At 43.2% G+C, this 72,089-nt stretch overlaps 1 protein-coding gene across 4 annotated transcripts; it reads right to left on the minus strand.

Moving 5' to 3' along the window:
• Nucleotides 1–8,603: 8,603 nt before the first annotated feature.
• Nucleotides 8,604–39,874, minus strand: YWHAZ (tyrosine 3-monooxygenase/tryptophan 5-monooxygenase activation protein zeta). 4 transcript variants are annotated; one of them, XM_024203302.3, is made up of 6 exons: nt 39,748–39,874; nt 36,746–37,049; nt 15,194–15,317; nt 11,929–12,092; nt 11,734–11,829; nt 8,604–9,664 (listed from the first exon to the last, which is right to left on the minus strand). In XM_024203302.3, the coding sequence occupies exons 2-6, from the start codon at nt 37,037–37,039 to the stop codon at nt 9,605–9,607; spliced, it is 738 nt and encodes a 245-aa protein (XP_024059070.1). In that variant the 5' UTR covers nt 37,040–37,049; nt 39,748–39,874; the 3' UTR covers nt 8,604–9,604. The 4 variants fall into 4 exon arrangements, with proteins under 4 accessions (XP_024059070.1, XP_024059072.1, XP_024059071.1 ...); XM_024203304.2 differs by having other exon boundaries at nt 39,812–39,866; XM_024203303.2 differs by lacking the exon at nt 39,748–39,874 and adding an exon at nt 38,900–38,994.
• Between the last annotated feature and the right edge of the window lie 32,215 nt (nt 39,875–72,089).

Raw genomic sequence — 72,089 nt, forward strand, 5'->3', positions numbered from 1 at the left:
GGACGCATGGACAAAAATGGGAATGACTCCAGGTCATTCTTTTCTTTAAGTTTCATCTCATGGAGATTCAGTCCTGCCTAGAATATCATGCCAGCTGGAGGCTTCTGCCTCAGGCTGCTCTCCCAGTTGGTAGCACTGCGCGGTCGTGCCTACCCCTTGCTCCCATGACTCATGAAGCCTGGACAGTAGTAAGGAGCAGTTCAACTATAGGCTGAGCACGTGCAGAATGGTGGTTCACTCTACTTCCCTGTAAGCCAACCGGCCTCCCTTCCCCTCCCCTCCCCTCCCCTCCCCCGTTTGATCTCCTCTTGCAGAGGCAATAAAGTCAATTTCAAATTCATTCATTCTTTATTAATTCATCACACAAATGGGATAACTGCCGAGGTAGCCTGGGAGGGGTGGGGGAGGAGGGAAGCACAGGGGTGGGGTAGTTGTAGGGGCACCCCCTACAGTGGCATGCAGCTCATCATAGAAGCGGGATGCCTGGGGCTCTGACCCGGAGCAGCCGTTTGCCTCTCTGGTTCTTTGGTAGGCTTGCCTGATATTCCAGGCAGGACTGAATCTCCATTAGATGAAACCTAAAGAAGGGAATGACCTGGAGTCACTCCCATTTATGTCCAGGCGCCCCCAACGGACATCACAGAGGCCGGCCAGGAGCACCCATGTCTGCCCAGGAGCCCCCGAGCGACCTCACCGAGGCCAGCCAGGAGCACCCATGTCTGCCCAGGAGCCCCCGAGCGACCTCACCGCGGCCGGCCAGGAGGCACCAGGAGACAGCAGCAGACAGTACAATACGGCTGCTAACCGTCTTTGCTAACTTGCAAAGGCAAGGAGCTGCTGCTGTGTAGCACTGCAGTACTGCGTCTGCCAGCAGCACCCAGGAGACGTATGGTGACAGTGAGCTGAGCGGGCTCCATGCTTGCCATGGTATGTCGTCTGCATGGGTAACCCAGGAAAAAAGGTGAGAAACGATTTTTTGCCGTTGCTTTCACGGAGGGAGGGGGGGCTCACGACATGTACCCAGAACCACCCGTGACAATGTTTTTGCCCCTTCAGGCATTGGGAGCTCAACCCAGAATTCCAATGGGTGGCGGAGACTGCGGGAACTGTGGGATAGCTACCCGCAGTGCAACGCTCCGAAAGTCGACGCTAGCCTCGGTACTGTGGATGCACTCCGCTGACTTAATGGGGACACACACAATCAACTGTATCAAATCGATTTCTAAAAAATTTACATATTAAATCCACCTAATTTCATAGTGTAGACATACCCTGAGAAACAGAAAATGGCCAATAAAGGAAATGAGAAGAAGAGAGTACAAGGTGAGATGACATGGGTGGGGAGAAAGGGATAGTAGAATGGGAAGGAAAGAGGCAGAGAGAAGCAGCAGAAGGGCAATGGGAGGATATATTGTGCAGCATAACTACAATCTGGGCCAATGATATGTCAAAGCCTTTAAGTGGAAGAAGTCTCATTTACGAAAAAGGGTTGCTGGAACTTTATGGGCAATACTACCTATCTACTTAGACAAGATTCTCCAGTTCCTTTTGGCAGTGTGAACTGGAATTAAACATACTAGTGCTAAACCATTTAGCATCAGCAGCAAGGCAGCTTAACTACCCAGTCCCAAAGGGTTAAACTTCAATGAGTCTCTTTAAAAAATAGTGACAATTGAGTTTTGCTGTTAGATTAGGCGGGGGCGGGGGGGAAGAGAGTTCCTCCTTTTCTTTCAAGGGTCTCATTGTGGGTATCTGCAATACAGCCAGAAACTATGACTCCAGCTCAGAACATGTTTAAATAGTAAAACTGACATTCAGAGGAGAACTTAACCAAGTGGAATTTGACACTAAACTATGAATAGTATCATTTCAATGTGATAACTATTTATGTTTACATATTGCCTCCCTCTGTCCCCCTCCCCCGCCCCAAAGGATCCCAAAGCACTTGGCAAACTTGGGACCTGATTTTGCAACTTCTTGTATGCAAACAGCTGCAGTTGCACTGAAGTCATCCAGAGCTCACCAGTCTGCCTATGAGCAAGAAATTGCAGGACTGGGGCCCTGGTGTTGGAAGGGGTGGACTAACGACTCCCAGAGGTCTGTTCCAGTGTGGAGTTCTGTGATTTTACGTAGCTGGTGCCTGGATTCTACAGCATACTTCTCAACATTTAAAGTAGCTAACGCAGGATGGGTGGGTCCTGCCCCTGTGCAGGGGTTGGGGGGAAGTCGTGGAGGAAGTTGCAGAGTGAGCCTGTCCCGCACTTTCCTTGCGGAGGCAGCTCCTACGGCTCCTGTCCCATGGGACTGGCTGAGTGTGGCTGCCTGCTCTAGGTGTTGCAACCTGAGGTGTCAGCACTGCTCAGGATTGGCCCATCCACCTCTGGCCAGAGTGGAAAGCCAAGCCCAGCCAGCCCCACATGACAGAGTTTTTTGTGGATCAAAGCAGGACAGTCATGTGAAACTGTTGGGAGATCTGCTATACTGATAGACACTTTATAAACAAATGCTTTAAAATGTACAGAAATTACTTTGCCCATCACTGAAACATAGCTCCTTCTGGGGTGAAATGTTGCAAATTTTAGAGAGCTGTGTAGGGTTACAGGACATGAAACAGATTAGAAAGGGAAGAATGGAGCAGGGAAACAGTGGAAAAAAGAGGAAAACCAAGATGAAAAAAGAACGAGGCAGGAAGAATGAAAGAAAGTCCCTCCCACCAGAAACATCATTTCCTCCCAGGAAGCATTGTGTAGATTGTTAGGCTGTTTCAGGGGGATACAACTCCACTTACGCAGGAAAAATGCAAAAGGAAAAGGTGATCATAGACATAAAAGGGGCAGTAAAAGGGGAGAGGCCTTCTCTGGTATTAAAACGCTTCCAGTGTGACTAGTTTTCAAGCATTTTTTGGCAGGATTGTAAGGGACTCCTCTCATTGGACAGGGAATTCAGAATGTAGTATATTCGACTCTGCCCTTGGAATCTCTGTATCTCCCTCCCTTTCGCCTGTGAATCCCAGAGAGCAATAGGGTCTGTGCCAGACTACAGCTCTCCATCACTGTTCTAACAGAGGACTTCACTATAGGGCCTCAGTAGCTGCCAGCTCCCACTCTCTCCAGGAAAAGCTACTTTCACCCACTACGGGCCTGCAATAACTGAGGGTTTCCCTGACAAGCTTGACCACCCCAGTCTAAGCAGTTGCACAAGGAACTGAATTCCCAGTTACTTTCTCTCTTTCTCTCTCTCTATTTTTTAAAAGAACAGTTCTATAGAAAAGGCCTACGAGACATTTTCATAAAAGCAGACCCATTTGTCACAGTTCTAGGGAAAGGTTTTGTAAAATGGAATTCCTTGAGGGCTGACACCAAAGGCAGCTGCTTGTGTGTGTTGCATCTCAACCGGAACGTCACACAGCCTTCCTTTTCCAGCTGTTTAGACTCTTGCTGCTTCTCTCTTGGGAACGTAATCTGTGAAGTTGCCAGTTTCCCTCTAGTTTTAAATTAGCTATATAGGCACCTAATATAATTGAGTCAAACTTACTTCATGTCAAGTAAATTTGCCATTCAATTGTCAAAAGGACACTAGACCATGCAGCTGCTGTGACCATTCTGCTCAGTGCAGACCTTCATAGTCTACCACAGTTTTGTCACCTCCAGTCTAGACTACTATAGTGCTTTCTACTTTGGGCAAACTCTGAAGACCAACAGGCTTCAACTGATGAAAAACATAGTGGTCCGTCTAATGAGTAGGGTACACTGCTCTGTGCACATAACACTACTGGGCGCAATTCAAAGTATTGATGACAATGTAAAATGTTGGTGAGAGTCTTGCTTACCTGACACAAGACCTCTTACTTTAGATCCCAGCTGGGAAGGATGCTTTTGCTTTCAGCTGTGAGGACTGAAGTTTGCAGGACTGGAGACAAGGTTTCCAGCAGATTCTTCTGACTTTTGGGACTCTGACCCTTTGATAACCTGCTAGAAGCAGAGTTTGGAGGCCTTCACGTACAGTGCAAGGCATATCTGGTTTAGTTTAGATTTCTGAATGATTTTGTTTTCCAGTGATGTAGCATTATGTAATTTGTGCTCCTAAAATACTTCAATAGCACTTAGTTGCTATGGTCATTGACACTCAGCCCATTTACTGCATGGTTCATGACTGGTGGAGCACCTTACTTAAGTTTTACTCAAAGTCAGCACTTGCACCTGAGACTTCTTACTACTTTCCATCTGGGCAGATGAAAGGTATTTCCTCAATCTCACTTAGTAGAAGGCAGATTTGAAGGCTTTGAGCACTTGCTTGAACAGTACTGCTTTATACAGTTTCTACTACTGTTCAAAATATTTTACACTTCCAGCAACTTCCATACAAGAATCTCAAAGTATTTTGGAAAAATTAATCTCACATTGAGTATGGTAGGTGAACACACCTTTTTAGAGAAAACAGCTTAAATGACCAGGTTTTCAAAGGGTGTAGGGCACCCACATCTCTCACTGATATCAGTTAAAGCGGAGAATGCTGAGCACTTCTGAAAAATCAGGCCAACTAAGGTCACAGAAAAAAAAAAAAATCTACAAGAGAGCTGGGAAGAGAGCACAGGTCTCCTGATTTCCAACCCTTTGCCATACTAGAAGAACACCTTCCCTACTATTCAGAAGTTGGTCACATTAACCTGAAGGAAATTTGTCACAAGGGACTAAGAATTATTGCAAACAGGGAGATGCACCCAACCAAGAGGTGTCAGCTCTCCAGAAGTAATTTTCTCTCACAGTAGCCATATCTTCCCACTTGGGAGGATCTGAAATCCAAGGCAAGAGGGGCTATGGGGAGATGTCACTGGCTAGCTTAAAGATGAGCTTCTGATAAGCAGGTACTGAGAGCTGATGCAGAAAGGAACTTAACCAGATTCTTTTCTTAGAAGAGAGAGATCCTTTAATGTGCCTATTGCCATTGTAGGAATCTTTCTCCAGCCCCAGTCAGTCTCAAACTGTTGCTAATGAATGGCCAGTCCAGCCTGTACTATCTTCATTGCAATGATTCAACTTCATTTAAGCACCTTGTTCCATGATTAACTTTATAATTACTTTATTTAAATTGAGCTGTCCCATCTGTAATTTAAGCATCCTATTAGTTGTACAGCCTTCACCATAACATGTAGTTAACACACCTCTTTTTGTAGACAATTCTCCCCTTCCACTGTCTTCTCCATGCCCAAATGTTTAGGGACCTTTCTTCACCATGTCCCTCTGCTTACACAACAGAACATCCAGCTGATGGGATTCTGGATTCCTGGATGCTGTAGCTGCATAGGTTCTGCTTGTAACACAAGCACCCTTGCAAATTACTGTTCTAATTAGGCAATATGCAGTGCAAATAAAAAATTAAATAGCTAAATAAGAAAAGAGCCTTAGATTGGTGTTAGAATTTACTTGCACCAACAGGCAGGAGACTCATTCCATAAAAGCAATTAAATTTTTAATCGAGTGCTGTGGAGAACTCTAGCATCAAGAGTTGGGGTGGGGATCAAGACTCCAGGATGAGCAATCTGTGCTAAAGATATTTAGAAAATAATTTCACATCTAAAAACATTGGATACAATTTCCTAAGGATAATGAACTCTTTTATAAAGCTCTTTGAGATCTATGGATGAAAACCATTATATAAAACCAGGAATATTTATACTGTATTTCCTAAATGATAAAATGGTCTCATTCTAAGTTACTTGTAACTAGAACATTAAACAAGAAACTGCAGGACTTACTAGTTTAGCATTCTACTTACATTTAACAGGAAGTGGCAACTCTCCTTTGAAAGTTCGATGCAGGGTTAGATTAAAAAAAACATCAACAAACTATTTCAAAGTCTAAATTAATTCTATTTGTAGATTGGGGGGGAAAAAAAACAAAAACAAAAAACCCCATGCAACTCTGATGTTGAATTCTACGGCTTTCACACTGTCTTCATCAAAAGTGGATTCCTGCTTAGAAATAGAGCGACCACATACTGCAAATACCTATCCTTGGTTCATTGTTAAGAAAGTGGTTTTGAAAGTCCTCTTAATGTATTAGCCACCATCTGCCAGACAGCTCAATTTACACTTGGATTTCAGGATAGAATTGGGCCCTTTATTTAGTCACGGCAGGAAGCTTAACCAATTACTGCCTTTTCCTTTAGACAGGTATTTGTTTTTTATAGAGTTAGTCATAATGCTACAGAAAAGAATGGAATTGTAGTAAGTTCTCTTGGCAGTGATCTTGGGTGATTTGTCAGCTTTTCCTTTTAATAAAGGAACTTGTTCACACTTACTTTCCCCTGCTGTCTATTTGCTCTCATTTGCATTCTCCCACCTTTGAATTCATCATAGATTTGTATGATTTCGTTCTGAACCCTAATCAGAAAAAGTAGATTCTTAACCTGTGAGCCTAGATACTCATAACATTTATAAATTTAACATGGAGACTATCCTATCCCTCCCCACCCTCTTCCATTAGTTGTGTTTGTTATACTGTTGGGTGTGGGTCTCAGCTATTTCTAGAGATTTCTCAGGCCATTTTGAATTTGCTATTCAGTTGACTAGGATATAAGACAACAGAGTAATTTGTAAGAGGGAAAAACAGGGGAGGATACTTCTACATAGGCTCTGTCATTTGATAAAATCCAGTGTATTCTGGAAAGACAGCTGAGCTGGAAAGTATATGTCTAATCTAGCAACTCAGTTCACTTCATCCTTCAAGAGCTCACTGTGGTAGAAACAGTGAGGCATCCATTGTTTGGTGTAAAAAATGCTACAAAAAGTGGATATAAATAGCAAGTTAAGCTGTGCTTACAGATACGGTACTGATGAGTTTTCTGTGTAGTGTAGTTTTCATCCCCATTTGATTTTAGTTTTTACCCAGCTTCATTCTAAAATATTTTCATTTATTCTATAATTCCACAGAACATTAGAAATGAAATTAATATTGTTTCTGTCCTCAGTGGAACAGCAAATGAGGATCAAGAGGTGCTCCTCCTGTCTCAATTATGTCAAGTTCAGATGGACATCCCTGAAAGTAATGAAGATACTTGCCAGAGGTATGCTGTCAATGCAGCTCTTACAGGGGGCTTATGCTAGGGGAAGGAAGAGAAAGAATTAGACTCCAGATCCTTTCCCAGAATCAAATAGTAAAGTGCTCTGAGGGTTCAGAGTAATTGTCAAGACTCTCCAAGCTCCATTTAAGAGTGAGAACACAAAAGCAAATGGAGGGATTCAATGTGATGGTCAGATTCTGGATCTGCTCCAAAGATCAGTTCTGGTCATGCCCTGGTGCACATAGAATTTTTGGGTCTTGAAGACAGTGTCCCCACTCCCCCAGGTCTTTTCTGTATTGGTTGCGCTTTTGTAATATTCTCTTCCATGGCTTTAAATGCCTTTATGGGCGTAACATCTGGACACTCACAAGCCTTCTGCAGCCCCAACCCCTTCAAGTGTGTATTATATACTTTAGCATTTACACCTCTACCCCGATATAGTGTGGTCCTCAGGAGCCAAAAAATCTCACCGTGTTATAGGTGAGACCACCTTATATCGGGGTAGGAAGAGGAACAGCTCCCTGCCCCAGCTCACCTCTGCCTCCTCCCTGAGCACGCCACCGCCGCTCTGCTTCTCCCTCCCTTGCAGGCTTGCCGTGCCAATCAGCTGTTTGGCCCGGCAAGCGGGGGGGGGGGGGGGGGAAGCAGCGGAGCGGCGGTGCGCTCAGGGGAGGAGGCGGAGATAAGCTGGAGTAGGGAGCGGTTCCTCTGCACCCCCCTGTTACTTGCTGCAGCCCTCCTCGGGACCCCGGCCGCCCCAGCTCGCCTCCATTCTGCCTCCTCCCATGAGCATGCTGCAGCTCCGCTTCTCCCCTCTCTCTCCTAGGCTTGCTGCGCCAATCAGCTGCTTGACACGGCAAGCCTGGGAGGGAGAAGCGGAGCTGAGCGGCATGCTCGTGGGAGGAGGCAGCGGCGCGGAGGTGAGCTGGGGCGGGGAGCGGTTCCTCTGTGCCCCCCTGCCACTTGCTGCGGCACCCCTCTGCCCCAGCTCACCTCCGCTCCGCCTCCTCCCATAAGCATGCCACAGCTCCGCTTCTCCTCCCTCCCAGGCTTGCCGTGCCAAACAGCTGATTGGCACGGCAAGCCTGGAAGGGAGGAGAAGCAGAGCTGCAGCGGGCTCATGGGAGGAGGTGGAGCGGAGGTGAGGTGGGGTGGGGGGGCCCCGGGGAAGGCCGCAGAGGAACCGCTTGCGGTAACACGAATTCGGATATAACAAGGTAAAGCAGCCCCGGCGCGCTGCTTTACCGCGTTATATCCAAATTCACGTTATACCGGACCGCATTATATCGGGGTAGAGGTGTATATAGTTTCAGCTTTCAAGATAGTTAAGACAAGCTCTTAATCTTGCTACTTCATTTCCTGTGGAAAAGTGAACCAAAATCTGGATGCAGAGAATCATTTAATCAGGGGAAGACTGACATTTGAATAGTGAAGGTATTTCACCATGCCTCTTGTTTTAGTGAAGTTTCTCTAGAATCCCTATTGATACTCTAAAAAATTCAGAGCAGGAAGACAGATTTACATGAAAGCTACAGAGAAGGTAGTTGAAAAGTCCATTCATAAAACTTTTATTCCACTTACATCAACTTAATACACATGTTCTTAACAGTTATGCTTGGATTGTTCATGAAAATTTCATAAGACATTAAACAAAGCTAGCCATCATCTCAAGTTATTTCCCTGTTAACTATTTTTACAGCACATGCATGTTAGGCAAGTATCAAAAAAATCACAAAAGCAAAAAACCTAAAAAAGTTAAATACATGGGTTTTTGTTTTACTGCTGTGCTCAATATACAGTGTAGTTATGGATATCAAGCATTTCATTTTTACTGCATCTTTACTTGTACATTTGTTCTTAGGTTGCCTAAACCATTTAAATACAAATAAAATGTGTAGCAAAAATAATGAAAGCAACAGCAGGTAACTTTACAAATAATGGAATGTGAACCGTTTCTGCCCTTCTCTAGAGAAAGTTGACTGGGTGATCAAAACTGTCTTAAGGAACGCTTTTCAGCTGCAATCAAAGATGTACACTTGATTATATATTCCATAGGATTTCACATGCTTGACATGCAATATCCATGGGACATCTGTTCCCCCACAGCCATGGTATGCTTCAGCTTTGAAATACTCACACTAACTACACCTGTGGCTGCAACTGATTATCCCTTTTTTCCCATCATGACAGACCAATACTCAAGCAGTTTTCTTTGCTCAACATAGGAAGTTGTTTAACTCTGGCCACCTTGTGGGAAGCCACAGTGTACCAAAAGTACTATGCCAAACATGTAAAACTTGTATAAAAATTTCACAACCCTATATTGGCCACCTCAGATGAAAACAGATAAATTCCCCAAATGTTAACTGGCTCTATTCCCCTAATATTAAACATAAAACCACATGGGAAATATAGAAATCCAAATAGAAGTAACATAAACCTGTCATAAATCGTAAACAAAAACTATTTGTGGGACAGCATGAATGACAAATGGTCTACTGTGTAAATTTTAGAATGAGGCAGACGAAAGTTGGAAGGCTGGTTAATTCTCCCCTCCTTCTCCTGCTTCAGCTTCATCTCCTTGGGTATCCGATGTCCACAACTGTTTGAGAGAAAATGGAGTAAAGTGTTTGCATTTGCAAGGATGCTGAAAACCTACTCCCATTCCGGTTTCTTCTACTCATAATATTTAGTAAGAGGATATGAGTAATATTTCTACTTTTCTTCAAGGGGTAAGCTCTTCCTACCTTGAATGGTATTACTTCTTAAAGGCTTTGTCATTGGGAGTTTGCTGCTCCTCTCGGAGTTTAACTATCGGCTGGTCAGCAAGCCCTCCCCCGCAACCCACTGAAACATGTAGCATTAAGCCTGCAACAAACATCCTCTCAAATTCAGTTCAGGCAGAATTATCCCTCCCCTTTAAGACCTTTAATTTGAAGTCAGACGTCTTTCCTACTACTGAAGGCCAAGAGGAAAATTAGACTTAAGTTATCACCAGGCCCACATTCAAGAGTGTGTGTGGATGTATGTCCTTATGAGATTCAGTGCCACAGACAAACATCCCCTCAAATTGGTCTTTTTTAAGGGAGAAGCAATCAGGTCCTGCTCTGAAAGGAAGTGCCAGGTACAGAAAGTTCTCCTCCTAGTTACAGGATAAGGAGTAAGCATCACAAATCTACACAAAAATGTCTCTCAGAGTCCAGAATTCAGGACCGTAGCTAGACACCAATGCTTTCAGACACAGAACCAGAACAGAGATCACCAATATATTTTGAGTCACAAAGTTTAAATGCATCTATTTTCCTCCAGGGATAAGAAAGATTATCTCACCCACTGTCTCTCATTTCCTCTATAGGCAGTCTTTCAAAGTCATTGCTAGCACAATATGATTTGGAGCATCCCTCTGCTTCAAAAGGCGAAGCTCCAATTGGATCCCATAGCTGCCAAGGCCCTCTCAAGTAGAAAGACCTTAAAGGGTTTAATTCTTCACTGCCTTGCACACATCTTAAATCAACATTCACTCTTGTGCAAAGATAGTATAAAATAAAATGCTACAAATTCAGAACAGTAGAAGTTTACACTCTCTTTGCATATGTGTAAGTGGCGCATGGCAGTGGAGAATCCTGTGCAAGATCTGCAGCCTTGTTCCTGGCCTGAATGCTGTGCAGATACCACATGGCGAATGCTCCTTGCTTAAACGTTAAGCAGCAGGAAAATACCTAAAATTGACCAAAAAATAAATGACAGATGTGCTGAGCCACGATATCTACCAGGAAACAATTTCAGAAAACGTGCAAGCCAATCTAGATTCATGCTGTGGATAGCAGTCAGTCAGTTTGAGTAACAATGAATTAAAAGTTGCTGTTCTGTGGCTCACCTGCAAATCTTCTGGATAGTATTGAATCTAGAGAAGTTTCAAATCAAAAACCAACATGACCAAAAAAGGAAACAAGCTTATTTATACTGGTCTTAGTACTAAGTTCTAGAATATCTACCTCACAAAATATTTGTTTGCATAAATATCAAGTAAGCATGGGGGGGAAAAACCCTTCTGGAACATGAGCAAGAAACAAGTATTTGGTGGATGGAAAAAAAAAAAAAAAAATCTTACTGCTGAGGCAACTGACACTAGATGATATTTAGCCATTTAGAATTACACTAGGGACCCTCTCTTTTTGGGTCCATGCCTTATGCATATGATCAGGGTGGACCCATTACACAAAGGTAAAGAGTAGCTCTAAAAAAAAAAAATTTCCAAAAGGATGTAAAGATTGCACTGTCAAAGCTAACAATACCATTTTTAGGAGATATAACTTAGTAAGTGAAAGTTAACCTACATTGCAGCTTGTTTTTAAAAATGCTAGATTCCTTACATAAGCCAGAAAGTGTAGTTATTCAATGATGTAGTGGATTTGCCAATTGTGGGATCATAGAAAACTGAAGTTGTGTCAACTGACCTTGGGAGGCAAAAGTGTGAACAAAATTTCAGTTCAGGAGTATTACAACTTGCTACTAACAAACATGATTTACGTACATGTTAGGCATAAAATAGTAGCCACCAGTTAACTGCTCATATGCTTTAGTTAGAGTCAAGCAATGAACAAAATGCTCTATTCATGGTGACATGTAATAAAATTCCTTGCTTAACAAGCAAGTTTTAATGGTACTTACTGTCAAGTTGTCTCTCAGTAATTGCATTATTAGCGTGCTGTCTTTGTATGACTCTTCGCTTAACGTATCAAGTTCAGCGATGGCTTCATCAAAAGCCTAGAGGGTTTTTAAAAAAAAAAAAAAAAAAAAGTTATTGCCCATATAATATAGGTTACATAAAACATTTAAGCTTTTGATTCTTTTTAAAAAACTTACAGTCTTTGCAAGGGAACAGGCTTTCTCCGGGGAGTTCAGAATCTCATAGTAAAACACAGAGAAGTTCAGAGCCAGGCCTAATCTGATTGGATGTGTTGGTTGCATCTCCTTTTTACTGATTTCAAAAGCTTCTTGATACGCCTGTTGTGACTGCTCCACTATCCCTTCAAGAAAAACAACATGTAAATAATTTAGGTGCATTTACACAGCTGTGTTCAAGACTTATGTTTTTATCAAGTAACTAACATGAGTAATATGGTAGGGTTTAGTTTCCTCATTAATAAGGAGATCTTAGCTTTACAAATATTTTCACAGCATAGTACTGTTTTAAAAACAGTTTTGCAGAATTAGCCAGTTATCAAAGCAACATGGCGAAATTATGTTTGGCCCAAAATAAGCATTAAAACTTGATGGAGATAGCTGGTCAATATGTAAAGCTGAATTTGCCACCCAAGCATTGCAGCATTTTTATAGTACTTAGTAAAGAATGAAGAGGCAAGGTACAAAAAGTTTAGCATAAGTTTAAGATTTCTAGTATCTAACCTATATGTATAAGGCTACAATTTCATCTGACAGTGTCTCTTTAATGCTGCAAAATATTCCAAATCTACCTTTTATTACAGACAGGGCTGGCAGCATTGCATATTAATGTTGCTCCCACATTTACCATTATAAGCCCGTTTGCAATTGCTTATAAAACGTTGTGAAACTATTTCTCCTACACAAATAGGTACTAATATGTAACTTGGGGAATCTCTTCTCTTTGTTGAGGGAAGACAGCTACTGAGTACTGTTTTGGTGCCTCTGCACTGGACCCATACACTATTCAGTTAGGGTTCAATGCAAAGTCAGTTCTGAATAGTTTGCAAACAAAGCAGAAGACACTTACCATGAACTGGTAGGGTACAAATTTAGAATTAGAAAGACAACCTTTTTTTGGCTAGACTTGCTACAATTCTACAGTATTTTTAAAAAATAGCTGACAAACTAGGTGTTTGGACCCTCAAGGACTAAGAGACTAAGCTATAGGGCACTGGTTCCCAAACTTTAACAACCTGTGAACCCCTTTCACTAAAATGTCAAGTCTCGCAAACCCCCTTCTAGAAATGAATATTTCCAGGGATTTTCTCCTTTGCCTGAGTATAAATTATAAAAGCCGTGATCTTGGAAATACAAAATTTGTTTTCATGACATGCTGCTTACACATGATTATTAATTATTATTTATCATTACAGTATTTTTATTACATTATGAAAACGGCAACACTCTTCCAAGATCTCACTTTCGTAGCTTGTATCACTTTGAATAAGCCTGTTATAAGACAAGGCTCCTATGTTTCATCAAGGATTATCAGATGTGAAACAGCATGAAGGTATTTAAAAAGCCAACTCAAAGAATTCCTCCTACACAAGCATTCAGGTCTTGAGCAGTCCAGGCAAACAATTAGGGTGACCAGACAGCAAATGTGAAAAATCGGGATGGGGGTGGGTGGGTAATAGGAGCCTATTTAAGAAAAAGACCCCAAAATTGGGACTGTTCCTATAAAATCGGGACATCTGGTCACCCTACAAACAATGCACGTTACAACAAAGCTTAAACTTGTTCTTCATAATAATTTTAAAAACAATACTAGCTGCCTATTTAATTTTAAAAACAGCAAAAAATATCTACCTCCCTTTCCATTTCTTATAGGAGTCTTGAAGTTTAAATCTCCTCAGTGTGATAGGTATGCTTGCTTTGATCTGCTTAGCTCTTGGAAGTCCAGGGGCTGCTGGCCCTGTGCTGCCCAGGGTCCCTAGGGACAGCTCCGTCCGCCATTAGGGAATTTTTTCCCCCGAGAACCCCCTGTAACATTTCATGAACCCCACAGGGTTTTTTCCCCGAGAACCCCCTGTAACATTTCATGAACCCCAGTTTGGGAACCACTGCTATAGGGGTACTGCTTACCTTTGCTAATATGTCTACTAGGTTGTTACATGTTTGTATCTATGTAGATACAGTAAATAGGTAAAATTAGTTTATAACAATAAGCAATCCAATTTATGGGATCACAATACAATTCCTAGATCTGGACACTTCACTCTGGTGCTGCTACTTGGTTCCCAGTGGTTGAAAGAATTCTTTAGAATTCTGAGACTACTAATAGTGTTTGATGGCAATTGATCATGATCATTAAGTTCCCCAAGCTTAATTCTCACAAGTCAACATAATATATGGAGAGCCTGTGACAGATGAAATGAATGTACCTAGGTTTTAAATGTAATTCACAGATGCAAAATTGTCAAACAGGTTTTAACACTGAAGATAAAACTGGTAGGTTCATGAATTGAAGGACACAGAGAGAAAAATCTGAACATTTTTGTACGACTGGTAGAAATGGCCAGCTATATGTACAATTCCACAACCTCCAAAGGTGGAACAATCTGATCTGAGCACCCCATCCAAAGAGTCTATGCTGGAATAATCGAAGCAACTCAGGCCTTGTTCCGTCAAACCTTTAGACCTTTTAGGCAATAGCTCTGGTACCCTTCACAGGTATTTAGTTAATACATTCCAGTGTTTATACTGAAGTTCAGGTGAAGGTAGCGAACTACCTGCAGTTTGAGGGGACAAACCAGTTTCATCTGAAGACTCAAGGTTGCTGAGACATTAAAGGTGGCCAGATAAATTGGAGGTTAGGTCTGTCTTAGCTCAAGAAGACAATTCTCATTCCAGTACATCATGAGTCTGGGTCATTAGCCCCTTCCATTCCAAGGTGGGTTCCAGCCTCCTTGAGGGTCAATACCTAGTTTGTCTGCTATTTTTTAAAATACTGTAATAGTGTAGCAAGTCTAGCAAAAAAACCCTAAATATTAAGCCTTGCGGAGAAAGGGTAGGGTACTGAACCCCCCCACCCAAAGGCAGAAATAAGAACAGAGATGGCTGGGACAAAGGGAACTCTTATCTCAATTCTGAAACTAGGGATACACACATATACAAGCATAATGGTTGACTACTTAAGGAGTGTTTCATGACCAACCACACGTTTGCTACAGTGGGGATCTGCAAAGCACACTTGTAAGGGAGAATCCCTGGTGACTCTTGTTTGAGAGCTACTGACCTACCACATTTAGCTAATAAACAGGGAATTTCTAGAACCACAGAGCTAAACCACCTTTTAATTCTATTTAACATTAATCATCTCCCAGAAACAGAGTAAGAGCACTATCCCATTTAAAGCAAGCCCATTTTTTGACAAAATTAACAAGAAGCTGACATACTGTACCTTTCTTGTCATCCCCAGCAGCAACCTCAGCCAAGTAACGGTAGTAGTCTCCTTTCATTTTCAAATAGAAAACTTTACTTTCTGCTTGAGAAGCGTTAGGAATCAAGAACTTTTCCAACAGAGACTAAAATCAAAACAAAGAGTACTCTGTTTTACACAACCATACCTTTCAATAGTATTGTAGATCCATCAAATTAGTTATATTGCAGGTTTTTCAAAAAGTCAAGAAAACTTGGCTCTGATAAGCTTTAGTCTGCCTAGCTTTTATCCACTTCTTTGCTGAATATGCCATGTTGCGATCTACAGAAGGAATTGTTTTAGGTACAGAATGTTCAACAGTACAAAACACCTAAATAACTGAAATGTAGGGTAACTGTAATGCTCAGTCTTCCATTAAAGTGGAGTTTCATAGGCAAACTGGGAAATTTTTCTTCAGCTACAGTAGTATTAGCGCTTACTTGGCAACAATGTGGCATCTATCTCCCAGGCTACAAAACAATTTTACCTTTGTTTGAAGTCACTTATTGCAGAGTACCTAAAACCTATTTGTGTAACATGCCATACTTAATTCTTGACTGTTGTTCTAGCATATTCTTCCTTAACTCTGATTTAAAATGGGTTATCTGGGGAGGAATGAGTAACAGTACCTTGAAGAGGAGCAATGTATTTATACTTCACATAAGACAGTGATTACAAAAAAATTCTAGTTAATCCTTGGCTTTATAACCTCTCTACTTCAATCTGAATATAATTCCATTTAGCTAGTTGTAAATTATTCTAATAATGGAGTCTTAAACTGAGGATAGTATGCCTCATACACAGCCTAAAATTTTAACAGAAAGATAGAAACAATGTTACAAACATTGGTTCTCAAATGTTGTTCCAGACATCACTACTAAAACCCCCAAGTTTAGAGTAAATTAGATTTTGATCAGTAGTGGAATAGAAGCACTATTTAAAAACACTACAGTACATGGCTCAATGCAACTATTCACCTTGACACTTTTGTACCCAGTAGTATTAACTGTGTATTACACTGTGCCATTATTATCCTAGCAGTATTCTATATCTTACATCATTTAATGGTCCCTGTTTATAATTATGTTAATAAAACACTGTAGCATGTTCTTGGCTGAAGTGTAGCCATGTAGCCAGTTTTATTATGGTGGAAAAGCAAAGACAAATTAGTCATCTCTAGTACTTGTCTCTTTTGACTTTTCAGGACATTTCAGATTTAGCATTGTAGTCAAGTTTCCTCCCCCAAATTGGGTGCTTAAAGTTAGGCACCTACATAAATGACTCAGTTTTCTTCCAAACGTGGAGGCCACTTCTTTAGGTGTTTAACACCCAAGTTGAAAAAAAGTTGGGCATAGCATGCGTCTAAAGTTGAGTGAGATTTTAGAGGCAGTTACACATGTTATAATTTAAAGATATCTGGGGTACGTAATATTAAAGTTTGACAAGAGACTATTCATTAATGGTAACTTTTCTGCTACCTAACTTCTACAAAAAGAACTAACATTTCAACTTTATCTCACACTGTTCTTAGATTATCCTTTCAAACTCATGATAGAATTGGGGGGGGGGGGGAGGGGGTGTTCAAAACCCCAGAACTATGGACAGTTTTGCAGCACTTACTACTACATGACTGAGCTAAGAGATTAGTTGGAGCAGAAGCAACATGCATGTTTCCTTCTTGGGAGGGGCATTATCCCCATATTCAGAACACACTAGTACTGAATTCTTATGTGGTACCAGATTTGACAAACAGCATGTGAAGTAGCATGCGTGTCATTGAGTAAAGTGATATGGGAGGAGTGAACCAATTAAAGGATGTAGCAACACTCTTAAAAAGGTCGCTGTTAATTTTCATGAGTCATGAAATTTAATACGACTTGAAGACCAACTCCACCCAAATTCAAGATGAAAAATTACTTTAAGCCAAATGTCTCTCCATCCCCCAGTAGATGGGAATAGCCAGGATGCTGGGTGGAAGCAAGACTCAGACCAGAAGAAACGTCTATTGTCTATACTTTAACAAGGTTAGAGAAAGCCCACTAGTGTAGTTTTAGTACTGCATACTTCTAGCATCTTTCATAAGATTAGTGATTCGCACAGCATCTTAACTCCTGTGAAGTAGGTATCAACTCCTACAGATGCATAACAAGACATGAGATAACTGATTGGTGGGTTCTTGGCTCTGGCATGAATGGTCGCAGCAGGGCCAATCCTTGGGCAGAGATCTGACCCAAAAGCAAGTTAGTGTCACAGTGAGGGAGAACACCCTAATCTTTGTTCTAACCAGGCACCCTTCAAAATTTTAGTCTTATGACCTGCTTTTCACAAGTGCCAAGAATGTGCAGCTTTCATTAAATTCAGTGGTGATTCCAGGTATTCCAAGAACTAAAAAAAATAGCCAGTCCACTCATTCTTAATTATAGCCCTGAAAAGAATGTCTACCAGATTAGTTAGTATGCACATAACCCTTTGGCACGAGTCCCCACCCTCAGATAAGCCATATCTACACATTCTCAGTTACAAATGTCAAGAAATAGGAATTACCCCCAGAAGTTTTCTGTAACATGGTTCCAGCTATGCAGAAGAATAACTAGCTTCTCTTATGAAGTCTGGCAGTTGGCAACCAGTAGGATTCATATCCCTTTATTAACAACTCCCCACTGCCACAGCTCTAGGTGAAATTCTAAATCTGTACAAATACCCATTGCTTAATAGTTTTGTTTGCTGGCTGACAAGTGAAGGGACATATTTGCACTGGTGGTAGAAAGTATTACTAATTAAGAAAGCCTCTTCTACAGCTGAGATGTTAGCAGCGCAGACAGCTGCTCGGAAAATGAAAATCCTATATCATGAAAAAGTTACCCAAGTAAGAGAGGATATTGTTCAAACTATCTTTTTAAAGGAATCTTATGCTAAAAAGTTATTTAGCTACCAGCGCTCTGGAACGCATAAGGTTAAAAAGTCTGTCCATGTCTCTAATGGTGAGGTTGAGTGCCTTTCTTAACATCAAGTAGGATGGGCAAAGTACTGCCCAATATACTTCAAGAAAGGCTTTGCTCATGACAAGTACATTAAAGACCACAAACATTTTTTAGAAAATGATCAGTATGTTATAAGTTACATTTATGGTTAGAAAAACTATTCTCCATTTTAGTAATCTTTCAGTGTTATCAAATGTCTAGGAAGCTTCACTATTTATACACCTCTACCCGATATAACACGAATTCTGATATAACGCGGTAAAGCAGCGCTCCGGCAGATCAAAGCAAGTTCAATATAACGCGGTTTCACCTATAACGCGGTAAGATTTTTTGGCTCCCGAGGACAGCGTTATATCGGGGTAGAGGTGTAGTCTGTATAGTAAGTGTATCCTGTTTCTGTGGGTCTTTCACAGCAACAAAGGGAGAGAATTTTAAGTTAAGTGTTGGTAAAAAAGAAGTTGCCAGAGGACTCAGGACAGATATGATATCCAAAGCTTTTTAAAAAATGATTAAGCTTTGAGTTTCTTGCCAGTTGATCTATGCCACCATTTTATGACCACGAAGTAGACCTTGTCCAATCTACTAATGAGGCTCTGATAATGGACAGGCCTGGAGAGGCTCTGCCAGGATTATCAGAAATGCCAATGACGAAATTTGCAATTCAAGCATTTGATAGAAGAGCCAGCTCACTGACAACATATACAACAGTCTGCCCAATGAAGAAAGGCTGTTACAGCAGTTTAATAAATATTCAAGTTGCAAAACCAATGCCTTTTGCCTAGGTTTTTCTCTGTTTATTGCCTCAATGTTAATCGCTCAACATTGTGAACTACCGTCCCTTCAGAATCTCATCTTGTGGCCACAAAATACTTCTGTAATTAAAAGTGCTATTCTTAGGACACAGCAAAGAGTTTGTCTAGCAGCCAGGAGTTTTATGAAAGGCAGGCAGAGAATAGAAGATATTGCACCATTCTTTAGGTTAGCACTGCAAGACTCATGAAAGTTTACCATCCCAGGCTCAAGATCTACTCATACACTCTTACTATGATACAAAATATTGTTTGTCCATGATGAGTATCTTTAGATAAATGGAATTCCTTTTTCAAGGCTGAGCTAGGCAGAAGTACAAGATTACACCTCATCAGCCCACTGAACACACAGTTTATCTAAAAGGGATACAATACTCTGGCATGAAAATTCTTTAGTTCTGGTTCAGGACAGTGACCATTATAAAATGCCTCAGAAGATGTAATAATTCCCTCAACACACCCTGAACATGGGAGTTATGCATTGCTCCCCAACCCCTGGCAGCTAATGGGCGAGCACGTACTGAAGCAAGGAGGTTTATCCCTTATAAGTTATCCTAGCTAAATAATGTAACCATGGATCTTATTCTGGGTAAGCAGCTAATCCTTTAAATCCTTTGGCTTCAATATCTTGGAGCAGTGAGTTCCACGTTTAAGTCCAGATAGTACTTCCTTCCATCTGTTTTAAACGTGTTGCACTTCAATTCATTGATGTCCCCTTGTTCTTTTATTATGAGAAGAGAATCAGGTGCTCCACTGCTGTTGATTCTGTAGACCTCTAACATGGTCCTTATCAGTCTCCAAGAAAACAACCTAATCTTTCCAATTTCTCATATGACTGGGTTTTTTTTCTGCTGCATCTTTGAAATGATATGATCTTAACTACAAGCAAGGACTATTTAGATAAGTTCTTTGAGATGTGAGGCCCCTACATGTATTCCACACGTGGGGTATGCATGTGCAACATGCGCCAGAGTCTGGAGATTTTAGCAAGCAGTGTCCATTGCACAATAGATCTCTTTGTGCTCCCGAGGGTATGAGACAGTGCAGGTCGACAACTCCTCAGTTCCTCCTCTCACGGCAAATCTAAACCAGGTCTGAAGCATAGGAGATGGAAGGCAGGTAGTGGAATACAGATAGGGACCACACATCTTTAAGAACTCCCAATCACAGTAAGTAACCTCTATTTCTTCTTTGAGCACAGGTCCCTATGCATACTTCACATATGGGTGACTGACAAGCAGTACTCAGACTGAAGATAGGTGTGAGGAAGCGGTCAATAAAAATGCATGCAGTACTGCAGATCCCACTGCTGCATCCACAGCAGAGGCCTGGACTTGAGCATAATGTCTACCAAACGTGCGTTTGGAACTCCAGGTGGCTGCTCTGTATATGTCCTGCATTGGGACCTCCTGTAGGGATGCTACCATGGCAGCCTGTGCTCTTGTGGAGTGGGCCATTATGCTGCCATGGAGATGAGCCAGTTTGTAGCATTCGATAATGTAGCCAGAAACCCACTTAGAAATCCTCTAAGAGGCTATAGCTTGACCACAGGACCTCTCTACTATTGCAATGAGTCAGAGACTGCCTGATAGGCTTGGTTCTTTGCAGGCAAAAGACCAGTGCTTGCCTGACATTGAGGGAATGAAGTCTCAGATGAAGGGTGGGATTTTGGAAAAAGAACAAGCAAGCGAATACACTGGTTAAGGTGGAGTTCAGAAACGACCTTGGGTAGAAGTGTAGGGTGAAGGCAAAGGGATAGGTTGTCCTTGGGAAATATCATGAAGGACAGTTTGCCATGAGGGCTCCAAGTTCATTGACCCTCCTGGCCAAAGTGATGGCCACTAGAAACTCCAGTTTCATGGGTAGGTGGGACATGGAACATGTTGCTACAGGTTCAAACGAAGGACCAGAAGTTTTGACAGCACAAGGTTATGATCCCATAGCAGTTGGTGTTGGTTTAATGACTGATATAAAGGCCTTGATGAGGTCCTTCATGAACCGTATTGTAGTTGGGTAAATAAAGACAGAGCACCCGTCTACTGGAGGGAGGAAGGCACTAATGGCTGGTACATGGACTTGTAATGAGCTGATTGAGAAATCAGGAGGTTTTTTTTGGTTTTGTTTTTTTAAAGAGACAGGAGCTAATCTAAAACTATAGGGATGCTTGGCGAGACTGGGTGAGATTGATTCTGTTGCATCCAGGCGAAGAAGTGTTTCCATTTAGCCAAACTGGTATTGATTGATTCTTTTTTTATTCTGGGCAAGTATCGCCTGACAGGGGACTAACTAGAGTGCTCTATTTCCGACACCAGTCCAAACATCAGGTCGTGAGATGAAGAGTCTGGATTGGGGTGTTGACTCAGGGTAAGGTCAGGGTTAAAGAGTTCTGGGAAGGTCTAGATTTTGATTGGAGGATGGGCTGACATTGACAGCTCTTGGAACCAGAAGTGTCCTAGCCAGTAGAGTGCTAGAAGAATGACATTGGCCTCTTCCACGGGTGCTTTAAAAGAGATGTTGTGAAGTAGGGGGATGGGATGAAAGGCATATCAGAGACTGCTTTTGCACGCTAGCAGGACAGTGTCGCCATTGGAGTCATGGATTATGGCTCCTCTGGAACAAAGAGAAAGATTTTTGTTCATTTGAGACACAGAGAGGTCTCCTAGAGGAGGGTGAATGTCTGACAGAATGCAGTCATGGATTTCCAACTCATGGCCCGCCGAGAAGTGCCTACTGAGGTTTTCTGCTAAAGCCTCAATGTGAACTCCTTGGAGGTATGCCACCTGGATAGTGGTGCTGTGCCTGATGGACCAGTTCCAAAGTCTGACTGTCTCCAAACAAAGCACGAGCAATCTTGCACCTCCGTTTGTTATGTAGATCAGGGGTTCTCAAACTGGGGGTCGTGAGGTTATAATGGAGGTGGGGGTTGCGAGCTGTCAGCCTTAATTCCCAAGCCCCACTTCACCTCCAGCATTTATAAGTGTGTTAAATATAAAAATAAGTGTTTTTAGTTTAGAAGGCGGAGGATATCACACTCAGATGCTTGCTGTGTGAAAGGGGTCACCAATACAAAAGTTTGATAACCACTGATGTAGACGGTGGTGGTGATATAGTTCTACATCATTTGGATGTGAAGGAAGCGAATGAGTGGAAGGAAGGTCTTACATGCAAGGTGAACCGCCCACAGCTCCAGAATGTTGAATGTCCCAGCAGTGGGCTGGGAATGGGTTGTGGTCGCAGTGGTAGAGGCAGATGAAAAAAAAGTGGGACTTCTGTGTCTGCTGTCAGTTGCGGGGAGGTTCGGCAGGACACTGGTAGTAGAGTGCATGAGGAGGAGGTGGTGGTGGTTTATAGTTTTGCCTTTGCTGTTTCCTCCTGGACCTGGTGGATAGATCCCCAGGGAATAAAGGATAGACCGTGAGAGTCCTTTAATGAGTGGAGGGAGTCATCTCCTTGTTAAAGGGAAGGTCTTGGATGGTATTTTGCACCTCCCCGGGGAAGCCTGAGGATTGCAACCACAAATCCCTCCTCATAACAATACCAGTAGCTAAAACCTCTGAATGCTGTATCTGCTGCATTAATTGCATCCCGAAGGGCCGTTTTTGCCACCAGTCTGCCCTCCTCTAAAAGAGGAACCTGGGTTCTTTCCTAAGAGGAAAGTTTGCCCAGAAAGGCTTCCATTCTAGAATAGTTATTAAGGTCATACTTAACTAACAGGGTCTGGTAATTGGCAATGCAGAATTGCAAGTCCGCAGTGAAGACCTTTCAGCTCAGGAGGTCATCTCTTGGAACCCGTGTCTGATGGAGTGGGGTCCTTAGGTACTGTGACCTATTTCATTCTGTGGCAGCCTGCACCAACAGGTAGTTGGGAAATTCAGCTCCCCCTTGCCGGGACAAAATAGTGCCTCTTAGGTCTGGGAGCACAGGAGGCTGAGGTAGGCCAGACCAATCTCATCAGTTCCAATATGGTCTCATTAACTGGAAGGGCTACCTTACTCGGGGCCTGAGGCTGCAGAAAGTCTAACAGTTGGTGGTGTGGGTCTTGGACTTCCTCCAGAGATATTTGGAGATTGTCAGCCACTCTTCGTAATAAGTCCTGGTATTGCTTATGGTCTACTGGTGGGGATGGGGAAGAAGAAGAAACTGTCTCATCTGGAGAAGAGACGGAGATTCCAGTCGGAACTCGTCAGCACCTGCAGTTCCAGTTCAACACCCCCCCCTCTTCCTCATACACCAATGGAACTGGTTGTTGACTGGTCGGAAGAAGAGCAGAAAGACTCCTGGGTGGGTCCTGGACATCTGCTATAGGGATCCCACTGCCCCCAATAAGGCCAAAAAGAGGGACCAACCGTTGGGGGGGAGGGGCATGGAATGGGAAACCACTGGTCCCTAGGGAGGTTGTGTACATAAGAGTAGTGACTGTTATCCTGGATCACTGTCTGGGTTTGGCTCTCTCTGTGGGGATGAAGGCAGGACCAGCCCATCAGATTCATTCTGAATACGGGGGGGGGGGGGGGGAGGGAGGGAAAGAGGAGAATCGCTCCTGTTGGAATGGTGGAGCTGTTGGTACCAGGGCAATCCTGCCTGATGGTTCTGAGACGGTTCCTGGATACCAAAGTAGTATCTTCCGGTTTAGTAATGTCCTTCAGGAGGGCTGCGCCAGAGAAGAGGGGAGACTGCAAATAGGGGGAGTAAGATATTCTCCAGTACGACATAGATCTCTCTGCTCTCCAGTGTGCATGGGTCTTGGTGGTCAGCACTGAAGGTACAGGAGCATCTTTAAACGTGGTGTGTTCTTTGGGCGGATGAGTTGGTACTGCAGATTCTGGAGCCACGCTCATTGACAGGACCAGTGGATGACGGTCCTTACATTTTAATACCTTCTTCTTTCGGTCTCAGGGTTTTTTTGCGGAATCAGTTCCTTAGGGTCTGCGAGTAAGGGGTCACCTGACCTTAGTGGGCTCAGGGAAGGAGCACTTCTCTTATGGTCTTCAACTGGGTTTGTCCTTGTGCCCATGAAAGTGTCCCTTGCTCTCATGGGAATCCCTGGAGAAAGAAGTCTTTATGCTTAGAAACTGAGGACTCCACTCTTAAGCATGTGCTCGGAGGGGCACTGCTCGTTTGGTGAGGCAGATGTATTGGGGGGTGGGGGGGAGGGGAGGTGTCCTGCCTGGTCCAAATCGGAGACACGCCTCATGGCCTTCTCCACTAAGTGTTTTCTAAGGCTTAGCTAATGGACTTTGAGAGTTCTCAGTGGAAACAAGCAACAAATGCTGCACTTTGTCAAAATATGCATCAGACAGCAGAGGCAGCATTGATGTTCGTCCCTGATGGAGAAGTACACAGGGCAGGAGACACAGTTTTTGAAGCCCAGGACTCTGGATATTGCCTCCCCATGGTCAGGGACCATACCCAGTCTGGGGAAACAAACTACACAAGCTATACTAAAAACTAACTATACTACGCTAAAATAATAACTCTTTAAAATCTTATTTACAGGATTTTCTAAAAGGCTGGAGCAGGAGGACGCTGGATTCCCAGTCAGGCCATGGGATGGTAAGAAGGAACTGAGCGGGCATTGACCCACACTGCCTCTTATGCCCGTACTTAGAGGCGCAAGGAGATCTACTATGAATGTGGGGTCAATGGACACTGCTTGCTAAAATCTTCAGACTTGGGCACATGGTACGTGTGGGTAGCTCACATGTGGAACACACATAGGGACCAGCACTTAAAGAGGAAACTTGGCACATTTCTATCCCAACCCCAGGTAGTTTCATTACCCCCCCCCCACACACACACACAGAAATTTAAGACAGAGATTAAAAAAAAGATACAATATAGACAGCTTCAGCACAAGCTTCACTAATCTGCCAGTGAATCACAGTCTTGATCTACTTCTAGGCTTATGATGAAACAGCCAAGAACACTTATTATAGTTAAGAGTTATGTCCAGTAATCTGCAGTGGCACGCCGTCACTGCATCTTTTTTGCCTATTAGCTTAGGCTAGATTGGAACTAGTGATCTTAAAGATATTTATTGTTCCACTCTGAGAAGTGACCAAAGCAAGAGATTTATTTTTCCACTATTCCAGCTGCTGAGAAACCACCAGCTAGTTAGAAGATCAAGACAAATATACACATTCAGTTTGCACTACTAAAACATCTACACATTGTAAGTTTACATGGTGGTTTACAAATGTAGCAGATATGTTCTTTCCCCTGAGGGACTACAGTCATTTAACGCATTTGTTCCTGTGGTCCAGCAAAATGAAGTTTATCCCAGAGATGCTTACTGTTCTTTTTAAATAACTAACTAAATAAAAAAAAAAACGTACATTTTGCAACATAAGTGCTTTTCCTTCATGTAGGCAGTGTACATACTGGAGTTAGGAAGTTGTGGTCTGGACTTCAGCTGAAGACTGGAACGCAATCCATGGAGATTAAAATAGTTTTTTGCTGGCATCTGGTGCCTGAACTACCTTGCTAGAAAAGTGTGTTCAGTCACATCTTTTGGTGAAACTAACCTGGTAGGAACAGGTTACTTAATTCAACAGATGATGTTAAACCAATGTCCTACTTAGGCCAGCTGCTTCTAGTTCTTAGTGTGTACACCGATGAAATTGTTGATGAAGCTTTCAGTAAAAGTGAATGTTGCCATCTGGGGATTCTGAATAATTAATATTGTACCTGAGAAAGGTTTCTGCAATACAGTGTGCTATTTAAAAGTATTTCCCTTCTGACAAACAAGGGCAGGTCATTAGGAGTGGGCTCACTTGCCCCAAAGATATCAGCTGCTCATTAACAGCAATATATCTAATTTAAGAGAAAATACGTAAGAACTCACGGTGGATAAAAATCAATGATTTTTAAAAAAAAAAAAAAAAAGTTTTTTTTTTAAAATAGATTTTTTACCTCAAAGCATTTTATCAAAAAAAATCTGATCTAAAGATAGTTTTAATTAAGATACATTATAGCTCAAAGATATCTCATCATGGAATAGGGATTATAAGTTCTAATTCTATACTATGAGAAAATATATTCATGTAATGTTTAAGAAAAGTTTTATAAATGCGTTCCAATAGTTCATGGATTAGGGACCCAATCTATGGGGTTCCAGGGGCTTCTCTATAGATTATTTAGGTTAATCTTTCTATCTACCCAATGGGACTCAGTGCTCAGTCTAGAAGATACCATCAGAGATGCTTAGTTTTGCAGTTCTCAAACTGTGGATTTGTGTCTCCAGAGAACATGCTTGTTAACTGCAAAAATGTTCTAAAATAAATAAATTAATAATATATAGAGGTGAGAAACAACAGACCTCAACCCTATTGTCCCCTTGCAAATTTGTGTTCTCAGAGTCAATCCCTTACCTCTGTCTATAAGTGCAAAGTTTCAAAAAGTTCAATGAATAGAAGATTGTTGGGGGCGGAATAGATCTGGACAAGGAGAAGAAGTCTGGAGATAAATGTGAGACAGGAGGGACAGGCAGTGGAAACAAAAGCGAAACTGTTTGAGCAGCATATTCCAGAAGTCTTGAGGTCTTTCTGAGTGTACCCTTCATTGATTTGAGATCTATCATACCATTCTCTCACTAGAAGGGAAAACTTATAGTGGCAGCAGGCCATAAGAGAGACCCTGTTTGGGAATATTTTAATGAAGTTCCTCTACCTGTGGGTAAGAAAGGCATGTGTGCAAAATGCAAACAGTGCAACAAAGAAATGCAAGGCCCAGTTGCCCGAATGAAACAACATCATGAGAAGTGTTCCTTCTCAGGAGGAAGCTGCGTTGATGATGATGATGATGATGAAAGGAACATGTCTGAACATGCAGGATCTTCAGGTTGGTAAACTTTTTTATTTCATACTTCTTTCTTAAGGACTGCCTGTCTTCCTTCTAGACTATTCTTGAATTCTCATGTTTGAGCAAAAAATATAGTTGTTACTCTATGGTACTATCATTTTAAATGCAGTTGTGATAAAAAATAAATAGCTGAAATAGACACATCTTCCTTTTACAATTTCACCTTTAAAATAATACTGAGTGTCAGTGAATGCAATGAGTAATACTAAATGAGCAATATGGTAATAATAATTAAATAACTGCATTGACTTATTTTGTTTAGGAGAATCCTTCCTCAACATACAGGATTCTGAAGACTATCCACCTTAAAGATCATCATTTTCTATAGTTTCAGAGTTATCTGCCAATTATAGTTTCTCAGTCAAATCATGTACGTCACATAGCCACAATATATCACCTGTAGCAATAAGAAAAAAAATCTCCATAATCTAGAAACAACAATAGATAAGAGCCAGCAGATTACAAAAAGAGGTAATTGATGAAAAAATTGCCCAGTTCGTTTATGCAACAAACTCGCCTTTTCGTATGATTGAGAACCCACACTTCATTAACATGGTTCAGTCATTAAGACCAGGATACAGTCCACCCAACAGAGCAGATATCGCAGGCAAATTGCTTGATAAAGCATATGAAAGAGAAATTGGAGATTGTTTACCTCCCAAGGACTTCATAAATATCTGCTTCAATTACTTTTGGTAAATTAAATAACCAAACAATCATTCATTTTTCGGTATAGCTATAAAACTAATCTGAAAAGTTTTCAAAATAAATCACTTTAAAAATGTATAGGGTGTACCTTTTAAAAATGACACCTACATCTATCTCCGAGTTGTGAAGAAGATGTATTAAGGTTATAACAACCAACAAGAACGCACTTTTATGCAGAAATCCATGATTAAATCGAGTCTTCCTGACTAGTGATTTAAATCAATTTGATTTAAATCAAATCCACCCTGAAAGAACGTATTCTTACTTTATGAAAGGTTTCTTAGAAGTACTAAAATAAAACACAGACCTTATGTTGGAAAGACATCAAACTTTAGGACCAAAAATTTGAAGGCCTGCATTTGTAAATGTGTTGGACTGATAAAATAAAACAGCTAGTTTAAGAACTCACATCAGTGTCATGTGAGTTTATAGCAAAATCGAGGCCATTTTTTAACATTAATACCAAACATTTATTTTACAATGTTATATTCAAAATTAATTTTGCTAGGGAATGAAAGGGATTAAAAGTATTGGAGGATAATTTACTGCATTTTACTGATTAAGTCTTACCAGACTTGTCTTTTATGCAACCTATTTCTGAAATGGACCTCCCTATCCCAGGACACTGCGGTCTCATCTTCAATTAAATCCCTCTTGAAAACCCATTTCTATGAGGCCTACAGACATTACCACACTTTTCCTTTATATAAACAAGTGCTCTATTACCACCTTCTGAGTCTTATTTGATTCTGTATTATAAACTCCTGCAGGCAGGCAATCAGATCTGTGTCTTGTACAGCATCAAACATTGGTACTTAAATCTGGCTATATTTTGTAGAAACTGCCAAAATTAGTTCAGTATAATCTAAGTTGCAGTAGCACTTAAGCCCCCATCAGAATCAGGGCCCTGTTATGAGCGGTACTGTAACAGGAAGAGTGCCTGCCCAAAAATGCTTTTAGTCTAAAAAGGGTTACAAGTAAAACTAGTACACTTGATGGTAGACCCTTATCATAGTAATTCCATATGCAAGATATCATCTATTACAAAAAAGTGTCGTGTTTCTTTAAGACAAAATAGTAGGGACTGGAGTAAGAAAGGAATATAAAGAGAGACAGGAAAAAGAGCAAGAAACAACAGATAGAAAAAATAAGGTTGTCCGGGTGAGGGGTGATTAGTGGCTCTCCATTTGCCCTTCTACGCTGCAAATCAGTGACAGTCCATCAAATCTTTTATAAGATGTAGCACATTTTGGTCTCATTTAAATTTACTTATGTAGTTTTGAGAGATTACAGTTCAGAGCTGTAAAACGCTTTCCCAATTTCCAGTGTTATTTATTAAAAAAAGTACATTTTGCAACATAAGTGCTTTCCCTTCATGTAGGCAGTGTACATCAATAACTGGCCATGCAGAAGATCAAGTGCAACATTATCTAAACTGCCTGAAATCTGGACTCCTTTGAAAGCAATAGTAACTAGGCATTCTACAATAGGCAAGGGTGCCACTAACTGCCTTGCAGCTTAGTGCAAGTTATATTTTACAGCATTATAGATGTGATGTTTCAAATGCACTGCTTAAGAGGTTTTTCTCCGTACCAATGAAGTAGGGAAAGAACATATGTTAGACAATCTAAGTTGAGTTATTTTTCAGTGCACAAACAGCACAAGGAGAAAAGATCTCGATCTAGTCTGTGTTCCAAATGGAATTTTATATTAAATCTAAACTTATGAACATGCCAACAGTGCAGGACCATAGCTGTCCAAGTGCTCTCCCATTTTAGGACTGTACATCTACTTTTTCAGGGTCTCATCTTGATCAGATTTTATGATAAACTTAGATATTTTCTTCTGCAATATACACTGGATTTGTAGTTTTATGACTGTTTTCCATCCAGCAACTATTAAATGTCAGTTATGTCTGTGGAGTACGAAAGCCATGACTTACAAAATACAAGTTTTCTGGCTTCTTCCCATACATTTGTCTTTCTCCCTCGGCAGCAGGAGAGAGAGAACAATTTACACACTTGGTATAATTTGATAAATGCCAATCAGCGGCAGCATTAAATGATTTTATTAATCAAGCTATCTCAAAAGTTGAAACTATTGCCAATAAAAAGGAATCTTTAAGAGGTCAGTTTTCTCCTAGTTTGAGGATCACATGGATACTATGTACTTAGCATTCCCTTGCTACAGGCAGCTTCTAGGGAGAAGCCTCTTCAGGTGCTCTTGATTACAAGAGTTCTGTCAAGAGCTTTAGGCTACCCTGTCCTTTACTAGTAGAGTAAAACACTTCCACCCTTTTCAGACTAGTAATTATAACAAGTTAGGCAAACACCAGTTTTATCAGGCCTTACTCATGGAGGGGAGTTTCACCAATGGTAAAAACTATGAATTAATATGGTTCAGCCTAAGCCAGATACATAAACATGTGTGGCAAGTAAAGGGATCTAGTTCTGAGGCACACCTAAGATATGCTGTTCAAATAGAAATTTATCTGAGCTTAATCAAAACTGGTTACTAGAGGTAGTGTGGCCTGGAGGAACGAATAAAGGATAATTAGTAAGGCAACTTTATTACAATAATTTCATCAACAATCCATGGAAAGCTACAAGCAACAGCAGAAGCATGCTTCCCATCTTCTATGGGCAGGGGGTCAGAGGGAAAAAGACAGTCAGTCATAGTATTAGGCAACTGACCAAATATTTGTCATTTTTATTTTGCTGCTGTCAGTTTCCTACTTGTTACTGGCAAGTTCATTTTTAAGTTCTTGCAAAAGTTAAAGAAAAGATTTGTTTGGATGTCTTCATATAGTACCAAGCACTGTGTAGTTCTTGCTATTCAAGCTAGACATTAAAGTCAGGTTGGAATTAAAGAGGGAAAAGTGAATGGCTATCAGAAAGATGTGTTCTCACTTCCAAATACTGACTGTTCCATGAAACTTGTACTGGCTTTTTTAATGTTCCTGCTTGCACTTAGCCACTATGGTAATTGGTGCAACAAATACATCTAGCTAGATCAAGGCCAGAACACACAATATTGACAGTTGTCCTTTCCTTTGTCCATACAGCTTTATTATTAAGAATGAGCCACGTATCTTAACTGTGCTGGAATCCAGACACTTTGCTACCCTGTTAGTGAACCAAAGTTTCATACATTTGCAGAAGAATTAATAGACAGAATCAAATGTAGTCATTCTGATTTATATTACACCAAATTGATCTGGGTAGCTAGCAGTCCATCTCAAACTAAAAGCCACCCATGACTGACATGGAGTTTCAGTTCCACTTTGTGCTATTGGAGCTGTTAGTAGCAGATTAATAGTTTGACTAGAAACCTTTTGTTAGAGAATTAAAGGAAAACTATTCTTGTTATTTTAGGGTATGTCTACACTGGAAACTTCAAAGCGCAGCACTTTGAAGTGTGATCGTGTGCGAGCGCTGGGAGAAAGCTCTCTCAGCACTCCTGGTAATCCACCTCCATGAGGGCATTAGCTCCCAGCGCTCGGAGCCTCTCTACACTAGCACTTTAAAGCGCTCAGACTTGCTGTGCTCATGCGGGTGATTTTTCACACCCCTGAGCCAGCAAGTTAGAGCGCTATACAATGTAAGTGTAGACAAGCCCGTAGCAAGTTCCTACATCTTTGTGATGGAGAAAAGAGTTCAGATAGGTGCAGCTACAACCAGGAAGTAATTCTCACAAATTAACAGTGTGAAGTCAGAAGACTCAGTGAGTTTGCACCTGCCTCCTATTCAATACTTTGACAACTATACACTGAAGCCTAATAGAAAGAGTGGTTGTAGACAGTTAAATCAAGAGGAGACTTCATTTAGAGCCTTAATGGAAAACTAAAAATTGAACAACTATAGCTAGTAATCTCTCTGGAATATACTGGTTACCTCCAATGCATCACTTGTAAATCCAAAAGATTAACAATTTAATTCATGAATTTAGAATTTTTAAAATTCTTTAGCATATAAGTCTAAACTAATGGTTCTAAAACAGGAAAATAGATATATTACAACTGCTAATGACTAAGATTTTTCAAGAGAGCCTAACGGGACTAGGCATTCAACTCCCACTGAATTTTAATAATTGGAGCACATAACACTCTTTAGATGCCTTTGAAAATTCAAATCAAGTTCTTGATACAAGTTTTGGCTAAACTGCTGCTGTATACTCCAAAAAGTTTTGAATACAGGACAAAAAATCTGAACTGACAGGGAAACTAAATATCAATTCTACATTTAGAAAAGATGCTAAATGGCCATAGAATTACATGCAGTGATAGTACTCTTCCATGGAAGTACCGAATATCTTTTCCAACAAGTTTGTTAAAATCTTTCACAGTATAGTGAATTATACTGTATCACAAGAGTTAAGCAATGCAGCTGCTGAAAAATCCACCGAACTCAACCAACTGCTTCACTGTTATTACACCATTACAGCCCACCAGCAACCCACCAGTCTACATACCAGAAAAATTATGGCAATGTTCCCTAAAAATTAGTAGGCTCCATGGGCTGGAAGTAGGACACTAAAAGTGGCATATAACATACAAAGTGAAAATATAGTCATGTATGTCCATCTGCAAAAGCATTCAATGGCAACTCACTCCCTAGAAAAGCCGAGTGGGGGATGATACTTTTGCTAATGCTACTCATTAACAGATGATGCACAAATATGATTAAGTACAGATGGAATGTGGTAAATATGAATAGGTGATAGCATATTAACCACTTACACCTATATACCTTTATCAATGGAATATGAAATAGTGTTTCAGAATGGACAATCCCCACAACTAAGGCAACAAACATCCCTGCTGCAGCACTTTTTGCGAACAAGCAGTCACTTGGGTCTGTTCTGAAGCTACTTATGCTCCCCTTCACAAATACATAAAATTTTGTTTTTTTATATATGCACTTCAGAGAACTGTATACCAAAAAAAATACAGGTGGATGATTAAATTCTGCCCTCTTCCTTTGGTTCCATTACTACCCAGCTTTAGGTTACAGTGAGTACTTATAGCAAGTGTAAGTAGATGCACTTCCATGAAAAAGTACCACTGTAAACCTTTAACCCTGAAATTAGTAAGAAGCACTTGTTTTACAGACAGTTTGAGGAAGAAGGCCTCATTACCTCATTCAAGGACAGACCACTTGTTCCTGGATTTTTTGGCTGAGCAAAACAAGGCCCTAAACTCAACTGCATTTTTCAATCTTAACAATAACTTTGGAACATCAAAAGACAACTCTATTGATTTTGATGTAAACCGAAACACCACAGACATTGGATTCAGAGCATAATCAGGCTTCCTGATACTGCCTACACATATCAGTGGCAGCAATTTAACTTGCTGTGTGGAGAAGATATTTCCGTGAGAGGCCAAAGAGTCTTACAGGGAGGTTTTGTGGGAGAAAACTCTAGTGAGTGGACGAAAGGAGGGATACACAAGGGAACAGAGGTGGGAGTGGTGATGAGGGAAATCAGGGACCCAGAAGAGGAAAAGAGGTAGGGGGCATGGAAACAGCGACCTGCAGTCAGCAGAAGGATTGGGAAAGGGAAAACAAAGCCCGGAGAGGGAGGTGCAGGGGGGAATGGAGGGCACAGACCCAAGCATGGAAGAGTTGCAGGAACTCCCCAAAACAGAAAAGCAGGGAAGGCGGCACATAAGGATCTTAAGAGGGCAACGGAGGAGCCCCTGGTGTGTGCAGTGTGCTAGGCCTATAGAATCTATGAAGTATGCGTCCCCCAGTACTACTTTCCATTGTAAATTGTCAGCTATTGCTCTCGTTTTAAGTGAGCACCTAGCAATTGGCATAGGCCAATGCTTGTCTGAAGCCCTGCATTGCCTTACATCTGTTAAGTGTTTTGACAATGCCTGTACACATACTATGAAGTTCCAAATCCTTTAGAAAGTATTCCTTGACCATTTTCCCACACTTCCATTTCAGAATAATTCCAGTTTAAATGGAATACTGGTAATACCAGGGTCACAGGAGGTCAGCAGCAGAGCTGGGAACAGAACCCAGGTCTCCCAAATCCCAATCCTGTGCCCCAACAAATAGACTGTGTTCATGCTATTTATTTTCATCTACCACTTTTATATGTTCCCAGCAAATTACAAATGTAGCATCATAAAGCTCCAGCAGAACCAACAACTGTCACATTCTGGTAATGTCACAAATACATTAGCCTAAAGGGCTTCCTCCCCCGGCTTTCCTAATCTATCAATTTAGCAATTAGGACATCAATTACTTCCACTGTGAATTGTGGTGCAATATTTCATACCTTGCAGTGTTACCTGAATGACCCTGCAAATACTGAGGGAGAGCAGCAGCTTAAAAAAGTCATTTATTTAATGACCAAGTAGAGTACGAAAGAAAAGTGAATACATTCATTTAAATGGAGCTTGGTAGGAAAGCATAGGGAGCCTGAGTAGTTTTTGCATGGAACTTTGTAAGGGCCATGAACTGTATAAATGGAACTTTGTTACCCACACTTAAGATCCAGTTGTCTATATAAAAGCAGAGTCAGTAACTATGCTCTCTGGTCAGTCTCATTTCTCTCTGAAGTTAGGTTTGCTATGTAGATAGTTGTAGGCTAGTCTATAGAGTCCAACTACAAAAACTTGTAATTAAAGTAAGTCTTTTCATTTTCACTCAGATAGTAATATTATGCAGATCCCTATGTAGAATATGCTGCTAAAATATGCTGTTGTAGTTGATTCTCTCACCTAGTAACATGGGCTAAAATGAACGTGGGCTGGATTTTACCGTTTGCCCATCTCACGTCATTGAATCTGGTACAGAAACTTCTTGGTATATAGTAGTTTAATTAAGGAGTCTATCTGGGACATCTTATCAGTCAAGAAACAAGAGTGAGTTTAGCTATAAATGTTAGTTCTTTACCTAAAATTTTAACCTTGATAATTAGGTTGCACCTTTGAAAGCATTTTTAAAACCAGTCACTTGGATACATAATATAGTAATATTCAAACTTTTTTTTTTTTTTTTTTTAAACCTAGCATTTAGAAGAGCAATTTTCTTAAAAAGGTCACTGCCCAGGGCATTGTTTCTTCTGGATGGTAGCTTAGTCCAAACAGGTTTAGTTTTGATTAAGAATAACTGGACTGGCCACACCCAGATGAGTAAGATTTTAGCTGGCTGAAGTCAGTTAAGTATGCTGAGTAGTAATTATCTAAACAGATAATTTATATTTCTGATCACCAAATACAGCAAACAATTTAAAGTCTCTTCTGAAATCTGAAGGATAAGGACAGGCTTTTTTTTTGTGTGCTTGTTTTTCCACACAGATACCTTAGATTAAAACATGTTGAAATAGTTTAATATTTTAGTTTCCTGCTTTATTTTTTAGCAGGAACAATCCTTGTTTCAGAATCTGGTTTTCATACTTGAGAAAAAAAATACTTCAGCGTTTGATTGCAAACACTGCTGTCTGCAATAAAATATTTCTTAATTCTGCTGAAAGATTTATGAAGCTGTTGGCCTTAAAGCTTTATAAATCTAGTTTACAAGGCTGAGTTTTGTGTTAAGTCTGCCTAAGCAGTGTCCCTTTAAAAAAATCCTGTTCTCTCCCATCAATATGAGACCTACTGAAATAAAATTAGGAATTAGCAGCTCTGGGTATTAGTCCTTAATCAGATTGAAGCACACTTCACATTGAGAAAGTTGTTTTAATAGTGTTACATCTGTCTAAGTTAGGCAGTTCCATAGGCACTTTAAAGTTATCCTTATATTAACGTTAAGACACATTAAAGCCCTGTCTGCATGGGTACTTTTAGTGTGCCAATCACCAAGGAAGATAGACCCTAAATAGAACTAGACAGTTAGGATGATGCTGAAATTGCCATATTCTCTTCTATACCTTTGGAGAAGTTGTATTCTATACATTTCACTTCATTCTAAGGGATGATCACATCACATTTCATCTAGTGACTATCCACCAGACAAGATTTAAAGTGTCAGTGACCTTAATAGAAGTTTAAAATAAGGGTTCAGCTAAAGTGTGCGCACCATTTTAATCAACACCTGCATGTATCTTGCTGATTTTACAACATATACATGTATAACTTGAATTCTTATATCACAAAATTTCAGTGAAGTCCTTGATTTACTGTAGCTGTTAACACCAGCAATAGGATTTCTACCTCAGCACACATGCAAAAGCTCACTAGCAATGAGTTCATTGTATACCATTATGTGTGTATTATTGTAGAGTTTGAAAAATTTAGGTAACTAGATATTTCAAAAAGTGTTTTTGGCACCTGAATCATCATAATTAGAAACTTTAACATTCAGCCCTCATATTAACAAGTCTTATTCTAAACTGCAAGCCATAAAAGTAGCCTAATCCTAGAGACCATCTTCTTTGTTCTAACTTTTTATCACTAAAAGCTGTAACTTGAAGAGGGCATCAGTAGCTTTGCTACTGCCTCCTTGTGCAGACAGTTTTCTGCATGGCTGAGTCATAACTAACATTACATCATCTTACCCAGGGAGGGGCACAATTTCCATAGTGAGAATTACAACCTCATACAAGCAGCACAGTATACTGAAGATTCCAGATACAAAAGTAATCTGGGTTATGTGAAAAAAAATATTTCTTTGAAAGAAACCAGGTTCAAAGCCCCTTAATTAGTTCATTCATAGATAAGTATTGTGTCAATATTTTTGCTTATATACAAACATGTATAATCAAGAAATCAATGGAATATAAAGTCTATGTACAATAAAGAGTTTCAACAAGTTTGCAAAAATGTTAAAGTTGATGCCAACAAGGACTTTAATACCAGTTTTGGAATTACGTATTTAAGGAAGAGAAGTCACTCAATTACTGAGCATTGGCCTGTTAAACCCAGGGTTGGGAGTTCAATCCTTGAGGGGGCCATTTAGGGATCGGGGCAAAAATCTGTCTGGGGATTGGTCCTGCTTTGAGCAGGGGGTTGGACTAGATGACCTCCTGAGGTCCCTTCCAACCCTGGTATTCTATGATCTAGTTTTGTTTTTCAGACATGGTGGTAGGGGGAGATTTTGGATGCTTTGCATAGAATGCCTCAGTTTTTAGCAAGGGACCGAAAAATAGTAGTTTAACAAGGCCAAAACTATTTACACCCTGCAATATTAAGCAAACACAGATTAAATACAGTTATCTCTCACCAACACATCATTGCAGATGTCTCTTAGCTCTGTCTCAATTTTCTCTCTGTATTCTCGGGCCATCTGCTGTTTTTTCTCAGCACCTTCCGTCTTTTGTTCAATACTCGAGACGACTCTCCAAGATGACCTACGGGCTCCTACGACATTTTTGTAAGCAACAGAGAGAAGATTCCTCTCCTCATTGGACAACTCAGCTCCTTGCTCAGTCACAGACTTCATGCAGCCTGCCATGTCATCATATCTCTCAGCCTGCTCAGCCAGTTTGGCCTTTTGCACCAGCTCATTTTTATCCATGCTGATTTTTCTGAAGAGGGAAAATAGGAAGGCATTATTCAAACAATATTCATCAAGGGCAAATTAGCCTCATATGTAGAACATGAGTTTTTTAAAATATAGAATATTCTAGCTTGTCAGTTATGCAACTAAGGCTCTCAATGCTTGGACATTTATAAAACCAGTGACTTAAAAGTCTTCAAGCCATGATATTTCTACAAATTCAAACCTTTAATTTAGCACTTCTAATCTTTTATTTCAGAGATCAAATCACACTTGGAAGGTGACCATTTCTGTGCTGTCCCAAGTATGTAGACAATTCAAGTGCCTCTTGCCACTGCTCAGAGTTTTCTTCAGACTACTTCCAAGCAGCAGCATCATCATTAAGTTTATCAGTTTCATTATTCTGATGATTAGAGAACAAACTGGAAGCAGCATCAGTGGCTGACCATTAAACAGTTCAGAGGAGGACCAGCCCAAAAAATAAATGAAAAACAGAAATTTAAAAAAAACACCCAAACAACTTCAGACTGAAGTAGTAGCACAAAACTCCCAACTCCCTAAAGAAGTTTAGGCTCTAGAATGAAGAAAAATAACTCTGCACCAGCCAGGAGTTTTTAAACTTTCAGATACTTACTACCCAGAGGTTGATATCACAGCTTAGGCCCTAATCATACATCCACATACACTTGCAGCCCTCCTAGAAGAGGAGGGGATGAGCTTCTCACCTGGGCATTGCTCTTCCACCTGGCTGGTTATGGCTTGATGGGCAGTGAAAACCCTCATTGGGATGCAAGTGTTAGCTGGGTGCATTGTAGCCCTTTTGGTCTGCATCTTAACAAGCTCTTTCAATATACTGATCTAACTTGATTAAAACATACCCTTTTGCATGTCAGAATGGTCAGAGTCCACCACCCCCACACTCATTATGAACCAAAGACTCGTGAAATATCTGGTAATTATTTCAAGCCCTGCAATATGCAGTAGCTATAAGATTCCTTGGTATCTTAACTGATGAAACTAAAACGTGAAAACTCATTTTACCCAAGTATATTGTGTTTTTATATTACTTATTCCTATTGCCATCCCATTGCTCCCCAACAGTTGTGGTTTGGCTTATATAAGTATATTTCACATAAGACTACTGGGAATTGAATTTGTATTTAAACTCCATGAAAAAAAAAATTAGATATTCAGAGCTCAGGTCATCTCAAGGGTGAAGGACGTTTCAGTAGCTGTTTGAACCAACACTGTTAGAGAACAGTTACTCCATTTCTATGTAATATTTGTTAGGGTGGATAAAGGCCGTGACCACACTGCAAACACTGTTAAGAAGCCATTTTATAGAATGCTTGCAGCTACAGCAATGTTACCACCCAGCATAGATTAGACAGGGTAATAGTGGGTAAAACATTATCTGAAAGCCAGTTGATCAAACTGCGGTTACTGGCTAGCCAACGCCAGCAGACTGGCACGGCAGGATCCTCGACAGCACTGCTGCGCTTTAACAGAAGAGAAGCTACTTTCGAAGCACAGCGATGGTCGGAAAATGCCAGTCAATTCCTCTGTATACTAGATCGCGTCTTGACAGCATAAAATGGTGCTGTAGGAGCTCTCCGCAGCGCAGGGCCGCGGTGCGCGCTTGCAGCCGGCACGGCTACACCGACCGCGGGGCGGTGGGGAGCAGGGCGGCTACAACATGAAATCGACACGGCGTGGGCGAGGAGGGACAACCGGGCCAGACTCCACCCGCCGCCCCTCCCGCGCTGCGGCCGCCGCCGCATCCGCCCGGCTCCGAGACAGGCAGCCTCTCCGCTGGGCTCTTTGTCATGGCGGATCCGTGCCAGAGCCCAGCCCACTGTGCGCGCTAACCCCGCTCACCTCAGCCCAGCGCCGGGGGGAGGAAGCGGCCGCGCCCCCGCCCCGACACAGAGCGACAGAGGGGAAAGCCGCAGCCCGGCGCCGTCGCCACACGGGCGAGAGAGGGGGCGAGGACCCCGCCTCGCGGCGCCAGCGCAGTCACCGCCCTACAGGAGCTGCCGTGGCCACTCGGGAGCCCGGGCAAAGCGCCCATTACACGCCCCGCGGCCGGGGGCCCCAGCGACCCCCCGGCTCCCTCCGCGCCGGGATCCGGGGCGGGGCCACCGCAGCAAGCGCTCCAGGAACCCCGCTCGGCCAGGCGGACGCAGCGCTGCCGGCGGGAGACCACACCCAACCAGCCAGCCGCCTGCGCCCCACACGCTACGCGCCCTGCCCCAGGCAGGCGGCCCCCCTGCCGGCAGGGCCCCGCGCGCCCAGGTGGGGAGGGTCGCACCGGACCCGGAGGGGCTGCGCCCCCCGCTGCCTCCCCAGTCCGACACGGCGGGGACGAGCCACCGCCCAGCAGCCTCACCTGCCAGAGCCCGGCCAGAGGAGCAGCCCCCGCTGACCCCCTGCCCCGGGTCACACGCTGCTGCCCCCGCCTCCCCCAACGGCTCCATCTTCCCCCTCTCCAAGGCAGCAACCTGGCAGGGGGGACGGACCCGGCCTCACCTGTGCAGCGGCGGCCACGTCCGCAGCGGCGGAATAGTTACCTGGGGGCCAACTCCCCCGCGCCTTGCCGCGGAGCCCGGCGCGGGGAGCCGCCCTACTGCCTGCAGAAGGACCGGGGCGGGGGCGCCGCTACCCCGCCAGCTCCTTCCCCCCTCGCGGGCGCCCCGCAGGGCTGACTATGCCGTGGGCCCCGTTACCTGTGTAAGGAGGAAGCGGCGGCGGCGCGAGTGTCTCTGGGCGGGTAGCCGGCGCGGACTGTACCTCTCTAGCCCTGCTGCTCTCTCCGCTGCAGCCTCTCTCCCAGCGCCGCACACGGGGTCTCCGCCAATCACTGCGCCGCAACGCACGGGCACCACACTGCCCGTGACGTCAAACGGGGCCATGGCAACCGCGAGGGAGCGAGCGCCTGCGCCCGCGCCTTCCCCTCCGTCCCACAGGGCGGGGGCCGCACCAACCGCCGCTGGCGTCGGCGCGCGCAGCACCGCGGGGGACACGCCTAGCTCCGCCACAGCCCCTGCCGCGGGCGCGCGCCTTTGCCTCCAACTGCAGCGTGTGAGTGAGCAAGCGCCTGCGGGGTCCGCGCCGCTCCCCTGGCGGCAGGGCGGGGAGAGGCCGCGCACCGACTCTCCCTTCCCCCACACAGACCTGCCACAATGGCGCCTCCCGTCGGAGAGGGGCTCCCTCCTGCTGACCTGTTCGAGGTGCTCTCACTGGGGCGTGGGAGAAACTGCCCCAATCCCCTACCCTGGCTCGCTAGGGCGGCGCGTCTCAGTTCAAATAGCCCCAAATGTGGCTGGCTGGCTGAAGCCCCGGCTCCCGTGTGGCACACCACGTTTCAAAGCAGTCTGAGTGACCGTGCAGCAGCTCTTTAGAGCAGTGGGTTTCAAACTTTTTTTCTGGGGACCCAGTTGAAGAAAATTGTTGATGTCCGTGACCCAACGGAGCTGGGGATGAGGGGTTTGGGGTGTGGGAGGGGCTCAGGGCTGGGGCAGAGTTTTGGGGTGTGAGGGTGAGAGTTTCTGGGTGGGGCTGTGAATGAGAGGTTCAGGGTGTGGGAGGGGGTCTGGGCTGGGGGTGCGGGCTCTGGGGTGGGGCTGGGGCTGGGAGGTTTGTGGTATAGGAAGAGATTCTGGGTTTGGGGGGCTCAGGGCTGGGACAAGGGGTTGGGGTGTGGGAGGAGGTCAGGGCTGGGGGTACAGGCTCTGCGGTGGGGCCAGAGATGAGGGGTTTAGGGTGCACAAAGGGGTTCTAGGTTTAGGGGTGGCTCAAGGCTGGGGCAGGGGGTTGGGGCACAGGCTTACCTCCGGTGGCTCCCGGTCCGCGGTGCAGCCAGGGTGCAGAGGCAGGCACCGTGGAGCCCCGTGGCTCCCCTGCCTAGAAGTCAGACCCGCTGCTGGCCACTTCTGGGGTGCAGCACAGTGTCGGAACAGGGTAGGCACTAGCCTGCCTTAGCTGGGAAGCATCGCAGATGGGACTTTTAACGGCCCGGTTGGTGGTGCTGACCAGAACGACCCAGTGCCTGACATGCCGCAACCCAGTACTGGGTTGCGACCTGAACTTTGAAAAACGCTGCTTTAGAGCACTTAGGAGAGTTGAACTTGAAGCAGAAAACTGGTTTTACCCTTCACTCTAGCAAAGCTCATGCTCTGCTGTCATCCATCGATCTGAGTTTTATGCCGTTGCCCATCACTGGAGGATCTGAGTGCCTTAAACAGAAAATCGATAGCAGTAGCAGAGTCCCTAGTGGCCTTCCTGGAGTCTCTGGCACTTCTCCCTTTATGGGGTCAGACCTCTGCTGGGGAAAGGGCTGAGGGTTTCAGGAGGGTTGGGGGAGGGTTGAGAAGGGTTTTGAGAATAAAAGGTGTGTTTGAATTGTGAGCATTACTTATGATGGAAAGGCTTCCTCTGACAGAAAATTGCAACGTTATCTAAAAATGGTCAGACTGGATCCACCCAATCAATTGGTCTACAGCCAGCTCACCTTGCCAGAGAATGCTTTGTCCCCTACTTCGCACATTTGTCGTCCTGGGTTATGAGGAAAGGTTAAAAGAATTGGGCATATTTAACTTAGAGAAAAGAATATTGGGGACAACACGATAACAGTCTTCAAATATGTCAAAGGCTATAATACTCCTGAGGGAATTCTGCACCAAAAGAAATTTCTGTGCATAATATTTTAAAATTCTGCACATTCTATTTTTTGTCAATAAATAAACGTGAAGGCTCCAGACTGGCAATGGGGAGCACAGGCCACTGGCTGCATGGAAGTGGGAGATCACCCTGCAGCCCCTCTCCGCCGCACTCCTCTCCCCCCGCAGGACACGGACTCAGAGGTGAGACGGCACTGATCCCTGACACACAACAAGGGCAGGGCCTGCCCCAGAATCGCCCAGGGCCCTGCCCCTCCACGCCAGGTGCACCAGGTGTGGCCAGGCAGGCTCAGCCCAGCAGGATCCATGTGGGGGGTGGGGGATCCAGATGTAGGATTCTATGTGGGGCAATCTGAGTGCAGGTGGCTCAGTGGGGGATCTGGGTATGGGGGGGGATCTGGATGCACAGGGCTCATTTGGGGTTTCCAGGGAGGGACAATGGTACTCTGCAAGGGGGTCCAGGTGAAGATGGTTGGGGCTCAGAGGGAGAATCTGGGTGAGGGGGGATGGGGCTCAGCAGGGGCCTGGGTGCTGGGGGAATGGGGCTTGGTGGGGTGGGGGTCCGGGTGCACAGGGCTCATCAGGGCGAGGGTTGGAGTACAGGGGGATCACTGGGAGAGTGGTCTGGATGAAGGGGATGGGGTTCAGTGGGGAGGGTCTGATTGGAGGAGGCGAGGCTCAGCAGGCTGGGGATTTGGATGTGGGGGGCTCAGTGTGTCCCTTTCTCTGTCCCGTTGATCCATTCACTCCCTAGACAACTTCTAGGCATGTCCTCTCGCCTTCTCTTTCTCTTTTTTGTCTGGACTGCGGAAATGGCTGTAGACTTATAAATATAATAAAATGACAGAAGTGAGGATGTTGTCTCTAGATTGTTCAAAAGTGATACCAAGGAACATCATATGTTCATTTTTAGGTGGTGACATTTCTACAGTAGTTTTGACTTATTCTGATCTGCCACAGCCCCTTCTTTATCACATGCCCTAAGAACTGTAGTCAGGTTTGTCAGAAGCTAGCGTACATTTTATTCTATTCTGACCACCCCAATTGCCTTCAGACCTTGTTTTAACTTTACATGATACTCTTTCTTGGATTTCCCACAAATTAAAATGTCACCATTTAAACTTTCACTTCCCCCAGGACTCACAAAATCTCATTCTTTTTCCTTTGGAAGATTTCTGGAGCACTTGTGAGACCAAATGGGAGGTAACAAAAGTAAGGTGTTCAGAATGGTGGGGCAGAACTCACCAGAATTCACTAGTTACATCTGGTGAGGAAAAATTATTGCTCAAAATAAATTTGAAGAATATACCTTTTCTTCTTTACTGCTTCATCTGTAGGACTGTGCAGATACAGCGGTCTCAGTTTTTTTTGTAGCATACATCATAAAGGAACATCACTTTATTGGTTCCGTTACACCATTCTTCTCCATCATATCTAGTTCTTGTTTCAATTTTAGAAGCAATGGGATTAGTACCCTTGCAGCTGTGATGATCCAAGGAAATATACATTGCTCACCTTTGTTTGTGCTGCCTCCCTGATTAATTGGCTTCAAAAAGATATATTCCCACTACCATCCTTTATTATTACATTTCCTGCATGCCTCCACTGGCTCAGCAAACCTCATCTATCCTGTGTTTTACTTTATCATGCCTGTTACATTTCTGTCCAGGGAACTTGGTATTCTTAAAAGACTTATGTTAGGGGGTGTGATGGGGTATACTTGGCCTTCCTGGCTCTCTGCTGGAGGCCCCATGGTCCAACTACACCTCACCCAAGAAAAGGAGCAGTGAAAGTGAGTCTTCCAGGCTTTCCTAGAGAAGCTGCATGGAGCAGCCAATCAGAGCCCACAGGGCTCAGATAAAAGTTGCTACAAGGCCTTAGCAAGTCAGTTCTTGGCTAGGACTGGAGGGCCTTCTCTGGCCAAAGAAGCCTGAACTGGAAGCGAGAATCTACTTCTGGCTGCATTTTGCTTAGCTGGGTTTGTAGAGTGATATAGCTATATCTTAAAATCATTAACCCTGAGGTATAGGTGAAGCAGAAAGGGGCAGGTAGGAAGAGGTCCAGGGAAGAAGCAGCAATGAATTGAAGTGAGTGGTACATGGCTGCTGATAATAGGGACCCTGGGTTGGAACCTAGGGTAGTGGGTGGGCCTGGCTTCCCCTGCTGTTCACAGAAAGTGGTGTAAACCCCATGAAGGGGGCAGGACTGAGTTGGGAGCCTAAACAAAGGGCTGTATTTAAAGGGGCCCAGAGCTAGGACTGAAGACCCTACTAAAGATGAATAAATTATTTATCAGAGTTTATAATACCTTGGAATGGGTTCATCTGGGCTTTGTGACTTGGCTGGAGGGTTGTGCCAGTAAAGAACTGCCAAGTGAGTTTCACAACCTTCAAGGGGTGCCAGGAGCAGGAAAAGGAACTGCAGTACTGCATGCAGCAGCAGGGGGTGCTCAAGAAGTGTGTATCCCCTGTTACAGGCGGCTTCCTTTTTCCTCAAGAGAATTTTTTTCTTTGCTGCTTTCTTGCACCATGCTTCTGCAGTTTTCTTGCTGGATGACTTGTGTTTTCACTATCTCAGACTGTCAGGCGTACTTGTCAACATCCAGGAAGCAAAAACCAGTTGATCATGAATTTGTAAAATTATAGAAACTTGCATACACTTACAGATTTGCATAAAAGTACATACAAACAGAGTAGGTGGGAGGAAGAGGGGGTGGACAGAGAATGACCCCAAAATATCCTTCTCTTTCCCTCATAGAATCATAGAAGATTAGGGTTGGAAAAGGCCTCAGGAGGTTCATCTAGTCCAACCCCCTGCTCAAAGCAGGACCAACCCCAACTAAATCATCCCAGCCAGGGCTTTGTCAAGCTGGGCCTTAAATTCCTCTAAGGATGGAGATTCCACCACCCTCCCTCCACAACACATAATTATTTCTCCCCTAACATAATTATTACCCCTCCCTCCAACTATAACCTTTTAGAAGGTGGATGGGGAAGCAGGGCAAGGCTATTCACCTCTTCCCAGGCCTCCTGAGGTGGCCGCAGGGCAGAGTTTTTTTCCAACTCCTCTCTCCCGTGGGGAAGGGGCAGCACATCAGGGAGAAGGCCTTGTACTGGGGTTGACAGCACAAGAAGCCAGTGGGAGCAGCTGCTTGCTAGCTGGCTCTGGAAACACAGGGGTCCCACCACATCAACTGGGAGATAGAAGCATTGCTTTCTCCCTGTGCTAAGGGAGTAAGGAATGCATCAGTCTATGGAGCAGTTTTGATTGACTGCCTTTCTCCAGGAGGCAGGAATATGAGGAATAGCTTATAGCAGCCAATTGGAGGGAATTTCCCCAGAGGCTAGGAATTTTCTCAGCAGCCCCCCAGAAGGGTCTGCAAATATCTAATCTATGCAAGAATCCTGTAGTTTCAGCAGGTCTGTCATGCTTTTGTAAAGCTTTTGATACTGTTTCACATGACCTTCTCGTAAACAAACTAGGGAAATGCAACCTAGATGGAGGTACTATAAGGTGAGTGCAAAACTGGTTGGCAAACCATTCCCAGAGAGTCGTTATCAGTGGATCACAATCATGCTGGAAGGGCATAACGAGTGGGGTCCTGCAGGGATCAGTTCTGGGTCTGGTGCTGTTCAATATCTTCATCAGTGATTTAGATAATGGAATACAGAGCACACTTATAAAGTTTGCAGACGATACCAAGCTGGGAGGGGTAGCAAGTGCTTTGGAGAATGGGATTATAATTCAAAATGATCTGGACAAACTAGAGAAATGGTCTGAAGTAAATAGGATGAAATTGAATAAGGATAAATGTGAAGTACTCCACTTAGGAAGGAACAATCAGTTGCACACATACAAAATGGGAAATGACTGCCTAGGAAGGAGTACTGTGGAAAAGGATCTGGGGGTCATAGTGGACCACAAACTAAATATGAGTCAACAGTGTAACACTGTTGCAAAAAACGCAAACATCATTCTGGGATGTATTAGCAGGAGTATTGTAAGCAAGACACGAGCAGTAATTCTTCCGCTCTACTACGTGCTGATTAGGCCTCAACTGAAGTATTGTGTCCAGTTCTGGGTGCCACATTTCAGGAAAGATGTGGACAAACTGGAGAGAGTCCAGAGAAGAGCAACAAAATGATTAAAGGTCTAGAAAACATGACCTATGAGGCAAGATTGAAAAAATTGGGTTTGTTTTCTCTGGAAAAGAGAAGACTGAGAGGGGACATGTTAACAGTTTTCAAGTAGGTAAAAGGTTGTTACAAGGAGGAGGAAGAAAAATTGTTTTTCTTAACCTCTGAGGATAGGACAAGAAGCAATGGGCTTAAATTGCAGCAAGGGAGGTTTAGGTTGGACATTAGGAAAATCTTGCTAACTGTCAGGGTGGTTAAGCACTGGAATGAACTGGCTAGGGAGGTTGTGGAGTCTCCATCATTGGAGATTTTTAAGAGCAGGTTCGACAAACACCTGTCAGGGATGGTCTAGGTAATACTTAGTCCTACCATGAGTGCAGGGGACTGGACTAGATGATCTCTCGAGGTCCCTTCCAGTTCTATGATTCTATACTTATGGCACTGCCTATTGTAGAGTTAAGTCAGACACTAACTAATTTTCTGACAGTTCCTTGCTTAAAATCCTAATTACTAGATGGTCTTTTATATGTTCTTTATTGAAATCAAAGTCACAAGGCTGTACTTGTACATTATAGTACCCTTACAAAGTCTTCCATGCATCCTTCAGTAACAGCGTGACTGTTTGTGTATTACATTCCTTTTTGAAATTGAACATTCATACTTTTTAAGAAGGTGTCATAGTTATTCCAGTCTCCTTCCTCAGCAAAGGCTAATGATTTATAAATATTTTCAGCTTCATTCCTCATGATGTAGATTAATGAGTGTATTTCATCACTCTCTGTGGCAAGCTTGGCTGTGCTTTGGAATCTACTGATATGTTCCTTCCTCTCAGGATATTTGGTCAGCTGATCAAACTAAAAAACTTCTGGGGCATTCAATTTTTGAATTTTCTCTTCCTTCTGTTTGTATTGGTCCAAAACTAATCAACTGAAAACACCAGGTCATGTGACAATGGTTTAAAAAAATCACAGAAAGAGCTCCTTCTTTACATTTTCCTTGTTCAGTGATGGATTAGGATAAAGTGAGTATTACTCCTAAAGCTATGCACATTCTTGCTCTCTGCTTCACTGAAAAGCTTCTGCCTAGGACCCCTTGGGGGGTTCGAGACTAAGATTTCCAAAGGGATCTGCACCTTCATTTGAAAATTTTTAGGGGTCTGCAAACAAAAAAAAGGTTGAAAACCACTAGCCTAGAACCTTCTCCAAACCCCTCTTTCCTGTTTGGCTTCCTCCTGAAGTCTTAAAGAAACAATACACATATCCTCCTCAGAAGATGCAAAGAACTAGTACAACCTGAAGTCCTGTTTAGGTAATCCTTGTAGTCATATCTTCAGATGACTTTGGATATGGAGTAATATATTAATGCAGATCTTGGTTGCAGATGTCCACATTGAGGATACTTCAGACATTATCTGATAGAAGAGATCTATTTGTTTGAACATAAGAACAGCCATACTGCGTCAGACCAAAGGTCCATCTAGCCCAGTATCCTGTCTTCTGACAGTGGCCAATGCCAGGTGCTCCAAAGGGCATGAACAGAACAGGTAATCATCAAGTGATCCATCCCCTGTCGCCCATTCCCAACTTCTGGGAAACGTAGGCTAGGGACATGCTGCAGGGAGCCCCGGACCCTTTAAATTGCCAGCCTGGGGAAGCTGGTCCGGCACGGCGTACCGGCTCTTACCGGTATGCCGTACCAGACCATACCGGTTTACTTTCACCTCTGCCTGGTGGGTTCTTGGATCCAGTGGAGCTTGTTTTGAAAATCAGGCAGCTTGATGTTGTTTGGGGGTTGTTAACATTCTTGTAGGAGAATCAGTTTATTCCTGTGTTTGAAGTTGGCGTGACAACATTAAATGCAAGCTGAGATGCAAAATGGAAGAACAAAGTTCTCTCTCTAGAATTAGATTGACTAAATTAATTAGGTCACTTTGGGGTGTAAACGAAGAACTGGATTTGGGGTGGGTACTGTTACCATTGGAACCATCAAGAAGTCATATAATAGACCTGCCAGTCATAAAACAGGCTTCCAGTAATTTACTGGCAATCTAAGCTGTAATGTTTGAAAACATGGGTCTAGAATAGATCATATCCCTGTGTAGGAACCAGCATGAGGCCTACGTATCACTTAAATCACACTCTTCTATTCTCTTCTGGTTCTTACACCAGGCCTATCACTGTGGTATATCTATGCCTTCCAAAGATACATAAAACAAATACTAACATGCATCACATGAAATTCCTTCTCCATTTCTCTCCACAGGAGGAAACGTGTGGTTTTGTCACTGCTTTTGAAGATGACATACAATGTCCTATCACATATGAAGGTGTGATGGCCATCCTGGTAGCTGACACCAAGGTTTGAACCAGGAACGTTCCGAACTGAAAATGTGAGTCCCTACAGCTTAAGTGAGTAGTATACAGATCTGAGAACCTAATGGTGCATCCATTCCATCCTCAGTTACACTCCAGTGAAATACCTCTGGATTTAGTAACTGAGGATGAACTCTTGCCTATTGTTTCTAAGAAGAAAAAGCATTAGGAATTTGGAACTTGGACTTGTTCAGTGTTCATTGTTAATAAATACAAAGTAATGCACTTTGGAAAGAAAAAAGTAAACTACTTGTACACATTAGAGTTTTAAACGAACATATCAGCTCAGGAAAGGATCCTAGGCATCACTGTCTACAGCTCAATGAAGACTCTGCTTAATATGCAACTATGCTCAAAAAAAAAAAAGCAAACAAGATGTTAGGATGCAAACAGAACGGGATGAGAATAAGATGGAGAATAGTATAATGCCATCATATAAAATCAAAGGTGTGGCCTCTTTGGGAGTACTGTGTGGAGTACAACTCACCCCTCTCCAAAAGGATATTCTACAATTAGAGAGGGTATAATGCTACCTGCAGTGACTCAAGAGCCCGAGTACCAACCTCTGGGCAGACTTTTAAGAACCAGGGCACAAATCCCAAACAGGTTGTGAGTTCTGTACTTAGATTTCACTAACCAACCATCAATTGTAAACTCCTCAGGTACTAAACTGTCTAAACATAGTCACAGATTATGTACACTTGGGTACTCTGATCTATCTTACCACCCAGGTGAGTGTACCTTGGTGATAGCTGGTCCCTTACACCAAGAATCACAGCAATATTCCGGTTACTCTCAGTTCCAAAGAACCAGTCACCCCAGATCAATTGCACCTTAGATCTCACACCAAAGACAATGCTTGTAGCCAATCCTATAATAAACTATATAAAGATTTATTAAATAGGAAAAAGAAACAAGTTATTTGCAAGGTTAAAGCAGGTAAAAATATATACACATGAGTTACAATCTTAAATTTCAAAAGGTAATAGAAGTTTCTATAATAAGTAATCTGTACATGTCCATTAGGGCTAACCCAGGCTAGGCAGCTGGGGATCTCTTTCTTATGCCTAGGAAACCTTGTTCCCCCACCCCCCGAGTCAAAGCAGCACAGAGATCCAGTTCCTTCTTATTAGGAGTTTCCATCCCCCCTCTTTTTTATGCTCTGAGCTGTAAACTCAGCTGGTGGGAGGAATCCACTTGCATGACTCATCTTCACATGGAGGTCCTCTTCAATGTCCCACCATAGACCATCTGGTGTCAATGGACTTTTCCCATTGGGCAGGACATAACACCTTCTGTTGGAGATCTGCACTTCAGACTAGTTTATGTCTCTGTCCTGTCTGTGACTTATACAGTCACAGATTCTCACAGTACAACCAATTAAATATTACCTTGCAGTATGGGATACAGATGTTATAAGTGAGATTAATGCATGCAGCAACTCATAAGCATTCAGTAAAGTCTAAACATGTTTGTATAATTCTAATATCTATTTTACTTAACACTTAACACACCAGCCAGATTGCTTCCGGCTATGTATTTGTCCGTGTTCAATGGACACATGGGAACTTTGGCAAGAGTTGGCACCTGGTCTGCTAATATCACAGAGGGTTCAGAGAAGGGTGATGAGAATGATTAGGGGCCTGGGAAATTCTCATATGAAGAGAAATGGAAAAGATTGGGATTGTTTTCCTCAGAAAAGAAATGAATCAGAGGGAATATGTTAAAAGTATATAAATTGAGTGGTCTAAAGAAGATATATCGTGTTCTCCCTGTCTCATAATACAAGAACGTAATTTCAGTGAAATGAAAAGGTAGGAATTTCAAAACTGATAAACACTTTTTCATACAACACCTAATTAAATGGTGGAATTCATTGCCAGGAAAGGCCTTGAGGCCTAGGATTTAGTAAAATTCAAATAGGAATCAGACATTTACATGGGTAACAAGAATATCTCCAGTTATAATAGCTAATGATAACAAAAAATTTGGAAGGACTATTAAAGCTTATGCTTCTGTGTTTAATCTTTAGCTATTAAAGATTAGGATGAAACCTAAAGTGGAGGGCAGATTAGAACCCAGCTGTCTAATGCAGGGCTCTTACATCTTTCTGTGAAGCATCTGCTCCAGGCCACTGGCAGAGAGAAGATACTAGATTAGATGGACCTGAGGTCTGATCCAATCTGGCAGTTCCTATGCACTGACATAATATCTAAAGAATTTACTTAGAAATATTATTGTGGAAAATTACATTGATCCCAATTCTGCATCACTAAGGCTGGTGCATGGGTGTGACATAATCAGAAAAGACCAGCTAGCCTCAGAATATGACTTCAAGCAACCAGTGTCCATAACCACACAAATCCACTCCATTTCCCTAACAATAAAGAATTATTCCCTACAGTACTTTTTCTAGGGTTTTGTTCAGTCACATTTAAAATGACCTTAGTGATGGGGGTTTTCTCCACTTCTTTTGGGAGTCTGTTCCACAGCCAAATTGATCTGTCATGAAATGTATCCTAAATAGGTCCCCTAATTTTTCCCTTTCTTAATTTCATTCCCCCCTACTGCTGCAAAAATCCACAAATTCTGCACTAGTGAGTGATTGGTGAACACCTTTGGCATAGCTTATTGCTATTTTACTTTTTTTTTTAAACCCCTCTTAAGCAGTTTTTGGAATGTATGTGGCATTCTTTATTAGAACCTTTTTTCACAGTGTCAGTAGAAGAGAAACTAGTAGGGGGGAAAAACACTAAGTACCTATCACTACTTTTTTGAGTATTTCTTGTTTAATTTTTGTTTCAATCCCTTTCTGTCAATCTCTCTCTCTTGGTTTGTTTGTGGGTATCTTTTATTTGTTTGTTTGCTCTGCTACCATACACCCTTACCTATTGAAGCTTAGCTGCTGTTTGATATCAGTTTGGAGGCCAGCAGCCAATTTGGACTCCTATATATAAATGAAATTTGGTATATTGAGCCATTCCCAATTTAGCTTATATAGCTGATTGTGAGTGGAACAACACTTTCAGGTCCACAAATTGCTGCTGAAATGTTAAAGAAGCTACAGGCTTGAAGAGCAGCAGAAATTTAAAACTATAATTTCCCCCCCCTTCTGCCCCTCATTCTTTCCTCTCACCCCAAACAACCTCTCTTCACCCCTTCCTCCCCACAGGGCATCTTATCCTTTGTTTTTCCCCTGCCGACATCTTCCAGCCCCATACTAATCTATTGAACATATTGGGAGTAGGGATTTTGTTTGTGTGATTTAGTAAGGCGATCCCAGCAGTGCACTGTTGGGAGCCAGTGTTACAGCCATTCACTATCAGAAAGGTTCAACTGGCCAATTAGAATGTGGCTTCGGATTATCAGTGTCCATTTCTAGTTGTTATAGCCCACTATCCCACCCTAAATCCCCTTCTTTGCTAGTTACACTCATCAAATATTTGTGGACTCTTATCATGTCCCCCTTAGTCCTCTGGTATTTTAGTGATCTGGTTGGGAGTATCGGTGGCTCTAATTTGGGGGATTATAGGTATCAATGAGAATAATGGATTTGTTAATCTATGTAAAAATTTTAAAACTGTTAGTTTCACCACAAGATAAGGAAATCTTCAGAATCTTATATGGAGTGGAGATTTAGAATTGTCTGGAAGTGTCATCTTTATTGCTTTTAAATAATAATATCTGAGTTGTTCTGTGGTTTTTTTTTTTTGCAAGTGAGTTTACTAGTGGAAGATACAAAAAGAAAGTACTTACTTTTGTCTTTTGGCTTTGGGATCCTCGATAAGGTTGAACAGTTTATCCTACAGTGGTGGTTCTTATGGGTGCCGTCTCCGGGCCCTGAATTCAGGGGTAGATCAGCTGGGAAGGGATGAAGTCAAAATAAGGAATATATGAACACCATCATGCCAACAAGGTCAAAATCTGGTCTCCCACACCTCCTCCCAGCCAGCTGAATATGTCTCTGTATGATAAAGCCATGTAAAGTATGAAATTAGTGGGAATGTATGCAGTGTCACCATGTTACAATTTTACTGTTTTTTAGAATTTGAAGTTCAGCAGCAGACTGACATCTACTCTCCTGTTCTTGGGGGGACAAGGAGGAGAATCAAGCCTCATAGTAAACAAGATCTAAGTGACTTGCCCATGTCCACAGAAAATCTGTGACAGAGCCAGGAATTGCCCATGATTCTGTAGGTTCCAGTCCAGTGCCTCAAACACAAAAGCATCTTTACCATATAAACCCCTAGATAATTCTTCTGAGACAGATTTTTCAAGGCCCAGAGATTAGTGGCAGATTTTTGGAGTAAGAACTCTAGGCTGCAACTCACTTGGCTAGTGCTCTTTCTTTTCTAACTTCTGGCTTCTACTGGCAGTGCTTCATGTTTCAACCTGAAACAGTTTTAAAGGGGAAGAAAATTAAACTATTGGAGGAGACTAACATGCTTATGGACACTATTACCTCTCAAATAGTTAATGGCTCACTTCTCAGTTAAACATTTATTTCTTTTCAAACAAGTTAAAGTTGGCAGGCTTCTGGCTAGGCTAGTTAGAGCACAAATAGGTAATAATCATAGGATCACTGCAACTGATAAGCAGTATGCAAGAAAATAAGAGCAGTAAATTTTTCTGAATAAAAAGTGTCTCTGTACTTCACAGGTAGAATTGTCAGTCAGTTGATCTAGAGTGTTTATACAACACAGTCTTTAGTGTACCTCATTCATACAAAAGGATCACAACATGATACATAGCCAATTACAGTCCATATATGCAAATACGAACAATGTGTGAAGATATCAATGTAACATGCAGGAAGACATGATGGGGGTATGATTTTAAAAAGAGTACAAAGGCCAAGGTTTGGGGATGATGCCTGAGCCTAGGAAAACTGGGAGCTTAAAGAGCAGGGATTAGTTGTTTTGCTAGAGACGGTTTGGAGTTACAGGCCAAAGAGAAGTGAAGCGTTGGGACAGGATCTGAAGAAAAAAGCCATAGGTGTAGAGAGTACTCTACCATTTACCTTGAAGAGACAGGAAAAGGTCAAAAAGAAGTCTGATGTTTGAGCAGCTGGGAATTGGGTTAGAGAAAAGGAAGCAATTGGATGGTGTGATGCAAGTCCATGGAGGATCGTGAAGAAAGAGGAAGATTTTTGTACTGGATTCTGAAATGATTAGAAAGCCAATGGACATTTCTGAGGATGGGATTAATATTTTTATGTACACTTCAGATGACAAGGTGGAGATTTTTCAAATCTTCAACTAAAACCATGGTTGATACTCAAGCAAAGAGTACTTGTTAGAATGCACTGAATTCCATGGAGGATATGTGCTAGAACTGAATGGTAATGTAGAGTCAAGCTCTCTTCTCAGTGCTATCCAGAATCATTGTTTTCTGATCCCCTCCATCCAGGCAGCAGTAATGAAAAGGCAAGGCTAATTATTAGCTTCTTGTGGTGGGGTATCTGTCCTACACAAAGCCTAAAGGGGTAAATTAGGTCAATTAACCTTAGGCTGCACCTGGAGGAAACCTAGGGCATGCTATGGCCTAATTACAGATGAAATCCAGCTTGAGGGAGGAGCTGGTCAGGATCTATCAAGAGAGGAAGTTGCACTCCCTGATACAAGGGGAAGAGCAGGAAGTGGTCCAGGGAAGGAACAATAAGGGTTGGGAGAGTAAAAGCCTATAGTTGCTGAGTTGAGGGTCCCTGAACTGGAATCAGGTGTAGAGGGTGGGCCTGGGTTTCTCTACTAGCCACTGTGGGAGTGGCACAGACCAGGCAATGGGGAGCAGACTGCCTGGGACAGTTTGCCTCAAAGGGCTTGTGATACCCCGGAAGTGGGGAGAACTTTAACGTGGTTTGGCCGGAGGGCTAAGCTATGAAGAGGATGTTGCTGTTGCCAACAGTGCATTAGAGGCTATGGAGTTAGTGAGTGAAATGATGGATTGAGTAACCACAGGAAGGAATGTTTGACCAGGTGGCAGAGCTAATTCCCCATCTGAGCCACAAGGAAGTGCCACAGAGCAGTGAGTGGACCACCCCATCAAATTTCTCTGAAGCCTCTGAGTTTTAAACTTTAAGTGCACATGCACTTGTTTAAAAACACAAAAGTTGCTCCTTACAACAGGTAGGAACAAAACTAGATTAGTTTGTCTCTCCTTTCAGATTTCCCAGAAACAAACTACATTAAACATTATCAGACACAGAGGCTCAGACCATAGGCACCAACTTTCTCCGGCGCCAGTGGATGCACGTGCCCCCCCGCCCCTTTCACTGCCCCTGACCCCGCCCTGACTCCACCCTGGCCCTACCCCTGGCCCTGCCCCCATTCCAACCACATCCCCAAAGTCCCCGCCCTAACTCCGCCCCTCCCTGCCCCTATTGGATCCCTTCCCCAAATCCCTGCCCCGGCCCTGCCTCTTCCCCCAGCACGCTGCGTTCCCCCTCCTCCCCGCCCTGCGAATCAGCTGTTTCGCCGCACAAGTGCAGGGAGGGAGGGAGGGGGGAGAAGCAGGACACGGTGGCACGCTCGCGGAGGAGGCGGAGGCAGAGGCAAGCTGGAGCAGGGGGGGTGGGGTGGAGAGCTGCCGGTGGGTGCTGAGCACCCACCAATTTTTTTCCGTGGGTGCTCCAGCCCCACAGCACCCACGGAGTCGGCACCTATGGCTTAGATGTAACTAGGAAAAGCCTTTGTTGATGCTTGTACAGTGTGCTGCTCCTAGGAAGAGTTGGGTGGTAGCTGGGCACACCCTACCTTCCTGCTCATGCAATTCATGACCTCTTTCCCAGCTCCCACAGAACCTTTTAGTTCCAAAATCCCAACTCTCTAAGGTTTGTCTACCCATTAGTGTAGTTGTCTACACTATAAGTTAGTGCACAGTAAGCCAGGGTATAAATCTACAGTGCACCAGCTTGCTATTGTAACCCACACACCTTCTGGGTGTGGTGTTCTGTCCTATCTAGTAGCACTGAGACCACTTAGAGAGAGAGATTAATGAGTCTGCTCTACAGCAGACTTGCCAAACCTGTGAAAAAATGCAGAAATCAGGCTTGTTTTTGGCTTAATTGGCTTGTGAGTTGCTTGTTGGCTAGTTTTTGCCTTGCAGCTTGTTGCTTGTTGTAGCTTGTTGCTTTTTTTTTGGATCGGCTCCTGGCAAGCAGGGGAGAGAGTCAGGGGTGCACAGCGGGCCCACCACAGTCCCAGACTGCACGCTGGGGAATCTAGTCACATAGAGTATTGGGGTTCTCGGAGATTGGCTTGTTTTGGCCTTGTTTTGAAATGGGATTAGCTTGTTTTTTGGCTTATTGTGAAAGGCGGGGCACTTATTTACCACAAGAAAGTTGGCAACTGTGCTCTACAGCCTTAGCTAACAGCCATATGACTTTTAGCTCATGCAGTAGTGGCTCATGCATTAAGCTCTGGAGGCCCCAGGTTTGATCCTGCCTGCCGACGACCAAGGTCTGTCGGTGTTACGCTGTCTCACCATGTGGACACTGCTACAGCACAGTGAAAGTTCCAGAGTGTGGCTTAGCAAACTGTGCTTTAAGCTGGTTCACACCTTGGCTTGCTGTGCACTAATTTGCTGTGTAGATAAGTTCTAAATCAATGAGACAAAATAGCTCCAGGGATATAGCAGTATTCAGAAAGTTTCCAAACAGAAAGCAGGTGTGTGCACAGTATTGAAGTGCACCATTCCCATGCCCTGCTTTTTTTGCCACCCAACCAAACTATGTATGCCACACTTTTCTTACCATCCTCCTCCCCATGGATTCCAGTTCCTGTGGCTTGGTTCTACTTCTGCCTGGCCCTACTCCACACCTAGAAATTTTGCACTTTTCACTTTGGAGCCTAACTATTCCTCCTGTGGCAGCAGTAACCTAGGCAGGGCCCCCACTGATTTGTGGCCTGTCAAACATGAATCCTGGCACTGTGGCTGCTGGGGTATGATTTATACCTCCAGACAGCTCTGTATCCTTTGAGCTCTGATATGCTCTGCTGCTTTATTGACAATGTAACAAAGAACAAAGTGTTTGAACCTCCCATAGGTGTTGGTATTAGAGATGGGTGAATTTCATGAAGTTTGGGAAATTGTAAACTTCTCAAACGACTTTTTAGGTTCTCAGGGCTTGAAAACTAGTTCAAGTTCATGGTCCTTTCCCCCTCCTGTAACTTAAAACTATATTATCTTTGGAGGAAAATTCAATTTTAAAAAAAATTTCTACCTAAAGGGGAGTATGTGTGTTGTACTCGGGATAGCCTCAGGGCCAGCCTCAGTGCCTAACACTGCGGGGCCCGATTTGAAAGAGCTGCCGCCGAAGACAGCGGCGGGACTTCGACGGCAGCTCTATTGGCTGCCGGTGCCTTCGGCGGCACGGCGGCGAAGGGTCCTTAGGGACATTCCGGGGCCCTCTTAGGGGCGCGGGGCCCGATTCGGGGGAATTGAGTGAATCGCCCTAAAGCCAGCCCTGGATAGCCTAATTTGTGGAAATTCTTCTATCGTGTATACAGTATAGCCTTTTTAATTACATATGTTACAGGCTTTAAAAAAGATACCTTACAATTTAAATACTGTATTTATTAGATTTTTTTCTCTTCCCCTTTCTACTCCTCTTTCAGTTATTTCTCCTAAGCAAGGAAACAGGGGAGGTTAGACTCTGAGTTCATGAAAATGTTCACTCATTGCACATGCAAAAACCAGCATTTGTAAGTAATGTGCCACTCGTGGAAATTATCCATTTACATGTACATATGGAAGGTTTTGCTGGAACAAGTGCACATGCTCTTTTTGTGGGCACACCTGTTGTGCCTTCCTTTGAACACATGGCCATTAATGTCAGCTAAGCAGCATGCCTCACACATTTAGAATTTCGAGGGGAATGTTTTTTATGGGGGGGGAGGGGAAACAATGAGTGCATTTTTTCCAACAAAGATGAAAATGTCAAGATTGTGCTGGAATGCAGACTTTTTTGTGTAAGATCATTTTCTTTTCTTTTGTGATGGAGTCAAGAAGTGTTGTGCTATTTATATGATGTGCCAGGGGTCTTACTGCTAACCTTGGTGCTACAAGATAGATACAATAGAAACTTGACAATCCTCACATTGCTAATCTGCACACTTTATAATTTGCACACAAAAATAGTGCGGTAGTGAAGTCTCATTCTTTTTACAAAGAACACTACAAAGCATTTACTAGTACATTAGGAAATAATGCTATCATAAATAATTAACACTAAACTGCAGTTGTCAAAATAAATACAGTACATTCTGTGATGCATTAGCCTCACTATTTTGTTGTGTTGGATTGTTTACAAATTTAGACACTATCAGCAGGTCTCCCAGTTACTGGTGTGAATTAGAAGGATTCTTCTGTTAGTTTTAAATATTTCAAATGGGTATAACTTGGGGGAGGGGGAGAAGGAGGAGATATATATATATATATTTTTTACATTAAAAAAAAATGGCAGCTCTCTGAAGCTCCTTGGGGGGTTGGCATGCGAGACTCAGTCCCAGGGAGTTGGGTTAGTGGTAGGAGCTGTAAACATATTTATGGGATAAACTTTGGAACTTGCTCTAGAGCCAGCTAGCCTCCTAATATGTGTCTATTAATTTAGTATCTGAGTGCAAATTATATAGTTTCAGGTTACACCTGAGCAATGACCAAACTCTCCTCCTTCCACCTCACTCAGTTTAGAGCCATTTTCTAAAAATAAATCAACGGGAAAACTATGGTCTATTTAAAATCAATGGCAAAGCTCCAATTGACATCACTGGAGCCAGGATTTCACCCCTAGTCCAGGTGACTGTCTTAGGGTTTGTCTACACTGCAATGTAAGCCCAGGGTCCACAGGCTCTTGGTATGAAAGCCCAGAGCTTATGTCCACACTCATTGCTGATCCTGGGTTAAGAATTTTTGAGCCTGGGCCCCAGATCAGGACTCCAGCATCCAGACTGCAGTATGCAGACCTGAGTCCGTTCAACCATATCACAGACTATATTGCACCCTCCTGAAATGTGGCCACTTTAGCCCTTTTTCATGGTGCAGTGTGGGAAAACTTGACTTTCCACCCTGCATGTTGAGGAAGTTGTGGTAGCCTGCCAGCACATCCTGCTGAGCCATCATTTTGGTCTGCATACTCTCTGCAACCAGAGCCAGCAACATGGAGGAGTCACCATTTGAAGAACTTTTGCTTGGGCTTTTGCTCCCACTTCAGGAAAGAGGCAGAGCTTCCATGAGGTGCTGGTGGACATTTCAGTGGCCTTTTTTGACCCACTAAAGACACCTGACAGAGCAGGCGGGTGACAATACAGAGATGGAAGACTCAAACTGGCAGCTGCTGCTCATAACTCTTGGTATAGCTGCTGATGCCCCCTATGTAGACTGGTGCTTCTGGAGCAGGGCCACAAGTGCAGACTGGTGGTGTCACATCATCATGCAGACCTGGGATGACTAGAAGTGGCTCCAGAACTTTTGCATGAAGAAAGCTACATGTTTTGGGGGGAGTCTTGTGAGCAGCATGCCCTGACCCTCTGGTGTCATGACACATGTACAAGGATAGCCATATTAGTCCAGAAGCAGGTTGCTATAACAGACTGCTACAGATCTGTTGCTAACCAGTTTAGTGTTGGAAAGTCAACTGTGAGTAAAGTGGTGGTGAAAGTTTCTGAGGCAATCAGATGTATGATTTACCCAATGGTGGTGGATGTAAACAATATTCCTGAGGTGATTGGAAAGCTCATTCTCTCAAAACCAGTGAACTGTGCTGGGGCTATTGATGGGATTCATGTCCACAGTTTGCCCTCCTCAGGGAGCAAATGAGTACATAAACCACAAAGAGCAGTACTCCATTGTTTATGCAGGCCCTTGTGGACCACAGAGGCCAATTTATGGACCTCAAGATGTGCTGTAGTCGAAAGGTTCATGATGCAAGGGTTTTCCGTCAGTCAGGAGCCTACCTTTATGGATAGGCTGGGACACTATTCCCACCAAATGACATTGTCATAAATGGAGTAACTGTCCTCACTGTCATTCTGGGGGACCCTACATTCTTTATCTTGGCTTATGAAACCATATCCAGATCTCAGAGGGCCCCCCAAAAGATTTATTTACATTCTCAGCAGCTGTAGAATGGTGGCTGAATGTGCATTTGGCAGACAGCGCCAGTGGGATTTCACTCTATAGATGCATTTGGATTCCAGTGTCATCAACGCTGTCTGCATTATTGCAAAGAGCACAGCAAGCCACACTCTTTGTGAAGCCAGAGATGAGCCATTTGCCCTTGAATAGACCTATGGCAGTAATGGATTGCTGAACCAATACGCTCAACCAGACAGTGCACCAGTCACAGCGCAGGATGTTCCTGGGCAACAGACATCAAGGCTGCTCTGTGCTGCTACATTATGGACTTACACGGGCCTATGGAAAAAGGAGAATAGCACATTTCTGACTGTTTTTGTACAGCAGTGTGTACAGTGAATGAGGTACTATCACATCACAGGGTGCAATGGGAGTGGGTACTGTCATACACAATGACAGTGTGTCATTAATTTTTATTTTGGATGACATAACTGTTAATGTAATGGGGGGATTATGATTATTGATGTACACAGATATACTGAAATTATTTAGATATACCTTGTCTATTGTACCTTACCCTGTTTATCTTTATTATTCAAAATACACATTATACGATGTGATGGCAATAAAGTTTCTTAGTAAAATAAAAGCCTTTATTTGTCTTACAAAAATAACCATATTAAAATATTGCCAGGAAGGCCAGCTGCCACTAGAACATTGAAGCAATAATAAAAACCAACATCACAACCGCTAATAAAACAACGTGCCTAAGCCAAACACTGAACAATGCAAACAGTGCCATCAAAGAAAAACCCAATTTTGCATGTCCTCCTTTCCCTTTCTTGTGCATTTAGCACAGGCTTGTCGCCACTGCACAGGAGCCTACAGAGCTGTAGCAGAGTGCAAGGCGCAGGGGGTCTGTGTAGGGCTCACTGCATGCAGTGGTGGTGTGGTGTGTGTGTGTGGGAGCACCATGGAGGCTGAAATGTGCTGCTAGGAGTAGATTTCCCCTGCCCAGCTGCTAAGTCAAGTCACAGTTGCATGGGCCACTCAACCATGGAATTGTCTAAAGTGTTCCTGGTATGCAGCGCATGGGATCATGGAGGGGACTCAGGCCCCAGCATAGGCACAGCACGAGCATGCACTCTTTTGGCCACTAGCAAAAGCAGCTGCTCAAACAGGTCTTTCCGCTGTGCTCTCTAATGTCCCTCAACCAACGTTTCTGTTCCAGGAATTGTGATGCAAGTGTCCGCTCCTGCTCTGCAGTTCTGTCCTCGGGGTGTGTAGGACTTGCTGTGCCTTTCCGCTTGCCATGAATCTTTCTCTCTTTGGTACTGCAACTGTCTGTTGGCCCTGTCCAGAATGTCACCATAAGTTGTTCATGGAAATCTTCCTCTTGGACCAGTTCATGAGGGTAGGGAGACCCAGGCTTCTGCTTAGAGGTGCCTGCAAGCAGATATAAAGCCACATTATTTTCTCAGTGATTCATACATGGTTCAGTGCATGGGCACAGAATAAATCCTTGTGCAATTTCAAGGGCAAAATAGGATACTTTGTAAAACTGAACTTAAATGTAGTATGTGATAAATGCTTCAGATCCTAGAAGCTCCATGGACACAACTGAGTTCGTAGTGGTGAAAAGAGTATGCAGAGAAAGGTAAGTTAAAAAAACTTTTTTTAAAATGCAGACCACCTGAGTCTTTGGGGGGAAGGGAGTGGCTGTAGCACACCATATTTTGGAGGCCATAACAATTCTTGGGGTTCCTGACTGGCAAAGAGATTCTATTCCAAGCTTCCGGTGGCAAGCCAGCTGTGTATGTCACCAAAGTATTCAAATTTATGGTGACTGAACAACATATTTACATGTGGAGTGGGCTGGTCAACTACAGAGGTAGCCCTGGAAAATACACCCTGACCCAAAATGTGGCTACCTGTCTGGAGTTTCTGCTATAGGAAAAGTTTGCAGCTCTCAGCACTGAGGATTCAGTCAAAATTCATGAGGGAATCAAAAGGATGCTGTTAGCATCCATATGGATTACTGCCTCCCCACGACTTCCACTGCAGCCTTTTATGACTGCATGCGAACACATGCTAATACCACAGCCACACCCATGCCCCCTCCAGCACATTTCTGGACTGCATACAACCCCTTCCCCCACTCCAGCTGTGTTTTGGACAAATGATTTTTGTCACCCAATGACTCCATTTAGCTTTAATGGACTGCATCTCTAAATGGACTACATTTCAGTCTCTTCCATCTCCAACAGTTCACTGTTTACAGGTGTCTCATTACAAATTGTGTTAGTACAGAGTGGTATAACTTAAGTTTTATTTTTAAAACACCGACACATCTTAGCAAGAATGCACAAGTTTCTAGTAAAGCATTTTAAAATGCTTGTTTCACTGTTTGCACTTACTGGTCTCCATTGTGAGTGCCATGTGGTGGGGGATGAGGAGGGGGGGAGTGCCAAGGTGCTGGTGTGCAGTTTGCCATTAGTGTATACCTGCTGCTGCCCGTGGCTTGTAATTTTTGCATTGATTCATAACCCAGAAATCCCTCCCATTCCTATATTAATAAAAACAAACATTCAGCCAGCAACTTACCAGGATCCAGGGCAAGTTGTCTTCTGTTTCTGCTGCTATTTCTTTGGCAGGCCATCCTTGATGGGTAGAGGGGTATCAAAAGCTCCTCCAAGTAAGGTCCTGGAATATGCTGCAGCTGCTCCAACGGCAAAGCCTCCTCGGCCACCTGGTTCAGTACCAGAGTCTGGCAGAGACCAATGGGGCACCTGGTGGCTCCCCTCTGGTCCTATTTCTGGATATGGGGGTCAGAAGGTAGCCATCTTGGTTGATCAGGCCAGTGTGAAACACTGTTAGCCCAGTGCTGGGTGCAGTATCCAGCACCTGATCAAACTCCTTGTAAAAGCGGCAGGATGATAGTGAGTTCCCAGAGGTGCAGTTTTCATCCATGCCTTTCTGGTAGTTAGTCTTGAGCTGCTTAATCCACTGGCAGTGGTCACCCGTCCAGTGAATCCCCAGTGCTGCCACCTTCTTTTCTGTCTCTTGGGATGCATAGTCACTCCTGGTTCTCTTACTAAACTGGAACTTTTTGCTTGTCTCACACCAGAGATCACCACAATCTGGCTGTGCTCCTGTGATCCAGAAGCAGCATGTCTGGAAAAGGACTTCTTATGGTTGGTGGCCATTGCAAACGCAGGAGAAGGTTCACTGTGTTTGCAGCTCAGTGGTCAGAATAAAATAGAAGGGTTAAATGCCATTTTTGGGGAGTCAGTTAGCTGCTTCTGGGCTAGAGAGAATAAAGAACACTTGCCCATGGGATTGTGGGGTAGTGTTGATGGACTCTCAGGGCCGAAGTCAGGGATGGCCCAGGCTTGAGCTGCATCTACATTGCAAAATTATGGAGTTTGAGCCTGAGTCTCAGTGGGATCTGGGCTTGAACCCACACCACTTGTGGGGTCCTGGGTCCCAGATCCAAGTTAGACAGAATTGTATGTGTAGAGAGAAGGAGGTTTAGGCTCAAGTCTGAGTCTGAGCTCTAGCTTACATTGACATGGAGCCATACCCTTAGAGAGTTGCTGGGGGTCAGTCTACATCTTTATTACTGGGAAAAGGCCTGCTTAAAGAAAGAAGTAAGCCTTGCATCATGCCCTAAAGTTGTCTAGACTAGGACTCAGCATGATCTCCTGCAGTTATGAACTCCACAGCTGAAGACCTTCCATTAAGAACAACACTATGCTCGTGACCTCTTTGAGTTCAACTTGTTAGCTATGTCCCTATAATTTTAGTTGGCATGCTGGATATGGAGGAAAGGCACCGATCTGTTAGACAGTTCAGTCTTAACCCATTGAAAGGCATAAGGACTATAACCTTGTAATAAACTCAGAATTGGAACAGGAGCAGATTTTGGAAAGTGAGTGTTATGTGTTTTTGATGGTCAATGTAGTGCATAGAATCATAGCAGATTAGGGTTGGAAGAGACCTCAGGAGGCGATCTAGTCCAACCCCCTGCTCAAAGCAGGATCAACACCAACTAAATCATCCCAGCCAGGGTTTTGTCAATCCGGGTCTTAAAAACCTCTAAGGATGGAGATTCCACCACCTCCCTAGGTAACCCATTCCAGTGCTTCGCCACCCTCCTAGTGAAATAGTTTTTCCTAATATCCAACGTAGACCTCCCACACTGCAACTTGAGACCATTACCCTTTGTTCTGTCATCTGCCACCACTGAGAACAGCCGAGCTCCATCCTCTTTGGAACCCTTCAGGTAGTTGAAGGCTGCTATCAAATCCCCTCTCACTCTTCTCTTCTGCAGACTAAATAAGCCCAGTTCCCTCAGCCTCTCCTTGTAAGTCATGTGCCCAAGCCCTCTAATAATTTTCGTTGCCCTCCACTGGACTCTCTCCAATTTGTCCACATCCTTTCTGTAGTGGGGGACCCAAAACTGGACACGGTACTCCAGATGTGGCCTCACCAGTGCTGAATGGAGGGAAATAATCACGGCCCTCGATCTGCTGGCAATGCTCCAACTAATGCAGCCTAATATGCCGTTAGCCTTCTTAGCTACAAGGGCACATGGCTGACTCATATCCAGCTTCTCATCCACTGTAATCCCCAGGTCCTTTTCTGCAGAACTGCCGCTTGGCCAGTCGGTCCCCAGCTTGTAGCAGTGCATGGGATTCTTCCGTCCTAAGTGCAGGACTTTGCACTTGTCCTTGTGAACCTCATCAGATTTCTTTTGGCCCAATCCTCCAATTTATCTAGGTCACTCTGGACCCTATCCCTATCCTCCAGCATATCTACCTCTCCCCGCAGCTTAGTGTCATCGCAAACTTGCTGAGTGTGCAATCCATCCCATCATCGAGATCATTAATGAAGATATTGAACAAAACTGGCCCCAGCCCCAGCCCCTGGAGCACTCCACTTGATACCAGCTGCCAACTAGACATTGAGCCATTGAATTGGGGAGTATCCTTTTCTATAGTTTGTGCGCTCTGAACATTTCAGAAACCACCAAAACCCTCCAGAGCATCAGTATGTCTATGTAGCTAGACCTGGCATAAATATATAGAGATATACCTATCTCATAGAGCTGGAAGGGACTCCGAAAGGTCATCGAGTCCAGCCCCCTGCCTTCACTAGCAGGACCAAGTACTGATTTTTTTGCCCCAGATCCCTAAGTGGCCCCCTCAAGGATTAAACTCACAACACTGGGTTTAGCAGGCTGATGCTCAAACCACTGAGCTATCCCTCCCCCATGTTGTATGTAGTTAGTAAATATGGTTATTTGGACACCACTGTGCCTATCTGGTTCCTTCACTGTACACTGTAAAGAGCAAAGGCCCCAACAATCAATCGCATCTGGAAGGCAGCTGCATATTGAATCAGCTGTAGATCAGTATTACTCTAGTACCATCAACCAATATTAGGGCTTCATTGTGTGAGGCAGTGGATAAACACAATGATAGACTCCCATTCCTGAAGAGCTTTAGGCTAGCCAGACAAAGGTTGCAAGGAGAAACGGGGAAAGTGACTTGCCCAACATGAAACACCAGCTCATTGATAGACCCAGGTCTAGAACCCAACATGCAGCTCTCTTGAGTCCTAGCTGAGTACCCTATTCACTAGACTACACTGCCTCCCAGCACGGCTTTTCCATTTTATGCTTTCCAGGGTTTGCATAGCTCAGAAGGCTGTGAGTATGGTGGGCTGGATATGGAGCTGTCAGCTCTGAAGAGGCCTATAACTATAACGCATTAAACAACTGTAGTATGAAGAGCAATTAAATCAAATTTCCAATTGAAGACAAATTTAGCAAGATTATACTTTAAAAATAGATAGATGCTGCCAGTCATTCTGGAGGACACCTAACATAAATGGTACAATCTCTAGCCAGACAGGGAGACAGAAAACTAGAGGTAAAGCCAGATGTTCCCAGCATAAAATATAATGGGGGAAATGAGCTTAAAAAGTACCTTTTTTCTATCATCTTGTTTTATTTTTCAAATAACAGCAAAATATATATACTATATATACAGACACACACACATGAATTGATATTTATGAATAGTAAAACCCGTATGGACTGATTTTTCAGAGATGTGCACTCAGGGCTCTTAGTGCAGTGCTCGGTGAATTTTAAAATATTATCTCCTATTTCCCATTTTTGTTCGTAAGAACTGGTGTGTAGCTAGTTTTAGTAAATCCAATGTTCAGGAAAGTTGCTTGATTGGCAGCTCTGGAGACTGAAGACTTATTTATCCCCAAAGCAGGTATAGACTTCTGGGACTGAGAGGGGTTTCAGTCTCCGTGTCCGGACATGCTGGTCTCGCTCCTGGTAATGGTTTTGTGATGTGAACAATGGCCCTCTAGGAACTGAACCAAAACCACCAACTCATTTTCTGTAGGCCACTGAACAGCCATCATCAGATGGCATCAGTTTTCAGCCACTGACAAACTAGACCTGAAAGGCTGCATAGGCCATTCGCAATCTCTTGAATCACCCAGTCTTGTCAGAATTATTGCACCAGTTGACAAATTCATGCAAGAATATTTTCCTGCAGTATAAGAAAAACATGATGTTTTGTTTGTACAACGCTGGTCTCCCTCCAATAGATCCTAAGTTTATTGAAAATTCTGGATGCCAATCACAAAGCCCCAGGAAATGCTACCAACTAGGCCATCTTGAATCCGGGGTTCACAGACAGGGCATGGGAAAGCCCAAGATATAACAGCTGATAATGCAAAGGCAGTCAGCAGATAATTGTGTCTTTTTAACTGGCCTATAGCTCTTAAGTCAAATGATTCTGCCTGAGAAGGAAAACAAGCTGAAGAACAAAGATGGTCAAGGCATCCTCTCGGAAATAAGGATCTAAATCTAAACTGTGAGCTTTCCTTATATAATCTAACAATTTATTTCCTGATGGAATCTTTTTAGCTGGTTCTTCACTGCTTTGGTTCATGGGTAAGATGTACACCGGTTGCAGCACTGAAACCATAGGTAACCAGAAAGGGAAAACTGTATTGAGAAAATTTAGCTAATAAGTCCTTGAGGGATTGTGTATGACTATGGAGAGTGTGCCAAGTAAAAGAGTAGAAATAGATCCTCCTAATGTCTGAATTTATTAAATGTTACTTTGAATGGACAAAAAAATGGCATTGAAAGGAGTTTATCATTTGTTTTGGACTTCATTCTTGGAAAAGCAGGATATGAATATTAGACGGGTGAAATTTTCCTCATCTGTGTTGGAGCAAAGACTTCAGTAGGGAAGTAACAACATAGCTGAGGAGAATTTGGCCAAACTGATTTAATGGCCTCATGGAAAATTAACAGCTCCAGGAAGTAAAAATGGGAGGTAAATGATTCACTTTCTTTTACAGCATCCCTTATTCTTTCATAGTATTCAGGAGTAGGGGTTCCATTCATCATGAGACAGCACAAGCAAACGTTAAAAGGATCTACCACTTTTAAACGAGAGGTGGGAAGGGTGGCATTAGTAATGATGTTTAACTCCCATCTCTTTCATTCTGACCCAGGGCTGTGAACATTTTATACAGCCTCATCTGTGATACTATCATGTTTTATCTTTTTCCTGTCCTTGTCAGCTGCTGTTACACGGCAGTATTTATTTATTTTTGCTGAATGCCAGCAGTGCTCTTTGGCTGGCTGAATGGTTTGCTCTCACTGATGGCCTATGTCACTTTACATAGCACCCAGCCCTGGCCCTAGTATTCCCAGTACAGGTTTGAACTCAGGTATCCCACTTTCAATACTGAGGTATACTCTACTGTTAAGTAGATCTTTTTTAGTGTAATCGCACACTAAAATACATGCATCCCTTTTAAAATGTAATACTTCACTGTGATTAGCTGTTTTTGGCAAATACTTTTTCAAAGTTGCTGGAAGCTTGACATTCTCTACTGGTATATTGGCTGTGTGGCTTGCAGACAATCATCACTTTAATTCTCTTCATTAGTTGTCTGCTCATGACCTCAGCCATGACCAGCAGGGAACACCCTCCTGGAGACTATGGTTATTCAGTGTTTATGCCGATTCTGGTTTGTAAAAGCCTGGCAAGCCTTGACAAACAGTAGAAATGTTGCTATTAAAAGCATTTACTGGCTAAATCCATGGGTGATGAAATGACGGCTGCAAAAATCACTGGTTTTTTAACAGAAAAAATTATTTGAAAGGTAAAGCTGAGCAGCAAAAATCTCATAAAACATTCACCTGAGGATAGAGCTGTGAGCAGCTGGGGAAAATTAGAATCACTGTGAATGTTATACAGGATAATACATTACAGAACATGTCTGCTTTGAATGGGAGCTCTTATGCAAAGAAAAGAGGGAGGATAAAGAGTGGATTCAGCATCAAAATGGTCACATAAATGCAGACAGATGAACAAATTCTGACCCCCTTCAGCAGGCCTATGGAATCTAAAAAACGATGGACCACTGTTCTTCTACACAAGGTCAACAGGCTGTAAAGAGGTAACGTGGGAAAATTCCACACCCACTATTTGCTGCACTGCAATAAAAACATAAGAACATAAGAATGGCCATACTGGGTCAGACCAAAGGTCCATCCAGCCCAGTATCCTGTCTGCCGGCAGTGGCCAATGCCAGGTGCCCCAGAGGTAGTGAACCTAACAGGTGATGATCAAGTGATCTCTCTCCTGCTATCCATCTCCACCCTCTGAAAAACAGAGGCTAGGGACACCATTCCGTACCCATTCTGGCAAATAGCCATTAATGGACTTAACCTCCATGAGTTTATCTAGTTCTCTTTTAAACCCTGTTATAGTCCTAGCCTTCACAACCTCCTCAGGCAAGGAGTTCCACAGGTTGACTGTGCGCTGTGTGAAGAAGAACTTCCTTTTATTTGTTTTAAACCTGCTGCCCATTAATTTCATTTGGTGGCCCCTAGTTCTTATATTATGGGAACAAGTAAATAACTTTTCCTTATTCCTTTCTCCACACCACTCATGATTTTATATACCTCTATCATATCCGCCCTTAGTCTCCTCTTTTCCAAGCTGAAAAGTCCTAGCCTCTTCAATCTCTCCTCAGATGGGACACGTTCCAAACCCCTAAGCATTTTAGTTGCCTTTCTCTGAACCTTTTCTAGTGCCAGTATATCTTTTTTGAGATGAGGAGACCACATCTGTACACAGTATTCAAGATGTGGGCGTACCATGGATTTATATAAGGGCAATAATATATTCTCCATCTTATTCTCTATCCCTTTTTTAATGATTCCTAACATCCGGTTTGCTTTTTTGACTGCCGCTGAACACTGCGTGAACGTCTTCAGAGAACTATCCACGATGACTCCAAGATCTTTTTCCTGATTAGTTGTAGCTAAATTACCCCCCATCATACTGTATGTAGAGTTGGGGTTATTTTTTCCAATGTGCATTACTTTACATTTATCCACATTAAATTTCATTTGCCATTTTGTTGCCCAATCCCTTAGTTTTGTGAGATCTTTTTGAAGTTCTTCACAGTCTGATTTGGTCTTAATTATCTTGAGCCGTTTAGTATCGTTAGCAAACTTTGCAATAGTTGCTGTCTTTGTGTACAAGGGAGGTTAGGGATGCGGCAGGATTGGAGTGGAGTTTGATTAATTGGTCTGTGACTACACAGAACTACTGGCCAATGTCCCCCTGTAGAGGGAGCACAAGAGCAGCAGCCACCACTCCAGTATATAGGCTATAGTAACAGCTGTGGAGCAGCCGGGGGTCCAAAACTTGCCAAGGGGGAGGATTCCGTTCCCCTGACTCCTGTGTGAAGAAATCCCTGTTTAATACTCACTCACTTGGGCGTGGCACTAGGAATTGTCCCAAACAGAGAAAAAAATTACCATATTAAAAAGAAAAAAAAGCAGTAGGGCTATATTTGGTCTAGCAAGTAAATGGGTGTTACTTGGCTGAGTTGATTTCACAGAATATTGTGAGAAACAATGACACATTTCTGAGAGGTGATGAATGGCAATATACTGTAGGGGGTATGTATTTCAGTTAAAGGAAAAGAAACCTTTATACAGTGGTGGCCGACACAGGGCAAGCTACTTATGCAAAGGCCTAGCAGGGAATGAGTACTTCCTGATCAAGACGGACTGCTACAATGTATGCTGGGTGACTTTAGCTAGTTGATGTTTTACAGTAGCTAATTTGCTGATATTTTGGGTGACTGGCATTGTATCTGGCTGGCCAGCTGTCTCATCATCAAAGTGACTCTTTGTCCCAAACTCTATAATGCAACATGGAAACATTCACAACCAGTAAGGAGTTACTTGGCAAACATAACACTGACAGTGTGGAAAAAACGTATTTCACATGATGAGTGGGCTGGTTTGTATACTCTACTACTAAAGATTATTGGGGAGAAACTGTGACAATAGTGCACGTGAATTTGTACAAGTCAACAAAGAAATGCAAGGGGTGACAGCAGAATGTGATGCAAGGATCCATGGAACAATACAGAAAAAATATTATACCCTGAAAACATAACAGGTAAATGAACTGATACCAGAATGAGGATCACATACAGAATGATAATTTTTGCATATATATCTATGCAAAATCATAGTAATCATAACACTAATCATAGCAACTATTTAGTTTAATCCAGCGAGGACTAGATTTTCAAAATTAGACATAAGCAAATGCTTGAATGAGCCTATTTTATGTATGCAACTATTATGTGTGTGCACATGCAAGTACCTGAATTGTGCATGCACATCTGATATTTCTGTTTGCAACTTAGGGCTTGTCTAGACGGGGGTTTAAACCAGATCAAATTGAGTTAATCCAGTTTAAAAATGCTTGTGAACACACAATGCAATCCATCGCTGTGCACTAACTTCACATTTATTGTGAGCTCTGGAATCCTCCTGTAAAGTGGACTGGGATTGCTTCAGATTGAATTAGTTTGGTCTATTGTTCGTGTGGATGCAATTGCTGAGCACCACTTTTTGCATGCTTCCAATGGCAATCCCACAACGCTTTGCAGGTCAATCATTACTGACCTGTCCATTTTCCTGTGTGAGCTCCCTGCTCTGGGTGTCAGCTTCCCAAGATGACCCTTGGTGCGGAGCAAGATTTTGCCCATTTGCTCCTAGATCCTAGTGTACTATTCTTGTAGTACAACCACTCTAGCATTCCAGAAGCCCCACTACATGCCTCGTGCAGCTGCATGGAGCCATGCTGAGATCCTGGATCTTATCAATGGGGAGAAGCGTTTGTTCAGGAAGCTCTTGTGGCCAGCCACTGAAATAAAGACCTCTTTGTGGACATTGCAAAGCAGATGTCTTGACAGGAAGCTACACAATTATAGCACAACCTGTCCCAGACACCATTCAGATCCTGCTGCCTGCACTCCCCTGGCCCCTCCCCAAGGTGAGCCGGCAAAGCCCATCAGAAGATGAGCAGGAGGATGCAGGAGATGAGCTGTCCCCTGAGAGCCAGGATCTTTTTGGGACTCAGAACCCTGACAGCTGGAAAGCCAGCCCCAATCCTGCACTACTGCAATGGAACCGAATTGCTGCCCTGCATCAGCTGAGCCCAAGTCCCAGCCAGAAACCCTGGATGGGACTGAAGAGGCAGATCTTGTGGAGGGAGCTTCAGCATGTAATTACCTATCTTTACAATTTGTTACTATGCTGCCATTCTGGCTTGGGTTCTGGGAGCCCCATGATCACAGCCATTGTAGGTGGATGTGAAATAGGAGCCCTTCGGAGTATCCAGCCCCTGCCTCCCTTGGTCCACGCCGTCCATTCAGCCCCTCCCATGCCTGTTTCCAAAATGCTGGCTGCTCCACATGGCAATTGGCCTCTGTGATATACTAAAACCACAGCTATTCGCTGTTTAGAAGGCTACAGTATGGAGAGCACTTGCCCATCTGCCTATTTTCCTATTTCCTTTTCCTCATCTGTCCTGAATAGTGAAATACCCCCATCCCCTTTTGGCTGTCTCAAAATGGCAGTCTTCAGCAGGCACAGCTGCAGTCTCTAGCCCAGTGGTTCTCAAACTTTTGTACTGGTGACCCCTTTCACAATGTGACTCCCATTATAAATTTAAAACACTTTTTAATATATTTAACACCATTACAAATGCTGGAGGCAAAGCGGGGTTTGGGGTGGAGGCTGACAGCTTGCGACCCCCCATGTAATAACCTCGTGACCCTCTGAGGGGTCCCGACCCCCAGTTTGAGTATCCCTGCTCTAGTCTGTCCTCCCTCCAGTGGCAGATTTGAATAACAAAAGCATTAATTTGTGCAAAATTCAACAGCTTATTGAGCCAGGGGTTACTGTGATTAGAGGAAAAGTTTGGTTAGTGCTTATAGCTTGCATGAGGTGTAAATTAGCATTGCATGTCCAGTAAAGGCACAAACAATACTGCTCCCTGCTGAGGTAGAAATGCACTGGCACCACACATTGTAGCTAACAATCATTGCAGGATCTTATCTGTTTTTCTCTGCACTTTTTCTGTGTCTGCAGGGGAGATATAGCAGAGCTTAAGACTGAGGAATTGCTCTGTTTTGTTGGAATAGCCCATCATTCTTGATGTAGCTTACAAGCCCCTCCCACTCCAGCAGCACTACTGGGGGGACCATCCTGGTGAATAAACTCACAGCCTCTCTTACTGGTCTGACCTTTGCCTTAGACCATTCTCTGCCTCCTAGTCACCCGCCTCAGTGTAAGACTGAGACCACTTCCCATTCTTGGGGGAATCTCAGAGATGGTAAGCGTCTCAGGGAGATAATCACACATACATATGAAAAATGCTAT

The sequence above is a fragment of the Terrapene carolina genome, unplaced genomic scaffold (genome assembly GCF_002925995.2).
Source record: "Terrapene carolina triunguis isolate 2854851 unplaced genomic scaffold, T_m_triunguis-2.0 Scaffold58, whole genome shotgun sequence".
In the NCBI taxonomy this organism is placed as follows: domain Eukaryota; kingdom Metazoa; phylum Chordata; order Testudines; family Emydidae; genus Terrapene; species Terrapene triunguis.

Bases quoted from the DNA above. Each gene is read 5' to 3' on its own strand.
- YWHAZ (XM_024203301.2), bottom strand. The intron at 15,318-36,745 runs GTGAGAGATAAC...TTTTGATTTTAG, and splicing joins ACATCTGCAATGATGTGTTG to TCTCTGTTGGAAAAGTTCTT. The intron at 11,830-11,928 runs GTAAGTTTTTTA...AAAACCCTCTAG, and splicing joins CCTGTTCCCTTGCAAAGACT to GCTTTTGATGAAGCCATCGC.